The 72,089-nt window shown below is 40.6% G+C and overlaps 1 protein-coding gene across 1 annotated transcript; it reads right to left on the bottom strand.

Moving 5' to 3' along the window:
• Nucleotides 1-20,499: 20,499 nt before the first annotated feature.
• LOC134343587 (protein SPMIP7) lies at nucleotides 20,500-64,884 on the bottom strand. The gene is made up of 9 exons (XM_063042345.1): nucleotides 64,265-64,884; nucleotides 48,992-49,089; nucleotides 48,753-48,829; nucleotides 41,161-41,299; nucleotides 25,222-25,295; nucleotides 24,103-24,144; nucleotides 23,908-24,015; nucleotides 23,414-23,521; nucleotides 20,500-22,942 (listed from the first exon to the last, which is right to left on the bottom strand). Exons 1-9 carry the CDS (start codon nucleotides 64,677-64,679, stop codon nucleotides 22,810-22,812), a joined length of 1,194 nt encoding a protein of 397 aa, XP_062898415.1. The 5' UTR covers nucleotides 64,680-64,884; the 3' UTR covers nucleotides 20,500-22,809.
• Between the last annotated feature and the right edge of the window lie 7,205 nt (nucleotides 64,885-72,089).

Genomic DNA, 72,089 nt, shown 5'->3' with positions numbered 1-72,089 from the left:
AATAAACAAATAAAAATAATGATGAACACTTATACTAAAGACAATGTAGCTCACACACGATCAACCTGGAGACCTTGAAGTGAAAAATTGATTATTATTAAAATGTAAATGTGTTTAAAAATGAATCAAATATGATCCCATGACAGTAGAAGCGTTATTCCTAGATTCTCCTTGATCACTCTCTAACTTTGATCTGAAAGGCTGGACTAGCATCTGGAACGTCCATATCTGTCCATAGATCACAGCTCTAATAAAAATAAAGCTGCATGTCCAATAGTTAGCACACATCTTGTTGGCAAACTATGGTGCAGCGATTGTTCTTGCAACCTCTATGCATCAACTAATCAAAGTAAACCGACTTTAAGGTCATACTTTAAATTTATTCCTTAAGAGGAAGGAATGTGTATGAGAAAGAACTTACAATGCTTTTAATTTACATTTAATTGTTTCAGTAGCTGGATCTAGAAAGGACAGAGCATCAGCCAAAATTTCAGTTTTTTTTAAGAGATACATTGCAGAACAGATCCTTCTTGTCCAACAAGTCATGCTGCCCAGCAGTCCACCTGTTTAACCTCAGCCTAATCACAGGACAATTTACAATGATCAATTAACCTACTCACCAGTACATGTCTGGACTTTGGAACACATGGAGGAAACTTACATGATCACAGGAAGAACATACAAACTTCTTACAGACGGCGCCAAAATTGAACTCCAAACTCCAATGCCCCAAGCTTTAATAGCATCATGCTAACCACTAAGCTACTGTGTATTTGACATTATCCTGCTGAGGCACAGATGATCACTTTAGACACCGGTGCTTACCCGTGTCAGGCTACACATCTGTGAGGTATCATTTGAACAATGTGCTGGAAAGCTGCTGGCACCAGATGTGGGGTGTACAAGCCTTCTTGTGAAGATAACTGAATGGGAACAATACATCTTAAATGAATGCGATATTACTTACTAGTGCTATACTGCACCCTTGGGGTAGGGAAGTAACGTTCAATGCTTAAATGAATCAATGCAGCAGCAACTATCAGTTTGTATTTATCATGTATATCACATCAGGAAACATGGAAATAATACACACAAGCCTTTCATCTGGTATTTAAATAGCTTGTAATTACCTAAGGCCCCACTTCATTCTTCATATACCCCAATAGTTACAGTTTACCAATTTGAACATGCCCCATTAATTTCTAAACTTTGTTAACCAATCCTTAATTTGCATTTAACCCTTTGAAGTCCTATGTAGCAACCTTTTACATGGCACTGTTTGAAACCCTTTTGGAAATCTAAACATTCAGTGTTTTCCTTTCATTTGTTTTTCCAGCTGCATCCTTGAAGAACTTTAATAAGCTTGTTAAACAGAATTTCCCTTTCACAAAACTATGTTGACTTTGCCTAATCACATTATGGCATTCTAAGTTCTCTGTTATCATTTTATCAAATATGCATTATAGAATTTTTCAAACAATTGGAACAATTGATGTTCAGGTAAATAGCCCCTATTTACCCATTTTTTCTCCTTCCTTTCCTAAATATCAGTTTTCTTTCTCCTGTTTTCAATTTACGTAATCAAGAAAACACACCACAGAGCAGGAAGTTACAGAGAATCCCAACAACCTCCCTGAAGAATTGTACCATACTCTTGAACCTCTCTTCGGAGTTCTGGCCTTCTCTGGTACTCTTTACTTACTGTCTTCTGTGCTGTGGTGCTGATGTTGTTGTCACTTAGCTTTCTACTCGAAAGGTTAAGACCATAACGCCATAAGATATAGGAGCAGAAGTGGGCCATTTGCCCCATTGAGTCTGCTCCACCATTCAATCATGGGCTGATCCAATTCTTCTAGTCATCCCCACTCCCCTGCTTTCACTCCATACCCTTTGATGCCCTGGCTAATCAAGAACCTATCTATCTCTGCCTTAAATACACCCAATGACTTGGCCTCCACAGCCACCCAAGGCAACAAATTCCACAGATTTACCACCCTCTAACTAAAGTAAATTCTCCGCATCTCAGTTCTAAAAGGATGTCCTTCAATCCTGAAGTCATGCCTTCTTGTCCTAGAATCCCCTACCACGGGAAATAACATTGCCATATCTAGTCTGTTCGGGCCTTTTAACATTCGGAATGTTTCTACGGACTCCCCCTTCATTCTCCTGAACTCCAGGGAATACAGCCCAAGAGCTGCTAGATTCTCCTCATATGGTAACCCTTTCATTCCTGGAATCATTCTAGTGAATCTTCTCTGAACCCTCTCCAATGTCAGTATATCCTTTCTAAAAATAAGGAGCCCAAAACTGCACACAATACTCTAAGTGTGGTCTCAAGAGTGCCTTATAGAGCCTCAACAGCACATCCCTGCTCGTATATTCTATACCTCTAGAAATGAATGCCAACATTGCATTCGCTTTCTTCACCACCCACTCAACCTGGAGGTTAACCTTTAGGGTATCCTGCACGAGGACTCCCAAGTCCCTTTGCATCTCTGCATTTTGAATTCTCTCCCCATCTAAATAAGTCTGCCCATTTATCTCTTCCATCCAAGTGCATGACCATACACTTTCCAACATTGTATTTCATTTGCCACTTATTTGCCCATTCCCTTAAACTATCTAAGTCTCTCTTCAGGCTCTCTGTTTCCTCAACACTACCTGCTCCTCCACCTATCTTTGTATCATCAGCAAATTTAGCCACAAATCCATTAATACCGTAGTCCAAATCATTGACATACATCGTAAAAAGCAGCCGACCAGCCAATGCTCCAACTACACTAGTAACTTCCCTGTAACTCCATGGGCTTTTATCTTGTTAAGCAGCCTCATGCACGGCATCTTGTCAAAGGCCTTCTGAAAATCCAAGTTCGCCACATCTGCTGCATCTCCTTTGTCTACCCTGCTTGTAATTTCCTCAAAGAATAGTAGTAGGTTTGTCAGGCAGGATTTTCCTTTCAGGAAACCATGCTGGCTTTGGCCTATCTTGTCATGTGCCTCCAGATATACTGTAATCTCATCCCAAACAATCGATTCCAACAACTTCCCAACCACTGATGTCAGGCTAACAGGTCTATAGTTTCCTTTCTGTTGCCTCCCACCCTTCTGAAACAGCAGAATAACATTTGCAATTTTCTAGTCATCTGGTACAATGCCAGAACCTATTGATTCTTGATAGATCATCGTCAATGCCTCCGCAATCCCTCCAGCTAGTTCCTTCAGAACCCGAAGGTGCATTCCATCAGGTCCAGGAGATTTATCCACCCTCAGACCATTAAGCTTCCTGAGCACCTTCTCAGTCGTAATTTTCACTGCACAAATTTCACTTCCCCGACACTCTTGAATATCCGGTATACCGCAGACGTCTTCCACTGTGAAGACTGATGCAAAATACGCATTCAGTTCCTTTGCCATCTCTGCATCTCTCGTTAAAATATCTCCAGCGTCATTTTCTATTGGTCCTATATCTACCCGCAACTCTCTTTTACCCTTTTTATACTTCAAAAAAAGCTTTTAGTATCTTCTTTGATATTAGTTGCCAGCTTCCTCTCATAATTCATCTCTTGCTTCTGAATGACCTTCTTAGTTTCCTTCTGCAAGTTTTTAAAAGCTCAATCTTCAACAAATGAAGGTGATACATGAAGGGCAGATGCACAGTTAGGAGCTCATGTTAGTGTCAGCAGAGACTGAAATTGGCTATAATGTTGAAAACAATTGAAATAAATGTGTCATTTCAGGTTGATAAGATGAAATTGGTGGACCACTCAGCTTAACATATACGAGATGCTGGAGGAATTTAGCAGGTCAGGCAGCATCTTTAGGGACACAGATACATACTGCAGTTCCGTGAATGTGGCAACACAGATAGACAGGGTGGTGAAGAAAGTATTTGGTTGCATTCATCAGTATTTGTCAGGGTATTAAGTTCAGGAATTGATAAGCCGTGTGCAACTGTGCAAGCTGTTGGTGTGATCACACTTGGGAAAATCATAGGCAATTCTGGTCACCCAGCAATATAAAGGATGCCATTCAGCTGGAAAAGAAGCAGAAGAGATTCATAAGGGTGTTGCCTGAACTGGAGGGTTTGAGTTATATGGAGAAGCTGAATAGACTGGGACTATTTCCCTTGTAGGCTAAAAGGTATATAAAATCATGAGAGATGTGGTCACAGTCTTTTTCCATATATGATAAATAAACTAGGCCGAGTACTACAAATGAATGGGTCTCTTGATTGTCAGAATGCTTATGATTTTTCAGCCAGTGATTCAAGCAAGATTAAACCTTGATCAGATATCATTTTTCTAAGAACATTAGTAAAATATTAGAACATTTTCTTTGAAAAATAACAACAGGCTAATCTTCTAACCCCAGTCTTTACTTTATTCAGAGAGGGCCCATCTATCCAATTTGCCTTTGTTTTTTATAAATGGTACTGAAAGTAAAAGTCAAGAAATGCATATTAAGTTCAAGTCTACTCATCAGTGTTGTAGGAATATAGTTTATAGGCAATATCTTGCAGTATTTTATTAGCCTGGCTCATAATAAAAATGACCATAATACAAATGCTCTTAAAAATAACAATTTATTTCATTTACAGTTTGCAACTTCAACAATGATCACCAGAAACAATGGTTGAAATTAGCTTTGCAATAAATAATGACCTTTGAAACTGTGGCCCGAAATTCTCTGCAACAGTGGTACTGGTCACAAACATAATTGTAATCCCCAACATTCAGTGAAAATATCTTCTGCCAAAATATGCAGAATTATTTAAAATATTCCACAGAAAGTTAACACAAAATTAGTAACAGTACAAGGATGGGTGGTGTATTATCCTGTGTTCAACATTACCATATGCTTTCAACATAAGGGAGATGGCACAAAGTTTACTTTTCAAATTTAATAAAAGCTATGATATGGTACACAAAGGAACACAGTTTGTCAAGCTTCTTTCTAAATATGCTGGGATATACTGCAAACAGGATACAGTGCTTAACATCAAGCAGTTGGTGATCTGATTTTTTTTGAAAATGCTCACTTGGTTTACCAGAAGATATCCAAGAGTTCTAGCTTTACAGTACCAATATTGTTAGTGGAGTTGGTACATAATGTGGTTACTTACACAATTATGTTTTTACAGGATTAATTAGATGGTAAAGTAATTTTCTTCTGACCAGAAAAACAATCACAAAAGTATCTACTTCTTATATTCAGTAGAGTAATTAACTAACACACTGTTTAAATTTAGCTGTAAATATTATGTCCTATAAAAATATATCTTTGTGGAAAGATTTTGAGAGGCAGATGGTACAAACACAACTGCCTCATAACATTACTTTTTCTTGCACTCAGGAAATTAGGTGATATACTCAAGTCAGGAATATGTCTTGCAAAACATCAAGTCACTTCCATTGAATTAATTAGGGGAGAGATCAGTAATACAGATCTCTATTACTTTTTGTATCACAACTAAATTATTATTTGTATTATAAATTAAATAAGTTGAATTATACTAACAGGCAAGAGTCTGCATGTGGTCATTTGCAAAGATTCCTTAAGCCAACGATTTGAATGGTTTAGTTGTTTTCATCAAAGAATACTGTTGGAAGGATGAAATGCGTCAGTGAATTATGATGTGACATAAGGAACTCATGACATGGTTTTATAAATCTTCTACATAAGAATAAGTTTACAGAAAATTCCAGGCCTCTTTCTGTATAATTAAACTGACTGAATGAAAACTATGCATTCATTCTAAGTTGCATGAAAAACAGTCTCTCAAAAGAAAAAAGTCAAAATCTTCCAAATATTCCACTGGATTTAAAGACCATATTTGGATAAGGTAAATAAGGAGTTAAATTTTTAGGATTAGTTTACAAACCAATTGAAACATATTTCCATTGTCCTGTAATAAACAAAAGAACTAAAATCAAATCCTGAATTCCATAAATCCTCAACACACACAAAACAAGGCAACCAACAGCACTGTTATTGTGCTACCAAATTTTATTAATCTTTATACTTCCTTCAACAGATCAATTTCCTTTCAGAGTCCAAGATTCTGAATTCAAGATATCTCAGAAATGGTGGAAGCTTTCAGCAGATCTATCATTCAGCACAACAAATTACAGAGGTAATTGAGGAAAATCAGATAAGAGATAAATCATCAAACTAAATTAACAATCTTGTACATAACCATTACTAGCAAGTAGTGTTATCAAAATTTAAAAAAGATTATGAGATGGTAATTTATAAAGATTTTTAATCATGAGAATCAGCTCCTTTTTAATGATCAATTATGAAGATTTTAAGTAATGCTGGGGAAGCTGATAAAACATGCTTTCTGCACATTCAATGCAATTCACATTCAAGTATTTCAAATTTCATAGCAATTTTGAGGGATCTATAGACGTGGACCCCAAGATTCCTTTGTACTTCCAAACTGCCAAGAATCCTGCCATTAACCCTGTATTCTGCCTTCAAATTCAATCTTCAAGGTGAATCACTTCACGTGCTTCTGAGTTGAACTCCACTTGCTACTTCTCAGCCCAACTCTGCATCCTGTCAATGTCCATTGTAAGCTATGACAATCTTCTATACTATCAACTCCACCAACTTTTATGTCATCTGCAAACTTACTAACTCACTCTTTCACTTCCGCATACAAGTCACTTTCTAAAAATCACCAACAGCAGGCATCCCAGAACTGATCCCTGTGAAATGCCACTGATCACCGACCTCTAGGAAGAATATGTTCCATTTACAACTACATCTTCAACTTTCATCTCCCCCTCCCCCTCCAGCTTTCAAATCCCTTACTCACTCTTCCTTCAGTTAGTCCTGACGAAGGGTCTCGGCCTGAAACGTCGACTGCGCCTCTTCCTATAGATGCTGCCTGGCCTGCTGCGTTCACCAGCAACTTTGATGTGTGTTGCTTGAATTTCCAGCATCTGCAGAATTCCTATTGTTTGTGTTTAAATTCACTACTGCGAAGCCTCTTCCGGTGATGCCTACACCGAAGAAGTTTAGATCCTCTCTTCGACGGGAGTTCAGTGAAACCATCTCTCACTGCTCCCCATCTGTGATTTCTTCGGCTCTTCAACTTTCATCTCCCCCTCCCCCTCCAGCTTTCAAATCCCTTACTCACTCTTCCTTCAGTTAGTCCTGACGAAGGGTCTCGGCCTGAAACGTCGACTGCGCCTCTTCCTATAGATGCTGCCTGGCCTGCTGCATTCACCAGCAACTTTGATGTGTGTTGCTTGAATTTCCAGCATCTGCAGAATTCCTGTTGTTTGCGTTCTTCAGCTGAAACAGTGTTTCCTATCTGTAGACGCTGCCACCTGCTGAGTATTTCCAGCATTTTCTGTTATTATTGACAGGAGGATGTTAATACTTTTTGACAGTTTATAAAAGTAGCTTCCATTACAAATATGGACATCAGAACTTATAATAGGCCACAAAACCAATCAAAGTATTGATGGACTAAGATAAGAATGGAATATTGCCTAACTATCATTCACCCTCCGGACATGTTCACCTGAATAATTGCTCTAAATTCTGCTGAAGTCAAATTTGCATTCTGGGCGCAATAGACTGTGTAGATGCAAATATTTATTTATTTAGTGATACAGCGCAGTGCAAGTTCTTCTGGCCCTTCAAGCAATGCCACCCCAACAACCCCTGACAAACCCAATTTAATCACAGGACAATTTATAATGACCAATTAACCTACCCAGTATGTCTTTGGACTGTGGGAGTGGAGGAGCTGGAGAAAGCCATGCATTCTACGGGGAGGATGTACAGAGACGAAACTGGACTCTGAACTCTGGGATACCCTGAGTTGTTATAGTGTTGCGCAAATCACAATGCTACTGTGTTGCCCATATTACCCATAATATATGACATTACATTATATTACCTATAGCTACATGTTTTCACATTTTTCTTATCTTTCAATTCAGATCAGTCGATGACCTGAAATCTGCCAAATACCATTAAAATCAGAAAGAGTTTTAAGAAGTAAATTTACACATTTTATTTAAGACAAACTCAAAATGACACACAGGGCAATATATCTGATCCCTTTCCTCTAATCTTCTCTAAACAACCTTATAATTATCATTACCTTATTATCCAATTGCTTTTTGAAAGCTCTGTATTCCAGATTATAAGTGCACACAATACAAGTTTATTTCTTTCCTATTTTCATTGTATATTTACCTTCCCACAGACCCTACCTTGAACGTGTATTTCCCAGTTTTTCATTCATCTTTTCTCTATTTATTGTCAGTCAATGTTTTTCCTCGCCTCCACCATATCTATTTCGTACATTCAAACTAGATTTCTCCAAGGAAAATCTAGTTTCTTAAATTGAACCTTGTAGCTGATACTCATCTTTGCTGGAACTATTCAGGCAAATCTCCTCTGCATTATGTTTAGCAGCTCCATATCCTCCCCAAAGTGTGGTGATCAGAACTGGATGCAATACACCAGTAGTGGCCTAAACAGTGGTCTATTCAGGCTCAGTCTAACTCCGTGCTTTATATTCTATGACATTATCTGCGAAACCCAGCATTCTATTTGCTTCACTAATCACTTTCTCCACATGTATGCATACATTTACATGCTAATCCAGTTTGCTACCAACCTTTTATCTCTCATTACAGTATCTCCAGCGTCTTTTTCTATTGGTCCTATATCTACCCTCGACTCTCTTTTACCCTTTATATACTTAAAAAAGCTTTTAGTATTTTCTTTGATATTAGTCGCCAGCTTCCTCTCATAATTCATCTTTTCCTTCTGAATGACCTTCTTAGTTTCCTTCTGCAAGTTTTTAAAAGCTCCCCAATCCTCTATCTTCTCACTAGCTCTGGCTACCTTGTATGCCCTCTCTTTTGCTTTTACTTTGGCTCTGACTTCACTTGTCAGCCACAGTGGTGTCCTCCTTCCCTTTGAAAATTTATTCTTATTTGGAATATATCTGTCTTGCAATTCCCTGACTTTTTTTGCAGAAACTCCGGCCATTGCTGTTCTGCTGTCTTTCCTGCAAATGTCCCTTTCCAGTCAACGTTGGCCAGTTCACCACTCATGCCATTGTAATTTCCTTTATTCTACTGAAATACCAACACATTAGATTTTATTTTACACCTTTCAACTTTTAATGTGAACTCGATCATATTGTGATCACTGTTTTCTAAGGTACCTTAATGTTAAGCTCTCTTATCAGCTCCGGATCAATGCACAACACCCAATCCAGCACAGCTGATCCCCTAGTGGGCTCAACAACAAACCATTTTAAAAACCATCCCTTAGACAATTTACAAATTTTCTCTCTTGAGGTCCAGTACTGACCTGGTTTTCCCATCCCACTTTCATGTTAAAAAATGATTATCGTGACATTGCCTTTCTGACATGCCTTTTCTATCTCCCGCTGTAATTTGTAATCCACATCCCGGCTGCTGTTTGGAGGCCTGTACACAACTGCCACGAGGGTCCTTTTACCCTTGCCATTTCTTAACTCAACCCATAGAGAGTCTACACCTTCCAATCCTATGTCATCGCTTTCAAATGATTTAATATTATTTTTCATTCACAGAGGCACACCACCCCCTCTACCTACTTTCCAATATACCGTATCTCCTTGGATGTTCAACTCCCAATGACAGCCATCCTTTAGCCAAGTTTCAGAGAGAGCCACAACATCATATTTGTCAATCTGTAGCTGAATTTCAAGATCGTTCATTTTATTCCTTATGCTGCGTGCATTCAAATACAACACTCTCAGTCCAATACCTGTTGCTTTCTGTTTTAATTGCACTAGGCGTCTATTGCCCTCTAACTCAGGCCACTGGCTTTGATCAAGCCTTGTCTCCTGCCTGTTCTTTCTATAATCTCTGTTGCATGCTATCTTTGATTTATTTCTGTTTTCCCCTTCCTCAGCCCTATTATTTCGGTTCCCATCCCCCGCCAAATTAGTTTAAACCCTCCCTAACAGCTCTATTAAATATGCCCACTAGGATATTGGACCCCTTTGGGTTCAGGTGTAAGCCATCCTTTTTATACAGGTCGCACCTCCCCCAGAAGAGGCCCCAATGATCCAGGAATCTGAAGCCCTGCCCCCTACACCAGTCTCTCAGCCACACATTAATACGCCTGATCATGCTAGCACTCACTAGCACGTGGCACAGGCAGCAATCCTGAGATTACCACCCTAGAGGTCCTGCCATTTGGTTTCCTACCTAACTCCCTGAATTCTCTCTTTTTCAGAAAATATTTGATGCCCTACATAAAAGGCTGGTAGCAAACTGGTAGCATGTCAATTAAGGGAATATAGTTTATTAAGGAATACAGAAGGTGTTGTCAATATGGCTTTTCAGAAAATATTTGACAACATCTGCTGTATTCCCTCAATAAACTTCCTCTGCGACTGCTTCAAAAGATTGTATGAGATTAGTCAAGTATGCCTTTAACAGATTTGAGCTAATTCTTTTTTTTAAACTCATACTTCTACAATTGCCTATTATTTGTATCCCGGAGTTTATTTCTAAACTTTTTCCAACTTTGACATTAACCTAATCAGCTAGCATCTGCCTTGCATTTTCTTTCACTTGAGCTCTAGAATCTCCAACCAGGGAGATTACTAAAATGAAGGAACTGAGTATGAGACATGTAAGGTTGTTGAAGATACAAGGATAGATATGAAGATACAAGGATAGATATGAAGATACAAGGATATAAAGATAAATTGCAAAGGGATATCAACAGAATGTATGGGCAAAAAGAAGACATACCCCACAATGGTGGGAAGTGTAACCTTACCCATTTTGGTATGTACAAACCTTGACCACATCTGAAGAACTGCAAAAAGTTTTGGTACAGTATGTAATTTAAGGAAGGAATACACTGCAAAGTAGTTTAATCAAACAGATTCCTGAAGTGGAGGGAAGGGATGGGGTTGGCTTCTTATGAGAAAAATGTAAATAGAATGAACCAAAATGCTGGAGTTTAGAATGATGACCTACAAGTACCTGGGTGTGTACCTGGACGATAGACTTAAGTGGAGTACCAACACAGAGATTGTGTACAAGAAGGGCAGAGTCCCCTCTGCTTTCTGAGGAGTCTGAGGTCCTTTGGAGTATGCAGGCTTCTTTTTCACATGTTCTACCAGTCTGTTGTCGCCTGTACAAACTTCTATGTGGTGGTGTGCAGGGCAATGGCATCAACGGGCTCAATAAACCGATGAGAAAGGCTAGCTCTGTTATAGGAGTCAAATTGGACACACTGGAGGCTGTGGTAGAACAAAGGACCCTATGGAAAACCCTGGCAATTTTGGACAATGTTTCTCACCCTGTGTGTTCCATCTTGGCTGAACAGAGGAGCACTTTTAGTGATAAACTAAGACAACTGCATTGCTTCAAAGAGCACAAAGAGATCATTCTTATTCTTGTCCATTAGGCTCTATAATGAGTCAAGCTATAGCCAGGGAGTGATGAAGCACTGGAGTACAAACTCCACTCCAATATAGAAATGCATTTTTGCTTAAGATCGATCAACAATATTAATCATCATATCCAGATCATTGTGAGGTGATACATTATTCAGACAAAAGTGAAGTACTTTAGGATGTCAAATATGAACAGGTCATGCACATTCATTAGCAGGAACCTCAGGAATGCTGATGTACAAAGGGACTTGCGGGTATAAGTCCATAGCTTCATGAAAATGGAGATACAGGTGTACAGAGTAATGAAGAAGGCATTTGGCATGCTTGCCTTCATAAGCTGAGGTACTGAGTACAAGTGCTGGGAAAGCACTTTGCACCTGTACAAAACATTTGGTCAGGCCTCAGAGTACTGTGTACAGTTCTGATTACCACACAACAGAAAGATTGTGTAGCATTAGAAAGAGTGAAAAAGAGATTCACCAGCAAGTTTTTTGTAATAGAACATAGAACATGGAATAATACAGCACAGTACAGGCCCTTCGGCCCACATTGTTGTGCTGACCCTCAAACCCTGCCTCCCATATAACCCCCCACCTTAAATTCCTCCATATACCTGTCTAGTAGACTCTTAAATTTCACTAGTGTATCTGCCTCCACCACTGACTCAGGCAGTGTATTCCACGCACCAACCACTCTCTGAGTAAAAACCTTCCTCTAATATCCCCCTTGAACTTCCCACCCCTAACCTTAAAGCCATGTCCCCTTGTATTGAGCAGTGGTGCCCTGGAGAAGAAGCGCTGGCTGTCCACTCTATCTATTCCTCTTAATATCTTGTATACCTCTATCATGTCTCCTCTCATCCTCCTTCTCTCCAAAGAGTAAAGCCCTAGCTCCCTTAATCTCTGATCATAATCCATACTCTCTAAACCAGGCAGCATCCTGGTAAATCTCCTCTGTACCCTTTCCAATGCTTCCACATCCTTCCTATAGTGAGGTGAACACAACTGGACACAGTACTCCAAGTGTGGCCTAACCAGAGTTTTATACAGCTGCATCAATACCTCGCAACTCTTAAACTCTATCCCTCGACTTATGAAAGCTAACACCCCATAAGTTTTCTTAACTACCCTATCTACCTGTGAGGTAACTTTCAGGGATCTGTGGACATGTACCCCCAGATCCCTCTGCTCCTCCACACTACCAAGTATCCTTCCATTTACTTTGTACTCTGCCTTGGAGTTTGTCCTTCCAAAGTGTACCACCTCACACTTCTCCGGGTTGAACTCCATCTGCCACTTCTCAGCCCACTTCTGCAACCTATCAATGTCTCTTTGCAATCTTCGACAATCCTCTACACTATCCACAACGCCACCAACCTTTGTGTCATCTGCAAGCTTGCCAAGCCACCCTTCTACCTCCACATCCAAGTCGTTAATAAAAGTCAAGAAAAGTGGAGGTCCCAGAACTGATCCTTGTGGGACACCACTAGTCACAACCCTCCAATCCAAATGTACTCCCTCCACCACGACCCTCTGCCTTCTGCAGGCAAGCCAATTCTGAATCCACCTGGCCAAAATTTCCTGCACCCCATGCCTTTTGACTTTCTGAATAAGCCTACCATGTGGAACCTTGTCAAGTGCCTTACTAAAATCCATATAGATCACATCCACTGCACTACCTTCATCTATATGCCTGGTCACCTCCTCAAAGAACTCTATCAGGCTTGTTAGACACGATCTGCCCTTCAAAAAGCTGTGCTGACTGTCCCTGATCAGACCATGATTCTCTAAATGCCCATAGATCCTATCTCTAAGAATCTTTTCCAACAGCTTTCCCACCACAGACATAAGGCTCACTGGTCTATAATTACCTGGACTATCCCTACTACCTCTTGTGAATAAGGGGACAACATTCACCTCCCTCCAATCCTCTGATACCATTCCCGTAGACAATGAGGACATAAGATCCTAGCCAGATGCTCAGCAATCTCTTCCCTCGCCTTGTGGAGCAGCCTGGGGAGTATTCCATCAGGCCCCGGGGACTTATCCATCCTAATGTATTTTAATAACTCCAACACCTTCTCTCCCTTAATATCAACATGCTCCAGAACATCAACCTCACTCATATTGTCCTCACCATCATCAAATTCCCTCTCATTGGTGAATACTGAAGAGAAGTATTCATTGAGGACTTCGCTCACTTCCACAGCCTCCAGGCACATCTTCCCACCTTTATCTCTAATCAGTCCTACCTACACCCTGTCATCCTTTTGTTCTTCACATAATTGAAGAATGCCTTGGGGTTTTCCTTTAACCTACTCACCAAGGCCGTCTTATGCCCCCTTCTTGCTCTTCTCAGCCCCTTCTTAAACTCCTTTCTTGCTACCCTATATTAATCAATAAACCCATCTGATCCTTGCTTCCTAAACCTCATGTATGCTGCCTTCTTTCACCTGACTTGTCACCCATGGTTCCTTCACCTTATCATTCTTTATCTTCCTCACCGGGACAAATTTATCCCTAACATCCTGCAAGAGATCTCTAAACATCAACCACACGTCCATAGTACATTTCCCTGCAAAAACATCATCCCAATTCACACCAGCAAGTTCTAGCCTTATAGGTTCATAATTTGCCCTTCCCCAATTAAAAATTATACTTTATACTTTATTTTCATTAAACAATTGATACCAGAACGTACAATCATCATAGCGATATTTGATTCTGTGCTTCGCGCTCATTGGGAGTACAAATCGATAGTAAATATTAAAAATTTAAATTATAAATCATAAATAGAAAATAGAAAAGGGAAAATAAGGTAGTGCAAAAAAACTGAGAGGCAGGTCCGGATATTTGGAGGGTACGGCCCAGATCTGGGTCAGGATCCATTCAGCAGTCTTATCACAGTTGGAAAGAAGCTGTTCCCAAATCTGGCCGTACGAGTCTTCAAGCTCCTGAGCCTTCTCCCGGAGGGAAGAGGGACGAAAAGTGTGTTGGCTGGGTGGGTCGTGTCCTTGATTATCCTGGCAGGAATGCTCCGACAGCGTGCGGTGTAAAGTGAATCCAAGGATGGAAGATTGGTTTGTGTGATGTGCTGGGCTGTGTTCACCAGCTTCTGCAGCTTCTTCCGGTCTTGGACAGGACAACTTCCATACCAGGTTGTGATGCACCCTAGAAGAATTCTTTCTATGGTGCATCTATAAAAATTAGTGAGGATTTTAGGGGACATGCCAAATTTCTTTAGCTTTCTCAGGAAGTAAAGGTGCTGGTGGGCCTTCTTAGCAGTGGACTCTGCTTGGTTGGACCAATTTTCCTGTCCTCTCTGATTCTATCCTTTTCCATGATAATGCTGAAGACCAGGGAGTGGTGGTCACTGTCCCCCAGATGCTCACCTGCTGAGAGATCTGTGACCTAACCTAATTCATTACCTAATACTAGATCTGGTATGGCATTCCCCCTAGTTGGCCTGTCTACAGACTGTGACAGGAATCCGTCCTGGACACACTTAACAAACTCTGCTTCGTCCAAACCCTTGGAACTAATCAGGTGCCAATCAATATTAGGGAAGTTAAAGTCACCCATAACAACCCTGTTATTTTTGCACCTTTCCAAAATCTGCCTCCCAATCTGCCACTCAGGGGCCTATAGAATACTCCCAATAGAGTAAATGCTCCCTTCCTGTTCCTGACTTCCACCCATACTGACTCAAAAGAGGATCCTGCTACATTCCTCACCCTTTCTGTAGCTGTAATAGTATCCCTGACCAGTAATGCCACCCCTCCTCCTCTTTTTCCACCCTCTCTATCCCTTTTAAAGTACTGAAATCCAGGAATATTGAGAATCCATTCCTGCCCTGGTGCCAGCCAAGTCTCTGTAATGGCCACTACATCACAATTCCATGTATGTATCCAAGCTCTCAGTTCATCACCTTTGTTTCTGACACTTCTTGCATTGAGGTACACACACTTCAGACCTTCTACCTTACTGTCTTTACACCGTTTATTCTGCTTCTCTTTCCTCAAAGCCTCTCTATATGTTAGATCTGGCTTTACTCCATGCAATTCTTTCACTGCTCTATTGCTCCAGATCCCCATCCCCCTTGCAAATTAGTTTAAACCCTCCCGAACCATGCTAGCAAATCTCCCTGCAAGGATATTGCTCCCCCTCGAGTTCAGGTGCAACTCATCCAATCTGTACAGGTCCCACTTTCCCCAGAAGAGGTCCCAATGATCCAAAAATCTAAAACCCTGCCCCCTGCACCAACTCCTCAGCCACGCATTCAACTGCCATCTCCTCCAATTCTTACCATCACTATCACGTAGCACTGGCAGCAATCCTGAGAATGCCACCCTTAAGATCCTGTTCTTTAGCCTTCTGCCTAGTTCCCGAAACTCACACTTCAGTACCTCATCCCTCTTCCTGCCGATGTTGTTGGTGCCAACGTGTATCACAACTTCTGATTGTTTTCCCTCTCGTACCAGGATGTCATGCACCCGGTTAGAGACATCCCAGATCCTGGCACCCGGGAGGCAACAAACCATGTAGGTGTCCTTTTCACATCCACAAAAATCTCCTGTTTGCTCCCCTGACTATAGAGTCTCCAATGACGACAGCTCTCCTCTTCTCCGTCCCACCCTTCTGCACCACAGGGTCAGACTCAGTGCCAGAGGCCCTGCCACCATAGCTCACACCTGGTCGGTTGTCCCCGCCAACATATCCAGGACGGTAAACTTATTATTCAGGGGAATGGCTACAGGGGTGCTCTGCACTACCTGTCTGCTCACCTTTGCTTTCCCCCCTCTGACTGTCACCCAACAACTTGCATCTAGCAGCCTAGGTGTGACTACCTCCCTATAGCTCTCATCTATGACTGCCTCATTCTCCCTTACGAGTCGAAGGTCATCCAGCTGCTGCTCCAGATTCCTAACATGGTCTTCCAGATCGCCCAGCTGTATGCACTTCTGACAGAAGTGACTCTGCGGGAGAGGGGAGTTCCCCCACGACTGCTACATCTCACATGAGAGGCACATCACCGTCTCAGAAGGCATTGTAAAGACTAACTGGGAACAAGCTCGTCCTCTGCTTCTTCTCGTCAAAGCCTCAAAGCTCCACTCACTCACTGGCCGCCTTCTACAGGCCGCTCCACTTGAGCTACCCCTCTATTTATTTGTTTGAGCTGTTCAAACTGCTTGGTCACCTGACCTCGACTGCCCAATCAGCTGCTTTCTGCTGAGTCTGATCTATTCAAATCTTGATTGACTTGATTGCACAGACCAACTGCCAAAACTGCCAGAATCTCTCAAGGGCTTTATTTAAAAGGGTTGATTGGATAGGCTGCGTCTACTCTCACTGTATTGGAGGAAGTCGGGAAGTGATATATAGAAGTTTATACAAATTATGAGGGGCATATACAAGGTAAATAGACAAGAGTTTCTTTCTTAGACTGAGGGAGTCTTAAACTAGAGCATACAGATATAAATGAGAGGGGAGAAATTTAAATAAGATCTGAGAGGCACACATGGAGGTGGTAGCTAAATGGAACAAATTACCAGAGGAAGTGATAAAAGCAGATATAATTACAATGTTTAAAAGGCATTTGGACAGGTACTTAGATAGGAAAGGAGTGGGCAGAAATAGGCCTCGTGTGCAGATAGAATTAACATTGAGCAATGATTTCAGGTTGTATACTATATATATTCTCTGATATTAAATTGTACTATTGAACCAATATCTAGGCATCACAGCTGGCATGGATGAATTGGGTCAAAAGGCCTGACTCTGTGCTATACAACTCTATGACTTCATAAAATTACTTCTTTGGTATTTACTTCATATTTTTAATAGCTGTATATTTATCTTTTAAAAATAACTCCATTAGCTTAATTTTCCAGTTATGGTGCTCTAAGCAGTTTTAAAATAAATTAACCTCAAATAGCCCTTTGCTTCAAACTTTGAATGACTCATGAAGTGAAAAACATAGGCACAATTTTTCGAAATACCAGGAGGTTGATTCCTGTTGATTTACCATAATTACCTTAGATTTTCCTCTCTTTGATATGAAAAAAAACCAGTGTCTCTCATATACACTACATACTTAGTCACTCCTTTGTTCGAAGAGAAGCTGGTTAGAACACAATGTCATTAGATTAGATTATGAGGACACGCAGTCCTCTTTTATTGTCATTTAGTAATGCATGCATTAAGAAATGATACAGTTTTTCCAGAATGATATCACAGAAACACATGCCAAACCGACTTAAAAACTATCAAAAACCACATAATTATAACATATAGTTACAACAGTGCAAAGCAATACCGTAATTTGATAAGAACAGACCATGGTACAGTAAAAGTCTCAAAGTCTCTCGAAAGTACCATCATCTCACGCAGATGGTGAACCTCCAGCGCCGCCAACTTGCTGATGTAGCATACTGGAAGCATCTGAGCACAGTCTGACTCTGAGTCCGTCCGAAAATTCCAAGCCTCCGACCAGCTCTCCAACACAAAGCACTGAGCACCATCTCTGCCGAGCCCTTTGACCCCGGCCCTGGCAACAGGCAATAGGCAAAGCCGAGGATTTGGGGCCTTACCCTCCAGAGATTCTCGATCGCACAGTAGCAGCGGCAGCGAAGCGGGCATTTCAGAAGTTACTCCAGGTGTTCCTCCGTGCTTCTCACGGCTGTCTCCATCAAATCCGGATTGTGCACGGCCCCCTAGTTAACACATACGATTTTCATTCGGAACGTCCACACGCGCTGCATCAGGCCGCCATCTTCTCCTCCCTCCTTAAGCAACTTAAGTATAAACCTACAGCATGGGGTTCAGCTCCAACTATACAGTGAATATGGCAAACACACTGGTGTCGCATTTCCACCAGCACTTGGAATGCTACATTAATGGGGGACCTTGTTATGGAACTTAGGCTCATCTACTTAGGTGAGGCAAAAGCCTGAAAGCAGATTGGCCATTTTTATTTTCCCTTTGCTGTGTAGTCCATGGTCATGACTGGCAGGGTGATAGCAACTGGCAGAATTGGTTTCATTTCTGCTACCCCAGCAATATAATGTGCAAGCAATAAACAAATGACCTTTAAGAGATGTGAAAGAGGATTATAGCAAACAGAACACAGGACTAACTCCTGTGCTAAGCTGTTAAAAGAAGGTGACCCTTCCAAACAGTGCCAGTTCTTTCCTGCAGTAAGACAAATTTGTCTTTGTACCATTTCCCACACTGACACTTCAACCATTTGGGGTGGTCTGTTGCATCCATTTTATGCAAACCTTTAAATTCTTGGAATTCCATATTTCGGGTGATACACGCAGCCAGAGGTCTCCCCTTGAAGGCATGATGAAGCTCAACATCAACGCATGTTAGGATATTTATTGCTGGAAAATACTGTGTCAGGTGGAGTACTGTATGATATGCTCTAACCAGGGATATGCTTGGGCCCAAAGTATCTACAACAATAATTTAGCTGAGGGATCTAAAGGATAGATTTCTGCATTTTCTAGGAACATGAAACTAACTGTAAATGTGCAATAAGTAGTGAGGACAGTGTAAACAGGATTCAAGATGATGTAGACGGCTGAGTAATGTAAAGTTGCTTACTTCAGCAGAACAGAACAAAACAGAAATACTAGGTATTTTTTAACTAGTGAGAAATTGCAAAATGTAGACCTTCTAAGGGACTCTGTACCAAGTCCCAGAAAGCTAACATGCGAGTTCAGTAGGCAGTTAGAATATACAGTAACTAGTATACAAATGAACACTTGAAATAGGAGCAAGAACACTGCCTGAATCTGGATTAGCGTTTAATAAAATATCCATAATCTAACTCTACATTTTAGTCTATTCCACTAATCTTTCACCCGCCCCCCTTGCTTATTAAAAATATAACAAGCAATGCCTTAATATTCAAGGATTCTGCCACCACCATTATTTGATGAATGTAGTTCCAAAGACTGATGACCCTGAAAGAATTTTGCTCACCTATGCCTCAAATGGGCAAACCCTTATTTTTAAACAATGACACCCAGTTCCAGAGTCTCCCACAAAATGAAACATACCACACTGCTCCCACATCATCCATGGAAATACCAAAGAGAGTAGATTTGATTGGAACATGTAAGATTCCGATAAGAAAGGTTTAGCCAGGGAATTAATGGAGGGGGATTCCTGCTGAGGTAGGTGCCCTATTAATATAGAGGAACTTGAGCTTCGTTTCAAATCTTAGTTTTCAGTTGCCAATAACAAAATTGATATTTGGTTCTGTCTGTATTTAGACCAGGCAAACAACATTAATTTAAGTCAAGATATAACAGAAACTGAGAATCTTACATGTTTCAATCAAATCCACTCTCTTTGGCATTTACAAGCCAAGACAGTTCAATCTTTCCTCATCAGACAATCTTCCCATTTCAGTAAGCATTCTATAAACTATTTCTAATGCATTCACAGTTATCTTGGATAAGGAGATCAGTACTATACTAATATTATGCAGACTATACCAGATGTGGCCTCAACAATATTCTAAGTAACTAAAGTATTGCTTGCCTATTTTTGGATTCAAATCACCCATCGATAAATGATTACTTGCTGCAACTGTACACTGGCATTTGTAAATCAGTGGACAGTGTACATTACCTACATCCTTCTGCATTTTCCAAGCTCTCCAATCTCACCATTTAGATAATATGTTTCTACTTTATTTTTCCTGCTAAAGTGGACTATTTGACAACTTTCCCCTAAATTTCTGTTTTCTGACTTAATCTGCCTACACCCCACTACAAAATTTAACAACCTTCCCTTTAGTGCCTTCATTAATTTACACACATTGTGAAAATCTGAGATCCCCTTGGTGCACCACTTCTGACATGCTGTTAACCAGAAAACCTATTGTTGACTGCTGTTTCTTGTAGCCATCAATCTTTTATTCATGACAATATGTTACCTCTTATATCGTGATTTCTTAAAAAGCTTTCTGAACCCTAGCAAATGCCTTTTGGAAATCTGAGTATAGTACATCCAGTGGCATGTTGGTGTGAATGGCAGAGCAAGTGCAAGGGACACAGTCATTCAGTAAATATTGGATTGATTTTGGATCAATAATTTAATTTCATTAGTCACTAGATGGTGTGGATGGCCATTCTCTAAAACCTTACATTCTCATTTGATTCTGCAAGAGTGACATCAGCAGAGTTGGCTCATACATGGTTTTGTCTTCAAAATAAACTTCAGACTTAGTTTCCATACAACCAAAGGTTGTACTGGAGAAATAGCTGGATTCCCCCATTGTGAGATAATATACTGTAGATAATCTGATCTGATAGCATCATGTCAGACTTGGAGGCACAACATAAGACACTCACAAAATAAATTAAAACAACTTTGACAGCCAGTTGTCAAAACCAATAAAAGTTAATTGAACACTTCTGAATTATTTAATTAAAAACCTCTGCCCTACCATAGTGAGGAGTTACAGTCAACTTCGGCACTGAATTCTATTCAAGAAAATTAAGCAAACTTGGTTATCACAGTAGTGACAGCACATGTTAGACTGAAATATCAATTTTTATCAGAGCAGGAAAACTGGAATAATATCCAAAGACTTGGTTGATATTGCTTCAAAACAATGAGCTGTGAAAATAGTATCCCAAGGATGGAAAATCTTCTGGGAAGTACTTATATTCTTCTTCTTTCCATAGACAGGGTTCCAATTAAAACCACATTGTAAAGTGCCAGATGCACAAAACAACCTAGTGCTCAATACAACGAAAATAAATAATATACCATACACAGGACTTCCTATTCCTGTACACTGGAGTGAGTCAAATCTAGTTCCAAAGCATACGGTTAAAAACAAATGGATTCAAATCATAAGGTCAAATAGTCACTGATTGCTATAAACAAGATAACCCTCACAAACATGGAATAGTATCTTCACAAACTCAACTGTTTATTATTGTGCATAGTGGTTGAGTTTATAAGGATTCAAACACAATCACCACCAGGTCAGTGTATACATTTCAACAACCTGCTAGTGTGTTCCACAAAAGTAACTGCTCCTATTATGTCAAGTTCTTTACCAGAATAATAGTGTTAATGGCAAGACTCTTGGCAGTGTGGAAGACCAGAGGGATCTTGGGGTTCGAGTTCAAAGGACACTCAAAGCTACTGCGCAGATTGACTCTGTGGTTAAGAGGGCATATGGTACATTGGCCTTCATCAATCGTGGGATTGAACTTAAGAGCCGAGAGGTAATGTGGCAGCTACATAGGACCCTGGTCAGACCCCACTTGGAGTACTGTGCTCAGTTCTGGTCGCTTCACTACAGGAAGGATGAAAGCCATAGCAAGGGTGCAGAGGATATTTACAAGGATGTTGCCTGGATTGGCAAGTATGCCTCATGAGAATAGGTTGAGTGAACTCTTGGAGCGACGGAGGATGAGAGGTCATCTGATAGAGGTGTACAAGATGATGATAGGAATTGATCGTGTGGATAGTCAGAGACTTTTTCCCAGGGCTGAGATGGCTAGCATGAGACGGCACAGTTTTAAGGTGCTTGGAAGCAGGTACAGAGGAGATGTCAGGGGTAAGTTTTTTTTATGCAGAGGGTGGTGAGTGCATGGAATGGGCTGTTGGCAACGGTGGTGGAGGCAGATACGATAGGGTCTTTTAAGAGACTCCTGGATAGCTACATAGAGTTTAGGAAAATAGAGGGCTATGGGTAACCCTCAGGTAATTTTTAAGGTAAGTACATGTTTGGCACAAGGATATGTGGGCTGAAGGGCCTATATTGTGCTGTAGGTTTTCTATGTTTCTATAACTTTGAAGTCAGCATGCAAGTGAGTAAGACTAATCTTGGAGATACATCAAATGACAAGCAGCTCTTTGGAGAGATTTGCAAATGATGCATGTTTCTCCTTCTGTCAAATGTTAACATTGCTCGTTAGTAATGTGCACACTTCTAATATATCATTATCCTTCCAGCAAAATCTGACATTTGTGTTTCTATGTTTTAGTTTGAACATACTCCAAGCTCCATCGTATTGTAGCATATGCATGTATAGATTTGAAAATCAAGTTGGGCGACATTGCCTCCAACTGTTGAATAAATTGCCCAAAATTTACTACTCAGATTTAGAGATGAAGAATTGGCATTGGTGTAATAACATTAGATTACTGCTGCACTGGTAAAGCTAAACATAGCAAATCCCTTCAGAAACAAAGGAAAGAAAACTGATGGAACAAAAAAGAAAATTTTTAAAAATGAATAATTTCATTTCCAGTTTTAAAAATTATTAAATCTATATGCAGTTGTAATTGTCATATAAATCTCCTACACAGATGTCATTTCTTATAATAGTTTTAAACAAACTGATTTAGAAGTGCTTTCGGTGTTACTGAATTAAAGGGATTGTAAGGTGGAACTGTTGTCACCATCTTAGATAGTGGTGATTGATGCCTATATTTTGACTGCTTCTCAGTGTCTTGTGGAATTCTGGAAAGAAACAAAAAGTCGTGAGCATTATGAATTTTTGTATTGTGCTTCAATCCTACACTCTCAAAATTATTTATTAGTTCAAGGCTATAGATAGCAAATAAGAAATGCATAAACTTGCATTTACACTGCTTACCATAAACCCTGGGAAGATAAATCACAAGCAAACAAAAAACCTTAAATAATATTCATTTAGGACTATTTTATTGATTGTTAAATTTGTATTATCAATAAGGTTGGGTTCCTAAGGTAGAAATAATTTAAAATAATTCAAGATAAGTCAATGAATAATGGAAAGACGCCTGTAATGGTTCAATATTGTGCGGCCTTCAGTCTCTAAAAAATCTTTGAATTCATAAAGCTAGACTTTTCCACCAGCGGATGGCGATATAGCTCTTTCTAAAATCACGAGAATGACGATGTAGTCCACTATGCAAATAACCATAAGCATCAGTGAAAATAACTACCTACCCTTGTACTTGCTCAGGAGGTACGTGGAACATTCTTGAAACGTTGGATTTATTAGATTCTATGTTAGACCATTGCCTTTTACCTGTATAACCAGGGATATCTGGGCAACTTCAGAAAAAAATTAACAGAAGGCAAAAATTACCACAGTCGCAGGAAGAATTATCTAAACAGAAACACATCTGTTTTTCAGAAAAAGTTCTTTAAACTTCTAAAATGAACCAACTAATAAAATGTCTCTACTTAACACATTTAGCAAATTTCATAATCTAGAATATAATCTTACAGAAATGCAATAGGAAAACTGCTCAATTACATGTTATTAACTAGTTCCATCCTTCAAAATGAATTTTATACTCATGTATCCATACACTATTCCAGATATATAAAATTATCACTGAAATAAAATAACTCAATTCCCAGTACACTTTGGTGAAAGAACACTTTCAGATCACTTTACTTCCTAATGCATAAACAAAACATTTTTGGGTACATACTAATTTGCATCTGTTTGTCGTGGTTTTTTGGTTCGAAGAACAGTAAAGGGGATAAATTCAGTGTAGGGATTATCCACATCTTCAAGGTTATTGCCAGCAATAGAGCCACTAGCAAGGAACAATAAAATGATTACAATTTTGAATCCAGTAACAGGAGAATGCACAGTAATCATCGTGGAGCTGCATATGCCTTACCTATAGAGTGGAATCTGTTGAATTCTGGGAAAAGGACTTGTACTGTAAAAAATATTACAGTTATTTTCATAAAACTTCTTTAAAATCAGACACATACATAACTTCATTTTGTATGTATAACAGCCCGGTAAAGATTTTTACTGCTATGCTGTAGGTAACAGTTCTGTAAGAGCAGACTGTACTGCTTTCAGCTTGTTAAGGTTTGAGGTAGGATAAGAAGCTTGTTGTTCAACTTAGGAATGTGCTGTCAGCCCATCAGGATAGTGGAAGTGGGAGAAGGCTCTGGAGAATGCTGTGTTGAAGGTCTTTGTTGGCGGGAGCTGGAAGAAGACAGGAGGAAAGACGGCTGAGGATGCCACCCCTGTTGCACAAGGTGCAGATGAATGGCTTCAAGGAGGAAGGACCAATACTCCCAAGGGAGACCTGTTTATTTGAGATGGATTTCAAACGACATTCGGAAGGTGGTGTGTGCTTTCACACAGACTCAGAGTCCAGCGTGAGAGTAACAGAAAAGTTCAAGATGAGCTCCAATTTAAGAGCACATTTTACTGTTAATAGTAATTGGCCCTTTTTGTTTTTTTTCTTTCTTTCATTTAATTACTGTTTGCTTAACTTAACATTCTTGAATATACTTCTTTATAATTATACGCAGTGTACAATCTGTTAATTCTTTCTGGGGTCAGTAAATCACACAGCATTCACACACACCGGGGTTTGGGTGGGCAAGACATCCCATCCTCAGGGATTTGGCAGGACCAAAGTTGTATACACCCTAGATGTGCGAAGCCTGAGAAAGGTGGGTTTCTTGCCACGGAGTCCAATGGCTGTTAGCAAGGAGCTAATGATGCCTATTTCCAGAGACACCCAATAAAACTGGGTTACATATAACATTTCTAGAGTTTAATGCTAGATTTGAAAGTAATAAGAAAGAAAGGACTTTTTTTCAATGAACCATCTATTTTACCAGCATACATTACATGTAATATATAAAAAAGGTATAATAATATATTAAAATACATAAAACAAGATCAATGTTATTTACATTATAATATTTATCAGATCAAGGTACTTTAAAAGGTGAAGTGGAAGAGTTTAAGGGTGGGAAGAAGAATTACTCACAAATTGACTGGTTTTGCTAAAGCACTTGAAGGTCGGGATTGAGATTTGTCCCAGATTCCGAGTCCACCCACTGCCTAGAGGTAACAATAAATAACTAAATGACTCATGGTGTCAGCTAATTACATTTGTTTTTAATAAAGCAGAATATTTCTTAACAACTATTTATTAACAGTTAAAAGTGGTTTATGCAAGAGAATAAAAAGAGATTTAGATTCAGTTTTATTCCCATCCAACCGAATGTGCGTAAATGTGCAGTCCTAGATCAGCACTGAATATTGGTTAGCTACATCTCAACGTTCAAAGTTCAGTGAATTTATTATCAAAGTACATATATCTCACCGTATACTGCCCTGAGATTCATTCTCTTACATTCACAGTATAACAAAGAAATACAATAGAATCAATGAAAAATTACACACAAAGACTGACAAAGAACCAATGTGCAAAAGAAGACAAACTGCAAATACACTAAAAACATAATAGTAATAATAATTAAGTAAATAAATAATAGATACCATGATTTTCAAAGTTCTTTCCAATATTTTTATTAATTTATATATATAATACAGAGTACAAGAAAAAAATATCAATACGTTAAACTAAATCGCATATAAGGACTCCTTACCCTATATTTGTACAAGTCAATTAGTTTGTAACATTGAAAAGTAATAATTTTATTATATAAAAAGATCTACCAAGACCGAAGCTGATTAGTAGAAAAAAAAAGAAAAAAAATTATTAGTCATCATCTGTGCTTTAACAGCAAATTAAAGGTTTTGAAGATAATTCAGAAAAGGTCCCCACAATGTTTGAAAGTCTTGATTAGATACAAAGATTGAACATCGAATCTTCTCTAAATTTAAACATGACATCACGTCACATAACCATTGGGCGTGAATAGGAGGAGCCACATCTTTCCATTTAAGGAAAAGCATCCTTCTGGCCATAAGAGACATAAAAGCCAAAATGTGCAAATCAGATGGCTCCAAAATAATATCCTTTCCTCCAACAATACCAAATAAAGCAGTACCATAATTTTCAGAGTCCTTGAAAGTGAGTCTATAGGTTGTGGAGTCACTTATGCGTTCAGGTGAATGAAGTTATCTACACTGGTTCAGGAAGCTGATGGTTGAGGTGTAATAATTGTTCCTGAATCTGGTGGTGTGGGACCTAAGGCTCCTGTACCTCTGTTCGGATGGCAGCAGTGAGGAGAGTGTATGACCTGAATGGTGGGGTCCCTGATGATGGAAGAGTATACTGTGTTGGCCATGGAGGAATTAAAATATGGAAGGAAACATCAAACTCGAATAGATCAAGGACTGTGGAAGTAGACAAACCAATCGTCTTTGTTCTTGCCATGAGGTCGAAGGAATGGAGGCTGCCATTTTGTGAAGCTGATCTGCATCCTTCATTTTATGAACTGGTTTTGCTTGGCTGAATCAGTGTTTTAGAGTAAACACAATGATGCTCCAGGAAATCTGCTGGACTAGAAATCATTTCCAAATAAGAAATTATTTGTAAGGTGTTCTTTGGTATCCTATAACATATTTCTGCTCCACACTTCAGTCTTGCATACTTTAGGAATATTAAGGAGAAACTTTAGTTTGCACAAAGGACATCATACACATAGAATAAGCTGAAAGTGATTGAGGCAGGTACAGCTTTTAAAAGACCGTTGGACGGGTACATGGATTTGAAAAGACTTAGAAGGTCACGCAAATAGGACTAGCTTCGATGGTGCATCTTGCTCTGCTTAGATCAGTTGGGCGGAAAGGGGAGAGGGGAGGTGGAGGTTGTGGAATGGGGGAGGGGGGGAGATGGAGGGGGGGAGGAGGTTCCTGTGTTTTAAAACTCTATGACATCATCTCCTTTTTGACATCTGATGAGATTCAAGTACAGACACTTTCTACATGTTGTAGGATCATCACTAAAAATCTGCATCATGATACAATACAGCAAGCAACTTCACTGACTCAAAGGTAAGGGAGTCAGGCAGTTCTCTGGGATACCAAACTAAACCTAGCACGATGGGAGAAATATTAGCTGCTGTGTATGTGTGTCTGCACATAATGGTTGTCCATAATCAAGTGAACAAAGAAAACATCTCAGGACAGGGTAATGCGAATAGAAGAAAATTTGCAGGTGCAGGAAATGTATGTATTGTTCAGGACAGGGTAAGCTATTTTCTCATCACCAGTTTTAGCATCATTCACATGCCAGGGAATCCAGGATGCAGGGGGAAGTATTATATCTGAAGATGTGATAATCTAGTTAAGGAATGTTAATCACTAATGGAGGGATAGTGCAGCATTAATGTTGAAGGACACCTAATTGAAAGACTGGTAATGATTCATGTAAACACCAGCCTCCCTGACAAGCTAGACTCCTTGCAACCTGCGTACATGAAAATGAGTATCCTCTGAAGACCTACCTCCATTCATCTCTGCATTTGTTTGCATTCATGATTGCATTCATCTCTGGTTTACTTCAACAATAAGAAATACTGTTCACTGATAACAGCTCAGCTTTCAACACTATATAACCCTGAAAGCTAATCTCCAAACTCCTGCACCTTGGCCAGAGGACTGCCATCTGCAACTGACTTCTAGACTTTCACAGGCAACTTTGAAGATTTGGCACATTTGGAGATATTCAAATTCAGCTGTTAATGACTCAGCATAATTGCCTGTCTGTGCTTTTTATCTGTCTAGTTGGTGAACTTGTTCTAGTCCCCTCATGTGATGCCATTTACAAAGGTTACAATTTGAGTATTTTCCTTGCATTTTACAGAAAGCCAACACCTGACAAACTTGGTAAGAGTTGGTACAGACTTAACATGTGGGTCAGTTGTGAGAGTGGGCAGCTTCCCACTGCCAAGAAGTTCTGTGCCATTATACAAAATCAAGATACGATAAATCTCAATTTATTAATCCAGCATCTGAAAAGTGATGTTATTAGCTATCCGCCAAGTAATAAATCTTTGGTCACCCATTCAGAGATTTGCAGAGGTTTATTATTTTAATAAATATTCATGAAAGGAATAATTTTCCTGCATGTACTCCTTTTCTTTTTCAATATTTTTATTGATTTCTTACATACAAGAATAGAGTACAGTAAGATACTGTATGTAATATATATTGATTACTATATATTGGAATCACAAATATAGTTTCATTACCCCATATCTGTATACATTAAATTTAAACATAATATTGAAAAGATATACTTCGTTATACAAAAAAATCCAAACCCACTACCAGAAAAAAACTTGGTTTAAAAAGGAAAAAATCCTTATCATATAATAAAACATATTGTTAGCCAACATCTGTGCTTAATAGCAAGACAAAGATTTTGAAAATAATTCAAAAAAGGTCCCCGCAATGTTAAAAAATCTTGTCTAGGTTCAGAAATTGAACAGCGAATCTTCTCTAAATTTAAACAAGACATAACATCATGTAACCAATGAGTATGAGTAGGCAGAGAGGCATCCTTCCACTAAAGCAACAATGCCCTCCTGGCTGTAAGAGAAATAAGGGCCAAAATATGCAGATCATGTGTCTCCAAAATAATATCATTTCCTCCAACAATACCAAATAAGGCAGTCAAAGGATTAGGTTTAAAATTTACTTTAAAAAGCACCGAAAAAGTTTGGAACACTTCCTTCCAATATTTTTCAAGACTCAGACAAGTCCAAAACATATGAATTAGTGAAGCTTCTCTATTGTTACATCTATCACAATCGGGAGATATATCTGAATAAAAACGAGAGAGCTTATCTTTAGTCATGTGGACCCTATGAACCAGTTTAAATTGTAGAAGGGAATGAGGGGCACATAGCGATGACGTATTAACCAATTTAAAAACTTCATTCCAAGTATCCTCAGAAATTGGAATCTGTAAATCTTGTTCCCAGAGGTTTTTAATTTTGTCTAAAGGAATATTTCTCATTCCCAACAACATACCATAAATATTAGATATAGATCCATTATGGAAGGGTTTCAAATTAAAAATTGTATCAACTAAATTCTTATCTGGGCTATAAGGAAATGTATGTACTTGAGAACGCAAGAAATCTCTAATTTGTAAATACCGAAAGAAGTGGGTTTTGGATAGGCTATACTTAGCTGACAATTGTTCAAATGAAGAGAGACTATCTCCAACAAACAAATCCTGAAACACTTAATACTAAATCTATTCCACTCTTTAAAAACTACATCAGTCATGGAAGGTTTTAGAACATAGTTAGAAAAAATGGGATTTGAAAGAGAAAAACTCAATAACCAAAATATTTTCTAAATTGTACCCAAATCCTTAAGGTGTGTTTAACTACAAAATTATCAGTTAAACTACTTAAAGATAAAGGAACTGAGGATCCAAGAAGAGAAATGATAGAAAATTTATTAACAGAATTAGCTTCTAAAGAAATCCAGACCGGACAGTCCTCTTGATTAATATAATATAACCAAAACATAAGATTCTGTATATTGACTGCCCAGTAATAAAACCTAAAATTGGGTAAAGCTAAACCTCCATTCTTTTTAGCTTTTTTAAGATGAACTTTATTTAATCAAGAAATTTTATTTTTCCATATATATGAAGATATAATAGAATCCACAGAATCAAAAAAGGATTTAGGAATGAAAACAGGTACAGCCTGAAATAAGTATAAAAATTTAGGCAAAATATTCATTTTGATAGAATTAATTTGGCCAATCAACAATAAAGAGAGGGGTGACCAAATTGATAGTGCCTTCTTAACATAATTCAGAAGTGTAAAAAGATTTTCTTTAAAAAGGAATTTATAATTCCTAGTAATTGTTATGCCTAAATAAGTAATTTGATTTCTTACAATTTTAAAAGGAAGGTTAGTGTTAACTAATACCAAATTATTCAAAGAAAAAAGTTCACTCTTATAAAAGTTAAGTTTATATCCTGAAAACTGACTAAAGCAGGAAAGTAAAGAAAGTACGGAAGGTAAAGAAGACTCCACATTAGAGCAAAAGGTCATCAGCATAAAGTGACACTTTGTGAGTAATACCCCTCCTTGAAATACCAGTAATATCATTAGATTCCCAGAAAGCAATAGCTAAAGGTTCTAAGACCAAATCAAAAAGCAAAGGACTCAAAGGGCAACCTTGTCTGTTCCACGTTGAGTTTAAATGGTTTAGAATTCTGAGAGTTAGTAAGAACCTGAGCGTAGGGAGACAGATAAAGTAATTTAATCCATTGAATAAAATCGGGCCCAAAGTTAAATTTTTCTAAAATTTTAAATAAATAATTCCATTCAACCCGATCAAAGGCTTTCTCAGCATCTAAGGATATCACACATTCTGATATCTCTTTAGAAGGAGAATAAATAACATTCAATAAATGATGAATATTAAATTGGGAGTATCGATTTTTGATAAATCCAGTCTGATCGTCAGAAATAATAGATAGCAAAAAATTTTCAATCCTACGAGCCAAAAGATTAGATAAAATTTTAGTATCAATATTAAGTAAGAAAACTGGTCTATAAGAAGAACATTCAGTTGGATCCTTATCCTTTTTAAGAATAAGTGAAATAGAGGCTTCGTAAAAAGACTGTGGCAACCTACCTAATTTAAAAGAGTCCAAAAGGACTGAGTATAAGTGAGGTATAAGCAAGGAGGAAAAAGCCTTATAAAACTCTCCAGAAAATCCATCAGGACCTGGAGTCTTCCCTGAGTGCAGAGAGTGAAAAACCTCGGCAATTTCCTCATAAGAAATGGGTTGATCCAGCAATTTTCGATTATCATCAGAAAGTGTAGGAATGTTTAATCATTCTAAGAAATTATTCATTACAGTATTATCTTTAGGAGGATCAGAACTATAGAGTTTAGAATAGAACTCTCTAAAAGTATCATTTATTTCTAAATGATCAGATGCTTTAACACAATTAGCTTTACAAATTTCTTTAATTTGGCGTTTAACTATAAAGGTCTTTAATTGGTTAGCCAATAGTTTACCCGCTTTATCTTCATGAACACAAAACTGACTTTTATCTTTTAAAAGTTGAGTTTCAATTGGATAAGTTAAATGCAGATTGTACTTAGTTTTAATTTCATTTTTTATATAAAGCAGGATCAGCAGCCAAAACATATTTTTGGTCTAACTGTTTCAACTGATTGGCTAATTCAATTCTCTCCTTATTAGCTTTTTTCTTAACACTTACGGTAAAAGAAATAATTTGTCCTCTAATATAAGCCTTAAGAGCATCCCATTAAATAAGATGGGAGGTCTCTTCTAGCGTATTCTCTTCAAAAAAAGAGTAATTTGTCTCTCCAAAAATTTTTTAAAAATCCTTAATAGATAACAGAGTTGGATTAAAATGCCAGAATCTGTTTATTTGGGAGACACCTGGAAGATTTAAAGATAAAAACACAAGAGCATGATCTGAAACAGCAATTTCTTTATATTCACAGGATCAAACTAATGGAATCAATTGGCTATCAACAAAAAATAATCAATCCTGGAATACGTATGATGAACATGAGAAAAAATGAGTACTCTCTATCTATTGGATGCAAAAAATGCCAAACATCAACAATATCACATTTAATTAGAAAAGATTGGATAAAGGAGGCAGATCTACTACATGTCAATCATTTAGAAGAAGAACGATCTAAAACATGATCTAATAACAGTTGAAATCTCCTCCTAAAACCAAAGAATATAAACTTAAATCTGGTAAAAGCGAAAAAAAATGTCCAAAAAAGCCTGGATCATCTATATTTGGAGCATACAAATTAGCAAAAACCATTAATTTATTATCTAATTTCCCTGAGACTATAACAAAACGCCCATCGGTATCAGGCACTACATTATGTTGAATGAAAGAAACTGAATTGTCTGTAAGAATTGAAACTCTTCTTTCCTTAGCCTGAAAGGAGGAATGGAAAAATAAATCCTTCCAACGGCTGCAAAGACTTAAATTACCACATTTACGAACATGTGTTTCTTGTAAAAAAATAATTGAGACACTCAATTTCTTAATATAATTAAATATCTTATTATGTTTCACAGGATGGTTTAATATTTTCACATTAAAACTAAGTAAATTAAAAATATGGTCCATTTTAAATATTGCTTAAAGGAGATGTTTGAATAAAAACCTCTGGAATATATATTAAATCCAAACAATGAGCTTTAAGAAAAAGTAACCAAGCAAGAAATGAAGCTAAGAGAACCAAACAGCTGATAGAAAAAAAGGAAAACCACCCCCTACCCCCCGCCCAAAGAGAGAAAATCGACCAAAGGGCAGTCGACAGCTAAACCTACCATCCCTCCCAAAACAATCTGAGCTCCAAAAAAAATTTTTTTACAGCAAAACTGTGTTCCAAAAAAACACAACAGAAAAACAGAGCAAAATTGAACATATTAAAAAAACCTCATAAAAAATTATAGTATAAAAATATTAGAAAGAAATATGAAAGTTCAAAACATATTAACTTAGAAAGTATTAATTCAAAGAAAGCTTACTAATATTAAATCCTTAATTTTCTAAACAAGGAAATAAAAGTACAAAATAAAATAGATACAAAGGCATACCAAAAGTAAAAAAAAATTGTTCACAAAGTAATGAACAGTTAGACTGCCGATTCTAAAAAAAAGGATCCATCAGGCAGATGCAACATAAATTTGTGTAAAGAGTTATTGAACAGTTAAACTTCTGAAATTGATTCGGCACTTAAGAAATCATGCACCTTCTCGGTCGAGCAAAACCATCTCTGAGAACCATTTTTCAAAATGATTCTAAGATGAGCGGGGTAACGAAGAGAGGGTTTAAAACCTTTATTACACAGCTCAAACATGACTTTTTAAAACTTGAAGTATTCATTCAACACCTCGGGTGAAAAATCTTCCACAATTCTGAACTTCTGGTCTTCATAATCAATCACACCTTTCCAACGATATTCACAAATTAGAGGTTCCTTTGTTCAAAAGTCGAGAAGACAAATTGTCACTGAGCGGGATCGTCCTCCCGGAGGAGGTCTTGGTACAGGCGATCTGTGAGCTCGGTCTATTTTAGGTGGAAATTTTAAAATATTCTGAAATAAATTAGCCAAAAGGTTTACAAAAAATTCCGAAGGATGATTGCCTTCCAATGACTCTTTAAAACCCAGAATACGTTGATTATTTCTTCTGTTTCTATTTTCTAAGTCAATAATCTTCTGTCTTAATATTTCATTAACCTTTAACTGTTTATCACAGATCTGTTCCAGGTTGTCAATCTTCACGTCGAACATCGTCAAAATGTCTTCATTCTCTTTTATCCGTTTATCGTGTTCACTTAAAATTTTTTGAATAGAATCCAATTTTCCATCCATCCGTTTAAATTCAGCGCTGAGTTGCTGAAACTCCTCCGAAAGTTCATTTTTATGTTGCCGAATTGTTACCATAATAGATTCCAAAGTTACCGGAGGGTCCTCTTCCTTTTAAGTAGCTTTAGCATGACTCATCATAAAGCAATATTGCATTTAAAAGTAAGTTTTCAAAACAAGTTGGAAGCAGTAAATTAAAAGGAGTAGGAGCACCTATAAAAGCACTGCTACTCCATCAACAGCCAGTAGGATCTGCATGTACTCCTAATTTTTTAGAAATATTCAATAGCACTTATGCTTCAATTAATTATTTCTAAATACATTTCTCTGTTATCAAAACAAATGCATCAGCCATTAATAAGATGCCACATCAAAGGTACCACAGAAAATAAAAGTGCAGGAAACAAGAAATTGACATGAATAGAAGATAAGTGACTAACATAAAATAGAGTGTACACAAATAGATCTATCTCTGGTTGGTTAGATGTGTGAATGGTGTATCACAGTGATCTGTTCTGGGGCCTCAACGTTTCAAAAAGCAAATGGCCAAAGGTCTGGCAACTAGAAATATAATTCAGGAAAATGTCCATTTTTGCAGTAAAATGTTTAGAATTAGAAGAGAATTTAGAATTTATCTAAATCTTACATCCATCCTGTAATGCGAGGGAGTAAAAATCTTTGTGTTATGACTCCATTGCAATGTACAGACATGTGAATTTCAACGTCTAATGGCTTGTAGAAAGAAGCTGTCCCATAGCCTGTTGGTCCTGGCTTTAATGCTGCAGTGCTGTTTGCCAAACGGAAGAAGCTGACAACAGTTTATGGTTGGGGTGATTGGTACCCCCAATGATCTTCCAGGCCTTCTTTCTGCACCTGCTGCTATAAATGTCCTCAGTGGAGGGAAGTTCACATCCACAAATGTGCTGGGTTGTCCGTACCACTCTCTGCAGTGCCTAGAGATCAAGGTTGATGCAGTTCCTGTACTAGGTGGTGATTCAGTTAGTCAGGATGCTCTCAATAGTGCCCCTCTAGAAAGTCTTGAGGATTTGGGGGCCCATGCTGAACTTCTTCAGTCGCCTGTAGCTGTTGTGCTTTTTTTGCAAAAAAGCCGGTGGGTACAGTCCAGGTGAGATCATCGGTGATGTGTATACTGAGGAACTTGAAACTACTCACCCTCTCAACTGCAGACCCATTGACGCTGATCGGGTTGAGCCTGTGTGCATTCCTCCTGTAATCCACAATCAGCTCTGTTGTGTTTTGGATACTGAGGGAGAGGTTGTTATCCTGGCACCACTGTGTCAGGGTGTCAATTTCTCTTCTGTAGGCTGTCTCATTACTGTTAGAAAGTCGTGTCATCTATGCATTTGATCAGCAGATTGGAGCTGTGTATGGCAGTACAGTCATGGGTGTAAAGGGAGTACAGAAGGGGACTCAGAACACAGCCCTGGGGGGGGGGGACACCTGAGTTGAGTGTCAGAAAGAGCCCATCTTTACCATCTGTCAGTGATCTGATAGGAAGTCTAGGATCCAGCTGCACAAGGTGGGGTGCAAGCCAACATCCCAGAGTTTCCTGTCAAGTCTGGAGAGAATTATTGTGTTGAATGCTGAACTGTAGTCCAGGAACAGCATTCTAACATATGTATCCCTCTTCTCCAGGTGAGTGAGGACGGTGCGCAGTGCTGTAGCTATGACGTCATTGTAGACTGGTTCCATCAGTAGGCGAACTGTGGGCCCAGTGTGAGTGGTAGCATGCTGCAGATGTAGTCTTTAACTAGCCTCTCAAAGCATTTGCTTACAATTGGGAGTGTGACAGGGCGCCAATTGTTCAGGCATGCTAACTTGGTTTTCTTAGGTACAGGGACAGTGATGGACGATTTGAAACAGGAGGGCACTACACACTAGGAGAGGGAGAGATTAAAAATGTCCATAAACACACCAGCACACACTTTAAGGACGCGCCTAGGGATGACATCTGGCCCCGCAGCCTTGCGGCTGTTGATACTTGGTATGTTCTACGTACCTCAGCCTCGGAGATGACCAAGGTGCAGGTCTCGTCAGCGGCTCTCCTTGAAGGTTCAGCCCTATCAACCTCGAATCAAGTGTAAAAAAGCATTTAGCTCGAAGGAAGCAATGAGGCCATGTTGGCTGTACTGCTGTGCTTCCTCTTGAAGTCCGCAATGGTGTGCAGACCTTGCCATTGTCATTGTCACAGAGTTGTGACCGGATTTTGTCCCTGTGTTGCCGTTTTGCCACCTTGATGGCTTTAGGTAAATCACAGTGGCATCTCTTGAGCTCCTGTTGGTCTCCGGAGGTGAAGGCTTTTTCCCTTGCACTAAGAGCATCATGTATATTATGTAACCAATGACAAATTGCTGAATTTTGAGTCGATGAGGGATCTGGCTACTGTCCGACAGCTTCAGGTAAACATCTCTCTCCTTGACTTCTATTATCATGCTTGTGTCCATTTCTTGCTTTGTTTTCATTTAAAAAAAAGTCAGTACTCATGTTCCTAATTACCTGATTACCGTAACTAATTTCCAAGAAGATTTCTTTGTCATATCCTTCACTCCTCCTAACTCTGATTTCAAAATCGATGCTCCCCCACCTCCAATTCTGATGAAGAGTCCCTGACATGACACGTTAACAAGTTACTCTTTCCACAGAAGCTGCTGGACTACCTGAGTTATAGTCATAGAGTAATACAGCATGGAAAAGAGGCCCTTTAGGCCAACAAGTCCATGCTGACCAAGATAACCATCTCAGCCAGTCCTATTTACCTGTGCTTGGCCCATATTCCTTTCCCATCTCAGTCCAAGTGTCTTTTAAATGTTACATAGAAACATAGAAAACCTACTGCACAATACAGGCCCTTCAGCCCACAAAGCTGAGCTAAACATGTCCTTACCTTAGAAATGATCTAGGCTTACCATAGCCCTCTATTTTTCTAAGCTCCAGTGTACCTATCCAGGAGTTTCTTAAAAGAGCCCATTGTATCCGCCTCCACCACCATTGCTGGTAGCCCATTCCATGCACTCACCACTCTCTGCATAAAAAAAATTAACCCTGACATTTCCTCTGTACCTATTTCAAAGCACCTTAAAACTGTGCCCTCTCATGTTAGCCATTTCAGCCCAGGGAAAAAGCCTCTGACTATCCACACAATCAATGCCTCTCATCATCTTGTACGTCTCTCATCCTCCGTTGCTCCAAGGAGAAAAGGCCAAGTTCACTCAACCTATTCTCATAAGGCTTGCTCCCCAATCCAGGCAATGTTCTTGTAGATCTCCTCTGCACCCTTTCTATGGTTTCCACATCCTCCCTGTAGTGAGGCGACCAGAACTGAGCACAGTACTCCAAGTGGGGCCTGAACAGGGTCCTGTATAGCTGCAACATTACCTCTCAGCTCTTAAACTCAATCCCATGATTGATGAAAGCCAATGCACCATATGCCTTCTTAAACAGAGTCAACCTGTGCAGCAGCTTTGAGTGTCCTATGGACTTGAACCCTAAGATCCCTCTGATCTTTCACACTGCCAAGAGTCTTACCATTACAGGTGTCCCCCGCTTTTCGAACGTTCACTTTACGAAACCTCACTGTTACGAAAGACCTACATTAGTACCGTTTTCACTTTCAGAAGGTGTTTTCACTGTTACAAAGAAAGGCAGCGCGCGATAAAAAATCAGCACGCGAAAAAATCAGCGCACGATAAAAGGCAGCGTGAGCCTCGAGCAGCCACTCTGCCCCGGATTCGGAACGGCATTGCTTAAACACGTTGCATTGAGCAGCCGTTAGCAAGATGAGGTCTAAGGTGTCAGAAGAGCCTGAAAGAGTAAGGGTGTTACACTTAGCGTAAAACTAGACATAATTAAGCGTTTCGATTGTGGTGAACGAAGCAAAGACAAAGTGAGTTTGGCTTGTGGAAGCTGACGAAGATGACGTTGAAGAGGTTTTGGCATCCCATGACCAAGAACTGATAGATGAAGAGCTGATGCAATTGGAAGAGGAAAGGATAACAATCGAAACCTAATGCAGTAGTGAAATGAACGTGAAGCCGCTGCATGAGATTTTCACTGCAATGATAAAGTACGACTTCAATTTTGAAAGGGTACGAAGGTTTACGGGATATTTGCAGGATGGTTTGAGTCCTTACAAACAACTGTATGATAGAAAAATGAGCGAGGCTCAGCAGTCAAACAAGCCTTCCACATCAGCCACAGCAAACGACAAACCTCGACCTTCGACATCGAGGCGGGCAGACATAGGAGAAGATGAGCTGCCTGCCCTGATCGACGATGAGATGACACCCCCATGTCCCACCACCCCAACCCCCGGGCCCCGGACAGATACTGTACCAATTTGCGAAGAATGCAACAGTAGCCGGGAAGCACACAGCACATCTTTAAGAAAAAAAACGAAATAAACATGCTAATTAATTAGGTGCTGCCGACACGTAATTGTCGGCCCAGATCAGTGCCGATTTCCGATTGCATCGCCTCTGACCTGGGCCAACAATTACATGTCGGCGGCACCTAATTAATTAGCATGTTTATCTCGGCTTTTTTCTTAAAGATGTGCTGTGTGCTTCCCGGCTACTGCTGCGTTCTTCGCGGCAATGTATCGGGTCGGCGGCCCGAAGGGTGGGGGCCACTGCACCACCCAACCTGCGACGACTCAGTCTAACACACCATCATTAATGTGCTCTGCGCTGAACCAATTCTGGTAAGTGGTACTATGCTGTACATACATTATTTCTACTTTATATAGGCTGTGTATTTATACGTGTTATTTGGTAGATTTGGCAGCTTCATAGCTTAAAGATTACTGGAAAGCGCGTTTATGCCAACAGCGCTTGCGTGAGATTTTCTGCCGAGAGCGCTTGCGTGAGATTTTCGCTACGGAGATCTGCGCAGGCAATCGTTGTAGAGAAGTATTTCTACTTTATATAGACTGCATATTTATCATATCATTCCTGCTTTTACTATATGTTACTGTTATTTTAGATTTTATGTGTTATTTGTCATGATTTGGTAGGTTATTTTTGGGTCTGCGAACGCTCACAAAATTTTCCCATGTAAATAAATGGTAATTGCTTCTTCGCTTTACGACATTTCAGTTTACGAATCGTTTCATAGGAATGCTCTACCTTTGGATGGCGGGGAAAACCTGTAATACTATATTTTGCCATCGTACTTGACCTACCAAAATGAACCACCTCACACTTAGTTGGGTTGAACTCCATCTGCCACATCTCAACCCAGTTTTGCATCCTATTGATGTCCCACTGTAACATCTGACAGCCCTCCACACTATCCACAACGGCCCCAACCTTTGTGTAATCAGCAAATTTACTAACCCATCTCTCCACTTCCTCATCCAGGTCATTTATAAAAATCACAGAGGGAAGGGGTCCCAGAACAGATCCCTGAGGCACATTTCTGGTCACCGACCTCCATGAAGAATATGACCCATCTACAACAACCCTTTGCCTTCTGTGGGCAAGCCAGTTCAGGATCCACAAAGCAAGGTCCCCTCGGATTCCATGCCTCCTTACTTTCTCAATAAGCTTTGCATGGGGTACCTTATCAAATGCCTTGCTGAAATCCATATCCATTACATTTACTGTTTTACTTTCATCAATATGTTTAGTCACATCCTGAAAAAATTCAATCAAGATTGTAAGGCATGACCTGCCTTTGACAAAACTATGTTGACAATTTCTTATCATATTGTGCTTCTCCAAATACTCATAAATCCTGCCTCTCAGGATCTTTTCCATCAACTTACCAACCACTGAAGTAGGACTCACTGGTCTATAATTTCTTGGGCTATCTCTGCTCCCTTTCTTGAATAAGGGCATGACGTCTGCAATCCTCCAATCCTCCGGAACCTCTCCCGTCCTCACTGATGATGCAAAGATCATTGCTAGAGGCTCAGCAATCTCCTCCCTTGCCTCCCACAGTAGCCTGGGGTACATCTCGTTCGGTCCCAGAGACTTATCCAACTTGATACTTCCCAAGAACTCTGGTACATCCTCTTTCTTAATGTCTATGCTCAAGCTTTTCAATCTGTTGTAAGTCATCTCTACAATTGCCGTAGTGAATACTGAAGCAAAGTATTCATTAAGTACCTCTGCTATCTCCTCCGGTTCCATACACACTTTTCAACAGTCACACTTGTTTGGTCCTGTTCTCTCACGTCTTATCCTCTTGCTCTTTATATACTTGTAGAATGTCTTGGGGTTTTTCTTAATACTGTTCGCCAAGGCCTTCTCATGGCCCCTTCTGGCTCTCCTAATTTCATTCTTAAACTCCTTCCTGCTAGCCTTATAATCTCTATCATTACCTCGTTTTTTGAACCTTTCGTAAGCTTTTCTTTTCCTGACTAGATTTTAAACAGCCTTTGTACAGCACAGTTCCTGTACACTACCATCCTTTCCGTCTCATTGGAACGTACCTACGCAGAACACCACACAAATATCCCCTGAACATTTGCCATATTTCTGCCATACATTTCCCTGAGAACATCTGTTCCCAATTTATGCTCTCAAGTTCCTGCCTGATAGCCTCATATTTCCCCTTACTCCAATTAAATGCTTTCCTAACTTGTCTGTTCCTATCCCTCTCCAATGCTACGGTAAAGGAGTTGTGATCACTATCTCCAAAATGCTCTCCCACTGAGAGACCTGACACCTGACCAAGTTCATTTCCCAATACCAGATCAAGATTGTTGTTATTGTTCCTGACTCAACCACTCCTTGGGCAGGTCCTTTCATATACGCATCACCCACAAATCCTAAGAACTTTCTACAGGGGCACAATTGGGAGCATCCTGACTGGCTGCATTACTGCTTGGTACAGGAACTGTACTTCCCTCAGTTACAGGGCTCTACAGAGAGTTGTGTGGACAGCCCAGAGCATCTGTAGATGTGAACTTCCCACTATTCTGGACATTTACAAAGACAGGTATGTAAAAAGGGCCCATAGGATCATTGGATACTCGAGTCACCCCAACCACAAACTGTTCCAGCTGCTACCATCCAGGAAACAGTACCACAGCATTAATAGCCAGGACCAACAGGCTTAGGATAGCTTCTTCCACCACCAGGCCATCAGACTGATTATTTCATGCTGACACAACTGTATATCTATGTTATATTGACTATCCTGTTGTATATAATATTTATTATAAATTACTATAATTGCACATTGCACATTTGTATGAAGACGAATCGTAAAGATTGTTACTCTTCATTTTTTTTATGAAGGATGTAAGCAAAAAAAGACAACGCAATACAATTCAATTTTAAACCTTTTACCTCTCATCTTAAACCTCTGCCTTCTAGCCTTTGATTCCCTTTCTTTGGAGAAAAGACTGTGTACATTCACCTTATCTATTCCACCTTGTGACTGTATACACCCCTGTAAGGTCAGAAAATCTCTGGAATCGTTCTCCCGGCATTATCTGTTTCTGTTTCATTGCATGCTTTCCCTAAAATTTTCCTGTGAGAACATACCATTTCAGTAAGTAACAAACATGTTAAGTGAAAGTTTCTATACTAAATCTTAATTACATATGCAGTCCAATGCAAATACTTACCTGCCACACATGAGGACTTGGATCAAATCTTTTTAGAGTAGAATGCCGAGACAAAGGGTCAGATTGTACATCCTGTGTTGCCTCTGCCAGCTTGACTTTGGGTGGTAACTTACAGTCCCAATTAACATCCTCATAACTCCTATATATTAAAAAAAAGACAACCATCCCGCCCACATTAAAATCTGAGAAATATAAATACATGAATATCACCAAATTCACAACAGGGAACCAAAAGGAAACATTATGAACGCAAACAACAGGAATTCTGCAGATGCTGGAAATTCAAGCAACATACATCAAAGTTGCTGGTGAACGCAGCAGGCCAAGCAGCATCTGTAGGAAGAGGTGCAGTCAACGTTTCAGGCCGAGACCCTTCGTCAGGGCTAACTGAAGGAAGAGTGAGTAAGGGATTTGAAAGTTGGAGGGGGAGGGGGAGATCCAAAATGATAGGAGAAGACAGGAGGGGGAGGGATAGAGCCGAGAGCTGGACAGGTGATAGGCAAAAGGGGATACGAGAGGATCATGGGACAGGAGGTCCGGGAAGAAAGACAAGGGGGGGGTGACCCAGAGGATGGGCAAGAGGTATATTCAGAGGGACAGAGGGAGAAAAAGGAGAGTGAGAGAAAGAATGTGTGCATAAAAATGAGTAACAGATGGGGTACGAGGGGGAGGTGGGGCCTTAGCGGAAGTTAGAGAAGTCAAAGTTCATGCCATCAGGTTGGAGGCTACCCATACGGAATATAAGGTGTTGTTCCTCCAACCTGAGAGTGGCTTCATCTTTACAGTAGAGGAGGCCGTGGATAGACATGTCAGAATGGGAATGGGATGTGGAATTAAAATGTGTGGCCACTGGGAGATCCTGCTTTCTCTGGCGGACAGAGCGTAGATGTTCAGCAAAGCGGTCTCCCAGTCTGCGTCGGGTCTCGCCAATATATAAAAGGCCACATCGGGAGCACCGGACGCAGTATATCACCCCAGTCGACTCACAGGTGAAGTGATGCCTCACCTGGAAGGACTGTTTGGGGCCCTGAATGGTGGTAAGGGAGGAAGTGTAAGGGCATGTGTAGCACTTGTTCTGCTTACACGGATAAGTGCCAGGAGGGAGATCAGTGGGGAGGGATGGGGGGGACGAATGGACAAGGGAGTTGTGTAGGGAGCAATCCCTGCGGAATGCAGAGGCGGGGGGAGGGAAAGATGTGCTTAGTGGTGGGATCCCGTTGGAGGTGGCAGAAGTTACGGAGAATAATATGTTGGACCCGGAGGCTGGTGGGGTGGTAGGTGAGGACCAGGGGAACCCTATTCCTAGTGAGGTGGTGGGAGGATGGAGTGAGAGCAGATGTACGTGAAATGGGGGAGATGCGTTTAAGAGAAGAGTTGATAGTGGAGGAAGGGAAGCCCCTTTCTTTAAAAAAGGAAGACATCTCCCTCGTCCTAGAATGAAAAGCCTCATCCTGAGAGCAGATGCGGCGGAGACGGAGGAATTGCGAGAAGGGGATGGCGTTTTTGCAAGAGACGGGGTGAGAAGAGGAATAGTCCAGATAGCTGTGAGAGTCAGTAGGCTTATAGTCGTAAAATTATGAAGTAGTGTTCAAGTTGAATGGTGATTAAGTTATAGCTATCAACATCAAGAAACACAAGCATGCTATTTTTGTAATATAAATGGACAAACATAGCTCGAGTGTTCTGATGGATTTCAATAAACTAAAAATTCCCCAAATGTAGAATTTTATGGTTAAGAAAAGATAAATGGCTGAAGGAACTCAGTGTCCATGGAGGAAAGAAAGTATTGACATTGTGGGTCAAGTCCATGCATCAGGACTGAGAGAGAAGAGAGAAGGCAGAGACTGGTGAGCTAGGGGCCAGTGGGTGATAGGTGGACTGAGGTGGGGTGAAGAATGACAGGCAAATCTAAACAAAGTGGGAGAGGGAAGGGGGAAAGTTGAGACAAAGGATGGAGTATGCTTACAACTATTTGAGTCCATGGAAGGGAAAGGTGCAAGAACAGAGTTTAAAACTCCTGTGGTGACATGGGAGATGTTTAAAGATGAATATTAAGCTCTATTTGCCACAAATAAAATCGTTAGAAATGCTATACCTGCTTATTCACCTCCTCCCTTACCTCCATTCAAGATCCCATGCAGTCCTTCCAGGTGAGGCAACAGTTCACCTGCAAATCTGTTGGGTCATCTATCGTATCTGGGTGCTCCTGATGCTGCCTCCACTACATTGGTTAGACCCAACATAAATTGAGGGACCACTTTATCGAGCACCTCTGCTCCATCCGCCAAATATCAGAATTTCTTGATGACCAACCATTCTAGTTCCTATATTCATTCCCAGTCTGACATGTCAGAACATGTTTTCCTCTTCTGGCACGATGAGGCCTCATATTCTGTCTAGGTAGCCTCCAACCTGATAGTATGAACACTGATTTCTCCTTCCAGTCGTTTTTTTTTTTAATCTTTTCCCTTCCTCCCACCCTCTCCTTCTATTCCCCACTCTGACCTCTTGCCTCTTCTCCTCACCTGCTTATTACCTCCCCCTGGTGCTCCTCCTCCTTCTCTTTATCCCATGATCCACTCTCCTCTCCTATCAGATTTCTTCTTCTCCGGTCCTTTATCTCCCACACCCAACTGGCTTCACCTATTATCTCCAAGCTTTTCCTCTTTACCCTCCCCCACCTCTTTACTCTATCATCTTCTCCCTTTCTTACCAGTTCTGTTGAAGGGCCTCGGCCAGAAATGTCAACTGTTTATTCATTTTCCTAGACACTGCCTGACCTTCTGAGATCCTTCAGCATTTTATACGTTTTACTCTGGATTACCAGCATTTGCAGAATTTCTTGAGTTTCTTTGTCACATGTACATTGAAACAATAAAAACATACAGAGAGTTATATTCTTTGTGTCAATGACCAACACAGTGCAAGGATGTGCTGAGGGCAGCCCACAAGTGTTGCCACACTTCTGGTGCCAACATATTATGCCAACAACCTACTAACCCATTTGTCTTTGGAATGTGGGCGGAAAGCAGTGCACTGAGAGGATACTCACAAGGTCATGGGGAGAATGTGTAAACACCTTACAGACAGTGGCAGGAACTGGACCCTGATCAAATAGGGGTGGAAGAAGAGACACAGGAAGTAGATGATATGCAATCAAATACTCTCATTAGTTCTGAAATGCTGAACATTTTGAAAGGAAGAAGGTATCTCTTAAAAGATATACATTTTAAGTTCACTTTGTTGAAATTTGCATCATGCATCAGTTTTTCCTTTACTTCCTAATAACACTTCAATATTCTTTGATCACTGTTAGACTGGTGGCAGCAAGTTGGCACCAGCAACCAATGGCAACATTTTGCAGACAGCTCAGAAAACTACTAGATACTCTGCAGTCTGCAGCCTGTAATTTCCCTCTTAAGGAGGTACTTTTGAACCAACTAAACAACCTGATGCTTTTGCTACCTCCTGGGGATTTCAGTGAACTAGACTCTCAAGCGTGCAGACATAGCTGGGGCAGCCGTAGCGGGTTGCGGATGCTGCCTCGAGACCTGATAGTGAAAGATGAAGCTGCGGTCGGCTCCATTACTCTGGGCCGACTAAAGCACTGAGCAAGATTAAAATCATCAAGGACAACAACGGAAAATGAACAGGTACTATGTTCAGCACTATCTGCCTGCATTTGAATGGTCTCCCTCTCTTCTCGCTACTACCATTCGGCAGGAGGTGCAGGCATCTTGAGTCCAACGCCGCCAGGTTTGGGAACAGTTTTGCCCTGCAAGCATCGGGCTACTGGACAGGCTTCATTTGCCTCAGTACTGAACGGGCTCCACACCTGTGGACTCAATTTCAGGGACTCTGCCATTTGTGTTTCATGTGTTTTTGTTCACTTTCTTTTTACTGTTTGCATGATTTGTCCTCTTTTGCAAATTGGATACATGGCAGTCTTGTGTGTGCTTTTTAGTGAATTCTATTGCTTTTGTTTTGTTTTGTGAGTGCCTGTAAAAAGATCAATCTCAAATTTATAGTACGCATAATTTGATAATAAATTTCAATATTGAACTTTGAAAATATCAAAGAGAATAGAACTGTTATTCCTTTGGGGTTCTAAACATTGCTACACGAGTGAATTCAGGAAGAGGTGAATGCAAGGACCCAATGACTGCAGGTACAGCCATTCTATGGACAACTCTCAAATGTGCAAATGTATGCATAATACTTCTAAAGGCATCAAGAATCTTCAAATGAGCTCCTTTATGAAGAAAAAGGAGCTATTTTGCTTTCATATTTGAATGAATCTGACTACAGAAACAAAAGCAGTGGAGGGCAGTGTTCTTGCCTCACAGCGCTAGCAACCCAGATTCTACCTGGATCTCTGGTGCTGTCTGTGGAATTTGCATGTACTCTTTCTAAATGTATGGATTTTTCCATGTCTCCAGATTCCCTCCCACGTCCCAAAGTTGTAACAGTTGATGGGTTAGCTAGCTGTTATAAATTATTACAACTAGGTGGTAGCAAAATTACAATGGAATTGATGGGTATATGTGAGCGAATATGTTATAGGAAGATAAAGGGGAAATGAGATTGCTCTGAGAGTCAGCATAGATTCATTACACTGAATGGTCTTCTACTGTGCAGAAAATAAGAAAAGCTAAGAATTTAATGACTTGTTTACAGCAAGCAGCTTTTATTAATGCTGCATTATTCAAAAGAATAGAAATACTGGGTAGATTAGACCTTGGAGAACAATGATTTCCAGTATACCCAAGGATTATAACCTTGCTGAGAAATAAAGAAAAGCATCTTGCATTTGACACCTCAGGATCTTTTCCACATATTTCAGTGCAGCTTGGGTACACTGAAAGAGTATGTGGAAAAGGTCGATGTGGTACAACACTCAAATATAACCTTCATACAATAAAATCCTGCCAAATTTTAGTTTGTTATGTAGAAATTTGCTGTAATATATTTCAAAGACATTATTATTTCCCAACAAATCCCTACTGACTGCTCCTGATTAATTTGTGCCTTTCTAAGTTGAAAAATCAAAGCACTACAGATGTCAGAAATCTGAAGTTAGAACATGAAAATGTTGGAAAAACTCAGCAGGTCTGGCAAGACCTGCAGTAAAGAAAAACAAGAGTTTTTCATGTTGAAAATCCTCTGTCGGCTTGTGCACGTTGTTCTTTTCTAAAGCAACATCTATAGTGTTCCTTAGAATAGATTCAAATTATTTTATTCACACCTAAGTTACTTGGTAAAGAATTACTTAGGATAGAATATTATATCTGCATTATTTCTAAACTTTTCTCCTACAGAGTCACTTCATGACCTGTTGGCTTTTCCTGCATTCTCCTTTCAGTTTCAAATTTAAGCAATAGCATTTAATAGCCTTTACATGTCTCTTTATTTGGTTTCTCTCTGATTTTTCTCATTAATCTAGCAACCACATGACTTTATAAACAGAGGAATCGCCTTGGCAATCCTGGTCTAACACCAATACTTCCCTTCTCCACTCTCTCTGCTTGCTTTCTCACAAAGGGTTTCTGACCTGCAATGTTTACTACAGGTTAGGCAATCCTTATCTGAAATACTTGGGACCAGAATGCTTCAGATATCAAATATTTTTGGATTTTGAAATATTTACATATATATTGGGATAGTTTGGGGATGAGGCCCAAGTCTAAACATGAAATCCATTCATATTAAATATACAACTCATACATATACCCTGAAGGTAGTTTTTTAAAATAATTCTGTGCATTATGTGTACACTGAACAATCAGAAAGGTAAGCTATCACTACCTCAACTGCCCAGGTCGACAGTCAGTGGCTGTTATGCATTACCAACAAATTGGTGCCATCAGGGCCCCACTCAGGATATGTGACGTCACTTCTCAGAATATCTGTGGTGCGCAAAGACAGATATCCCACCTCTCCCGGAAGTTCCAGGAGTCTCCCGCATATCGATAGTGGCTCCCTGACGCCCAAAAATTATATACAATATCCCGGAAATAGATTTTTTTGAGAAAGAGAGGGAGAGGGAGAGCGAGCATCCTGATTGGTCTCTCTTCGTACAAAGAGGGGTCCCCATCAACCGGGCCGCGAGGGAACGATATGATTTGGCGATATGAGTCAGCAGTACCTTTCCTCATTCCCTGTCACCCACTGTTGAGCTTGAACTCATGCAAGGTCATTACCCACGCGTTATACATGTCAGCGTGGGAAGAAGATCAACTCCTCGAGCTTGCAAATGACAGTGGGCTGAAAAGTATGTTTGACATAACATCTCTGCTGGCATTCTGGATCAAAGTCAAGGCTAAATATCCTGAGATAGCCATGAAAGCACTGAAAACGTTGCTTCCATTTCCAACATCATATCGCTGCGAAGCAGAGTTTTCTGCAATGAATGCAACAAAAACTAAATTGCGGAATAGACTGGACATAAGGAACCCCCTTCGAGTATCGCTGTCTCCCATCACCCCTCGATGGGACCGTCTTGTTGCAGGGAAACAAGCCCAGGGCTCCCACTGATTCAGCGATATTGGTGGGTTGCAATGATTTTATATGTTCATACGGGGAAAATATGTGCTGTGTGTTTAATATCCAAACATTACTTAAAATGTTATGATGCTATTGACTTATCACCTATATTCCGGTCGTGATTAACAACCCCACCACCCCCGGGTTGGCCGGTCCACAAGAATGTTGTCAATATTAAACCAGTCTACGGTGCAAAAAATGTTGGGAACCCCTGCTAAGTAGACCTATCAGTTTTCTCTGTGGGCGGGCTTTACAGTCGACCTCAAAAATAATGACAGTGTTGCTCGCTGCACTGTTTGCAACAGTGACTTTTCTATTGTCCATGGTGGGTTAAAATGTAAAAGACATGTTGAGGTGAGTTTAACAGGTGTCATTCGTTCATTAGCATAGCTAACGTTATTTAAGCTAGCTGGCTAGCGGCTAAGGAGCTACGCTATTGATGTCCTACATGATGAGGCCAAACTCCCTGTAGACTTGCTTAAAGTTGTAATAGAATAAACATGATCATATAATATAAGTACATATTTTAATGTCACATTTTCGCATATACCCAACTTGGTTTACAGATTAGACAAAATCACTAAACAAAATATTACATACACCCTTGGAGGTCGACGGGGGGGGGTGGGTAGGGATATGGAGTTGCGGGGGGCAGGGGTGCTACCTCCCTGAAATGGTGGTGATACCTCACTGAAATGAGTTTTTGCAGGGTGGGATGTCTGCAAAGACCTGCGCATCACCTGAGAACTTCCCAGTGCCTTGTGGAATTTTCCATTTGTGGTGCCATGTCAGGGATCAAAAACATTTCAGAGGTTTTCAGATTTCGCATTTTCTGATAAGGGGTGCTCAACCTGGATTATATTTTCTATAGGTGCTGCCTAGCCCACCAACTGCTTCTGGCATTTTTAGTTTTATTTAAAATTTTGTAGTTTTTTTTAAATTTTGCATCACTATTGGTGTTTGTTCCTAAATAAAACCTATATGGAGTTTAGGCAGTCAGACGATCTGATAACATATAGAAAAATGTGAAATTTGACAAAATTCCTCACCTCTGAGTAGTTGTAGTGTACATGTATCTTTTTGCTTTTGTGTCTCTTGTACTGTCAGATGTTGGATCACTGGTAGTCTATAATGACAGATAATGCACATTTTACATTTATAAAAGATCAGAATTAAAAAATGCATGGATAGCTACAAATTTATTTTCTGTTGGAAAGATAAAGTTTGTATTAAAGTACATATGGTTTGTGTTGTATGCTATATTACATTTGTACTGAATGATACATACCTGATCTGTAGGATCCACATTGAAACTTAAAGTATGAGTTTGCAGATTAACAGGAGATGAGTGTGGTGTTGGCGTCACTCGGACTGGGCTCGTCCAGCCTTGATAAAGAATAAGAATGATTGAATCAATAACTCTCAATAAGCTAACATGCTATTTTGTCTAACATTCAGCTCCCAACTACAACCATCCTTCAGCCACAATTCAGTGATGGCCACAACATAATACCTGATGAACTGTAATAGTGCAACAAGATCATCCACCTTATTTCTTATACTCCATGCATTGAGATATAACACTTTGAGTGCTGTATTTGCTACCCTTTTTGATTTTGCATCCTTAATGCACTGATACTCACCCTTTGACTGCAATTTTGTCCAATCATCTGCATGCCCTTCTTGACAGCCTGATTGCACGTTATCTTTGCTTTATTACCATCTGTCCTATCCCGAGACCCTTCATTCTTGTTCCCACCTCCCCCCTGCAAAATTAGTTTAAACCCTCCCCAACAGCCCTAATAAACCTGCCCGTGAGACTATTTCTCCCCCTCAGATTCAGGTGTAACCCTTCCCTTTTGTTCAGATCATACCTTCGCCAGAAGAGATCCCAACATTCCAAGAACCTGAAGCCCTTCCACCTGCACCAGCTTCTCAGCCATGCATTAATCTACCAAATCATCCTGTTTCTACCCTCCCTAGCATGTGGCAAGGTATTACTATCCTGGAGGTCCTACTTCTCAGCTTTCTACCTAGCTCTCTAAATTCTCTCTTCAGGACCTCATTGCTTTTCCTTCATATATCATTGGTACCAATATGTACCAAGACATCTGGCTGCTCTCCCTTCCCCTCGAAAATGCTGTGGACCTGATCCAAGATTGCCCCTAACTCTACCACCTGGGAGGCAACATACCATCTGGGTGTCCCGTTCACATCCACAGAATCTCAAGCCTGTTTCTCTTACTATTGAGTTCCCAATAAATACTGCTCCCCTCTTCTCTCTCTTTCCCTTCTGCACCACAGACGCATGCTCCGTGTCAATAACCTGGTCTCCGTGGCATTCCCCTGGGAGGTCATCCCCCACAACAGTTTCCAAAACTGTATATTTATTTTTGACGGGAATGGCCACAGAGGTTCTCTGCGCTAACTACCTATTCACTTTTCCATATCTCCTGATAGTCACTCAGCAACTTACCTCCTGCAATTTCGGGGTGACTACTTCCCTGTAACTCTGATCGATATAACCTCACTCTCCCGTACAAGGTCATCCAGCTACTGCTCCAGATCCCTCACACTGTCTTCAGGCAACTGTAGTTGGAAGCACTTCACACAGCTGTAGCTTCCTGGGAGACTTTGGGTCTCCCAGGACTCCAACATTTAGCAGGAAGAACACACAACAGCCATTTACTAGACTAAGTTTTGCAGGAGAAAGATAAAAGGGAACCTTAACAGAAATTTACCAAGAGCCAATGCCTCTTTTGTGCCAAAGCCTGACACTCCTACTTTCACCACTACTCCCAACAATGGCCCCCCTGCTAGTCCCTTCTCTACTTTTATTTAATTCACTGTGTTCTGCTCCCACCGCTGATCGGGCCTCCAGAATGTCAGAATGCCCACGAAGCTCTCCTTTTAAACAAGCGACCTGCGAGAAACCTCATCGCTGTGCTCTGCTCTTACCACTGACTGGGCTCTGGAAGTCCAGCAGCAACAGTACAGTGTAAGATACAAAAATTACTGCATGCTTCAAAAATAAACAAACAGTGAAAAGGATGAATAACCAAAGCAGTGTACATGGACCTTTAGAAATCTGATGATAGATGGGAAGAAGCCATGCCCGAATCATTTAGATGGGAGTAACACAAAAAGGCATGTTCCAGGTGGTGAGGGTCTTCAACAATGGATGCTGCCTTCTCTTGAAGATGTCTTCCAGAGCAGGGAGGGTTGTACCCATGATGGAATAGGCTGAATCTACAACCCAGTGCAGCCTCTAGATACACCATAGGGGCCTTATCTCGTAATCCTGTGATCTCTGTCTCGGAGGCCAACTAGAACAGCTTTCAAAAGGGTTAATGCTTGCTGGTGTGCATCCAGTTTGTGCCTCTAACTTCAAATGGAATTGTCTCCGATGGCCTTCCGGAGGTTGTACCTGGACTATTTGCTGTGTTTTGGATCACTGCTGATCTTGAATGTCACAGATCTAATCCTCAACAGACAGTTAATCTCCTATTTATCCAAGGCATCTGGTTTGGGAAAACTAGGTATTTTCTTAGACACATAGTTATCCACGTAGGTCTTGAAATTGGTGATAGTGACAGTGGCTCTGATGACATTCAACCAACCATTTTTTTTTGTGTGAGACAAACGATTACAGTTCTGAGTTGGACAAATGAGGCCATGTTGTTGGAATAAAATAAAAGCAAAGGGGAGAATCACACTGCAAAGGATTTACTCTGCATACCTTCTTCAAGGGAGATACAGGCAAAGAAACATGTTAGCATATTTCTGCAATTGAAAATCATTGGGGCAGTAACAGTACAGGGTTTCAGCAAACCTGTTAGTAACTGTGTCAACAGTATTCAGGATGTAGTTCTTAAAATACTTTCAAGATAAAGATTTTAATCAATATGCAGCAAGTCTAATCATATCCAAGGCTCAGTCCTGAACTTAATTTTAAGGAATGGCACTGGTAACATTGCAGAGATAACAAAAAGAGAGGATTTTAAAGGCAATGTATGGATCTTGCAATTCAGTGCGAGTAACCTATTTAACTGTCTGATAAGAGTTCACCATCACCAATCCATGAGTTTCAAAATACAGTCAGACATAACGCAGCTCCAGTTAGTATTACCTACTATTCTAAACTACTTCATTCCCAAATACCTCCCAACCCAGGCTTTTGCCAAAATGACACAATAGCATTGCATGGCTGAAAATTTCAAAGAGAAGGAAGCAGCACCATGGAGGATTTGAAAGCAAGGAAGAGAATGTAAAATCCACTGTATTGCTTAACCTTAAGCCAATATGGATCAATTAGCAGAGGGATTTGGATGAATGGAACTGTACAAATGACAGCAAAAGCCCTCATATTTATGTTTAATAAATCAAGGAAGGCTAGTGAGTATTTCAGAATAAGCCAGTTAACTACTAGGTGGCAAGCCTTATATCAATGAGACATTATTGGAGAAAATTCTAAGGGATAGGATTTATGTTAATTTGGGAAGACAAAGATTGGTTAGACAGTCAGCATAGAGGGGAGATCCTGCCTCACTTATTTGATTGAATTTCTGAAGAGGTAACCAAAGAGCCTGATGAAGACAGAGTGGTAGATGTTGTCTATAAGGACTTTATTACGGAATTTAACATAGTAGGCTGATGCAAAAGGTTAAGGTTCCTGGAATCCGAGGCAAAAAGGCTCATTGAATCCAAAATTAGTTTAGTGATAGAAGGCAGTGGTCTATGAGGTATCATAGGAGTCAATGTTAGGACCTTTGCTATTTGTGACAATATATCAATGACTTGTTGATGTTATGGATAGAGAGAAATTTTATCTAAGGCTATAACAGAAATAAATTCAGTGAAAAGTTGACGGAGAGTGGACAGGTGGAATTTAATCTTGACAAGTGCAAAGAGATGTGCTTTAGGAAGTCAAATGGGGAAGAAAAATACAGTAAATGGTACAGCACAAAAGAATGTTGAAGAACAGAAAACTTCAGGGTCCAAATCCATAGTTCCCTGAAGTTGCAACAAAGGTGAAAAAAAGACATATGACATGAGAGGAAGCACAAGTTACATACATCAGTATTGCAATGGAATAAACAGAATTACAGAGGCATGAAAGAGGAGCTTGCCCAGGTGGATTGTGGGGGTGGGGAATACTGGCAGGGATGACAGCAGAACAGAGGTGGCTGCAGTTTCTGGGAATAGTTCACAAGGTGCAGGATAGATAAGTCCCACAGAAATTGTTCTCAGGTGCAGGATAGATAAGTCCCACAGAAATTGTTCTCAAATGGCAGGGGTAGGCAACCATGGCTGACAAAGGAAGTTAAGAACTGCCAAAGACAAGGCATAGAAGGTAGCAAAAGTGAGTGGAAAGTTGGATGATTGGGAAGTTTTTAAAATTCAACAAAAGGCAACTAAAAAAGCTATAAGGGAAAAGATGAAATATGAGGGCAAACCAGCTGACAATATAAAGAAGGATACCAGAAGTTTATTCTCAGCTATGTAAAGAGTAAAAGGGAGGTGAGAGTCGATATTGGACCACTGGAAAATGATGCTGGTGAACTAGCAATGGGGTGACAAAGAAATGGCAGATGAACTTAATGGGTACTTGACATTTGTCTTCACTGTGGAAGACACGAGCAGTGTGCCAGAGGTCCATTAGTGTCAGGGAGCAGGAGTGAGTGCCACGCTATTACAAAGTAAAAAGTGCTAGGCAAACTCAAAGATTGATAGGTCACCTGGACCAAATGGACTACATCCCAGAGTCCTGATAGAGGTTGCAAAAGAGATAACAGATGCACTGGTTATGATCTTTCAAGAATCACTTGATTCTTGCATGGTCCCGAGGGACTGATAAACTGCAAATGTCACTCCACTCTTTAAGAAAGAAAGAAGACAAAAGAGAGGAAATTATAGGCCTCTGTCGCTGGGACAGTGTTGGAGTCCATTATTAAGGATGAGGTTTCAGGGTACTTGGAGACTAATGATAAACTAAGTCAAAGTCAGCACGGTTTTTGTAAAGGGAAATCTTGCCCTGACAAATCTGTTAGAATTCTTTGAGGAAGTAATAAGCAGGGTGGACAAAGGAGAGGCAGTGGATATCATTTATTTAGATTTTCAGAATGCATTTGATAAAGTGCCTCACATGAGGCTGCTTAATAAGATAAAATCCTATGGTTTTACAGTGAATATACCGGTATAGATAGAGGAATGGCTGGCAGGCAGGAGGCAGTGACAGGGAATAAAGGGGACCTTTTCTGGTTGGCTGCCAATGACTAGTGGTGTTCCTCAGGGGTCAGAATCGGGACCACTACTTTTCACATTGTTTGGCAATGATTTAGATTGTGGAATTGATAGCTTTGTGGCAAAGTTTGCAGATGATAATAGATGGGTGGAGGAGTAGGTAGTGCTGAGGAAGCAATGTGAATGCAGCAGGACTTAGACAAATTGGAAGAATGGGCAAACAAATGGCAGGTGGAATACAGTGTTGGGAAATGTACAATAATGCATTTTGGTAAAAGGAGCAATAATGTGGACTATTATCTAAATTGGGAGAAGGTTCAAACATCAGAGGAGTAGAGGCACTTAGGAGTCCTCATGCAAAACTCCCAGAAGGCTTGTTCATAGGTTGACTCTGTGATAAAGAAGGCAAATGCAATGTTGGCATTTATTTCAAGGGGAATAGAATTAAAAAGCAAGGAGATAATGCTAAAGTCTTATAAGACACTAGTCAGGCTGTACTTGGAGTACTGTCAACAGTTTTGGGCCCCTTATATCAGAAAGGATGTATTGTCATTAGAGAGAGTCCAGAGGAGTTTCACGAGGATGATTCTGGGAATGAAGGGGTTAACATGTGAGCAGCATTTGGCAGCTTTGGGCCTGTACTAACTGGAATTTAGAAGAACGCATGGAGATCTCATTGAAACCTACCAAATGTTGAAAGGACTAGATAGGTCCTAACATAGAATATTGGATATACAAGAGTTGACACATTATGTTGCAATATAGAAAGCATTATTTAGAGTACTGTTCAACACACTGTTTAGGCCTCATTCCAACATGTCGGTCCATGCCTCCTCAACTGCCACGAAAAGGCCACACACACGTTAAGGGAGCAACATCTCATAGTATGTCTGGGTAGCTTCCAACCTGACAGCATCAACATTGATTTCTATAATTTTTGGTTATTTCTAACCCCTCCCCCCCCCACACACACACACCTTCTCTCTTTCTCTATTCCACATTCTGGCTCTCCTTTCACCACTTCTTTTCTCAACTACCCATCACTTCCCTCTGGTACCTGTCCACCTCCACTTTCTTCCATGGTCCACTGTCATCTCCTATCAAATTCCTCCTTCTTCAGCCCTCACCTTTTCCATCTAGCAGCTCCTAGGTTCTTACTTCATCACCTGGTTTCACCTGTCACCTGCCTGTTTGTCATCTTCTCCTTCCTCCAGCTCCTTATTCTGGTCTCCCCCACCCCCCAAACCTTCCTTTCCAGTCCCGCTGAAGGGTCTCAGCTTGAAGCAGCTACAGTTTATTCCCCTCCATAGAAGCTGCTCGAATTGCTGAGTTCTTCCAGCACTTTCTGTGTATTGCTCAAGAGTTCCAGTATCTGCAGCACTGTGTTACTGTTTAGGCCCCACGAGAAGCATTGTGTACAGTTCTGAAGCCACATTTAAGAAAGGATGTGATTGTGCCGAGCATTTAGAGGGGAAATTTAATAGCATTCAGATTAGTTTTATTTTTTCATATACATCAGGGTATAATAAAATCCCTTGCTCACATGACGCTCACAGAGAAAACAGTATACATGGTAATGATAAATACAACAAATACCGCTATGAATGCAAAAAACAACAGAATAATGCAAAGATTGCAGTGCAAATTTATAGCAAAAAGAAATGAAGCAACAATAATGGAATAACTAAGAAAGATAGAATTCATAGTACGAGAATGTGGCAGCACCACTGGGAAGGGAATGTGAAAAAGTTAATTGGTTCAGAAGTCTGATAGAAATAGGGAAAAAGCTATTCCCAAGTCTGGGTGTCCAGACTTTCAAGCTCCCGTATCTTCTTTGATCATATTTGGTATGGCTGAGATGCAGTCATTGACAAACATCTTAACATAGGTATTGTTATTGTCCTAAAGTTAACTTTATGTCAGAGAAGCCACAATGCAATTATCCACATCTAATTACAACATATCTAGTGAGAAACTTGCTCAGGAGGAATAGGCCTGAAGTTAGGAGAGAGAGAGGGGAATGGCTAAGGAAAAAGGCATCCTTGACAATACAATTGGCCTTTCTGAAGCAATGTATCATATAGATGCACTGGCTGGAAGGAAGTAACGAGCCTGTGGTGGACTGGGCAATTACTTCTAACAGTTCAGGGTAGAACAGTTGCCAGACCAAATTGAGGTGCAAACCCTCAGGAAACTTTCTATGGAGTATCTGTAGAAGTTCAAGAGAATTCACATGGCCAAGCCGAATTTTCCCTGCATGCCTAAGAAAGTATATATGCTGATGTGCCTTTCATTGCCACATCAGTGTGATACCAGATGAGGTTACCGATGATATGGATGCCAAGAAACTTGAAACTGTTGACCATCACAATTGTAGCTCTGTTGACGGGGAGCCAGTCATATTCTCCCCAGGTGTTCCTCACACCATAAAACCAACAAGCAACTCTCAGGTCTTCTGAACTTTAAGGGCAAGATTGCTATCATGACATCATAACACAAGGTTTGTGATCTCTTTCTTGTACTCTGTCTCATCACTCTTGATCCAGCCAATAACAATGGTATCATCCAAGTGGGTATCTGGACACACAGTCATAGATATAGAGGGAGCAGAGCAGGGAAATGAGCACCAACGTTGAGGATCAGGATAGATGAAAGGTTATGGCCAATTTTACTGAGATCTGCTGTTCAGGAAGTCTACTGGGGGCCTCAAGACCAAGGTCCAACAGCTTAGGGGTGATCATATTTGGTAGGGCTAAGATGCAGTCAACGACAAACACCTTGACACAGGTATTTTGTGAGAATACAGGAACGATGATGAATAAAAGGGCCAGGAGAACAGCAGCCAGGCTTGCACATGAAGGTTCCTCCCAGTCTCCATCCAGCTAATAGGAACACCTGCCAGTCATTTCTAACTCATCATCTGTAGCCCATTTAAGCCCAGCACTCACCCACATCTTGTTCACTCATATGAACCAGCCATCTTCAACCAGCTGCTGCTCCTAGTCTTCAGTTACCTTGCTACCTTGCCATGTTAAGTATATGTTCTCTCATGTTTAGTGTCCCCTCGTGGCTTGTTAATTTGCAGTTTATTATTAAGGTTATTGCTCACCACTAAATTTTCTCCACTGCTCTATGTTTGGGTCAAGCCTCCTCTACACTTCCTGACAGGATGAGTGAACCAGTAATTGACTCAGCAGAGCATGCCTGCCTAAAGGAAGTCATCCGTTGACAGAAGCATATGATCCAGAAGCAGCAGGAAACCATCACCATTCTCAACCAACTCTCTATCTCAATATAGCAATCCCATGCCAGTCAACTCCTCCTTCGGAGTCTAGAATTCCAGTGCCCAAAGGCTTTAATGGATCCTGAACCCAATGCCACAACTTCCTGTCCCAGTGCGTTTTACACTTTGAGCTCCACCTCTCTATGCTATAGACTGAGCCAAGATTGCCTTCATCATTTCTCTCCTGACTGAATGAGCCCTGACCTGGGCCATCACTAACTGGGACAATAAATCCCCATTTGCAACCAATATGAGGATTTTACCACTAAGATGTGCTGGGTTTTTGAGCATCTGGGAAATGGAAAGGAAGCAGTGGATTGGCTACTTCACCTGTGTCAAGGCTTACGTTCTGGTGGATTACACTGTAGAATTCAAGACCCTCATGGCAGAGTACGGCTGGAATGCAGAAGCACTGTTGGCCCATTACCACGATGGCCTCTCGGAGCACTTGAAGGATGAGCTGTCTACTGACCTCAAACGCCTTATTACTTTGGCCCTCCATATTGAATAGTGTCTTATTGAACAACCCTCCAGGTCATTAGCCAGAAAACCAATTCTGTTCCCAGAGCCATTTCCGGCTGAAAGACTCTCATCATCAATGCAAAGTTTGTGAGAACTCCCTTAACCCCACCCCACGAAGAGCAGGAACGATGGGGAAACAACCTGTGTGCTTACTATAGAGCAGATGATCACCCACGCATCAAATGTCCACTGTTTCCAGGGAAAGGGTAGAGGAGCTAGTAGAGAGAAGAAGCTTTCTATCTGGTAAGCTCCCCTGGCCCCTCATTCCAACACTATGGCCTGACTCACTCTCTCTGTCCTCCACAACCGGAAGGCTCTGCACAGACAGAAGGTCTGGTAGATTCTGGTGCATCAGCCAACTTTCCGACTGGACTCTGTGTGCAACTTGGACTCCCTTCCGAGCCTATCTCTCACCCCTTCTGCATCACAGCTATTGACAGACATCCCTTGGGGTCTGGGATGGTCAGAGTGTGCACAAGTATAGGAAAGCATCGCAAGACCATCTAATTCCTCCAGACCGACTCATCCAACATTCCTCTGATGTTGGGTTACCCCTGGCTCTGTACTCATGACCCACACTTCGCCAAGTCATCCAGTTCACTGCTGAGCTGGGGACCCAGTGGCCAAACCACCTGCTTGCAACCTCAGCTGATTTCACCCCATAATCCATAGAGACAGGGAAAACCCTCGACCTCACCAAACTCTCATCAGAGTACCATGAATTAGCCATTGCCTTCAGTAAAGGGGGAGCCAGCGCCCTGCTGCCACACAGACTACACGATCAACCTCCTCCCAGGCACCATCCCTCCCCAAGGTAGTCTGCTCTTCCTCTCCCCTCCTGAGATCCATAAACGACTATATCACCGATGTATGCTACAGCATGGCTTCATTCGACCATCCCACTCCCCAGCTAGTGCAGGATTCTTTGTCAAAAAGTAAGATGGGGTTGGGGGTTTCTTTATTCCTGCATCGACTACCATGGACACAACAAAATCACCTTGAAGAACCATGCTATTCCCTTGATGGATAGCCCATTCAAAACACTCTCACATCTTCAAAACTGGGTGTACAGAATGCATACAATCTGATCCACATCTGCCAGAAGGATGAGTGAAAGACAGGGCTCATAACACCCACTAGCACTTGGTGATGTCTTTTGAACTTTCCAATAGTCCAGCCATTTTCCAAACCTTCATTAATGAGATCCTCTCAGACAGAGTACACAGGTACGCATTCGTCTACCTCAAAAATATCCTCATCTTCTCCAAGGACCCTCAAGACCACGTCTGTCACATCCATTCTGTCCTTCAGTGTCTCCTCAAAAAAAAACCAACTCTACTACAAGTTAGAGAAATGATAGTTCCACACCCCAGTATTTTCCTTTCTGGATTATGTTCTTTTGCCTCAAGGCATAACCATGGATCCAGAGGAATTGTGTTCTATTGTTGAATGGTCCTAATCATACTCCCTCAAACAACTACAGCACTTCTTGGGCTTCTCCAACCTATACCACCATTTCATCAGAAACTATGGCCTCTCAAAGATCGAAGTTCAAAGTACACCTCTGGAGCCAAGGAAAGTGGAAGGTGGTCCACTGTACACAGTTTGCCAGTTGATGGATCCACTTCATCATGGACAAGGTGTTCAGTGCCTGGTCGGCTCGAAAGGGTACAGCCCAGGTCTTCAGTGCTGACTAGTTACATCTTGGATCCAGAGCTCATTGAGGAGTTCCACTGGAGCCATTCAGAACATCCTTGACCATCGGGGGCTGTCCCTGGGGTTAAGAGGGGATTGTCCTGTCTGTCCCACGTGCAGGCTCCTCCCAGTCTGCATCCAGTTAATATGACTGCCCTGCAGCCCATTTAATCCTAGCTCTCACCCACAGTCCTTGTTCACTGACACGAGCCAGCCAGTCTCAGTCAATTGCTCCTAGCCTTCAGTTACCTTTTGCCTCGTCGTGTTAAGTATCTGTTCTCTCATGTTTTGTGGCCCTCGTGGCTTGGTATTTCGCAGTTTATTATTAAAATTATCACTCACCGCTAAATCGTCTCCACTGCTCAGTGTTTGGATCAAGCAACCCCTACATTTCCTGACAGCAGCAGCATCTTCTACTCATTTACTTGCAGCTGCTTTATACTCAAATAAATATGGTTTTAACAAACGTGGAAACTTGTATTCATAAACTTAAACAACTGACACCAGAGGAATAAGATATTTTTGTTTAAATTTACTGTACAAATCAGTACAGAGAATTCATTTAAACTCAAGATGAGACCTGGTGCACGGGGAGGGCTCTTCCTGCAGCTAAACACCAGGTTTCTCCCATGTGATTAACACATGATGGTGAATCATCACAGCCTCATTTGGCAGTCCTGATTTTTTTTTTAAATGCATGACTTGCATCATCAACATCCAGCTAACATTAGTTGCTGAGTAACAAAGTCACTGTGGTGAAAGTTACATTAAAGATGACCGCTCATGATTCACCATTGAAACTTGCAGCAAATTGACTTTCAAGACAATTAGAAAAACTCGTGCTTCATGGCCCAATTTTGTTTTCACTGACTTTGTGGAAGTTATCAATAAGGTACTTGGCAACACTCAGAGAAAGGCCACAGGGGCAATATATAAAGGCACAACCTGACGTCTTGGTGATGTGATCTTTCAAACTTAAATCCAGTCAGACAGTGCAGTAATCCCAATACCCTGAACAAAATAATCTAAAACAAAATAATAGAATAAAATCAAAGAGAAAAAAAAATCAGAAGGGAACAAACCAAGAGCAAAAAGTAATTCCACTGGTGAACAAATGAAATAAAAATATTAATGACTTAATTCACAATTAGAAGACCAAAGGAGTGATATTTAAATGGTATCAGAATCAGGTTTATTATCACGGGCATGTGACGTGAAATTTGTTAGCTTAGCAGCAGCAGTTCAATACAATACATAATCTAGGAGAGAGAGAGAATAAAAATGAAACAATGAAAATCAAACAATAAAAATCAAACATTCAACAATGGGTGGGCATCACCAATGGCTTTGCAATATGACAGCAACAGATTAGCACTGGAAAATTCTAGCCCACTGTCTCGAATTACAAATTCTAACCACAACACTACAAAATCGAGCGGCACCAACCATGCTATCCTGAGGTTACATTTCATCAGAAAGGCAACTGGACTAACCACTGGAGAACCCAAATATGCTGCCCAAGAGGGGTGACGTTTTGGGTGCAGCTCTCAAGGGAATCTAAAATGCTCCCTTTTGCAACTAAAATCTTCAGCCACCGACATTGCAGTAAGTAACATCATTTCAAGACTTTTAAGAGAACTAGTGATTTCAGGACTGGCAGATTCCAGACACAACACCATCCAGGGAGTGACTGCAGCACCTGGAAGCTCAGGAGATGTCTCCATTGCTTCAGGAAATGCGGCTGCTGGGAAGGACTGCAAGTAAAACTGAAGCAACAGGGCCTTAAGCTGCCCCCTCTCCTCCTCCCAGATGAACAGTCTCTGGAAAATACAACTGAAGACCTCAAAGCAAGACGGCCATCCCAGAGGGATACCAGGGACTGTTGTGTATTCTGCTTCACTGAGACATTGCTCACCTCCTGTAATCCAGACACAGCACACCAAGCCCAGAGCTTCACCATCTAGCTGACGGACCAGGCAGTGGCATCAGGTAAAGGCAGAGGTGGTGGCATTTGCTTCATGATTTATTCATCGTCTTGCACAGACCCTTCTGTCTCAGTCCTGCTACCCCAACCTGAAACACCTGGCAGTCAAGTGCCGTTCATTCTATCTGCTGAAGGAAATTCTCCACCATCATTCTGGTAGCAGTGATGTTCTGTTCTTAGAAAATATCACGCTGGCACTGAAGGAGCTGCGGGTGAACAATTTTCATGAGACACAGCACCCTGACACTTTTCCAGACATTGCAGGAGGCTTCAACCGGGCTGGGTTGAAGAAGTATCTGATAAACTACCACCAACATGTCACATGCAGAAACAAAAGAGCCAAAACACTATCACTGTTACATCACCAAAACACTTACCATACCATCCTGCACTTTGACAAGTCCCATTACTTGACTGTTGTTGCAACGAATGAGGTGAACCCAAATGCAGGACACAGGCACGGAGACTAAGTTAGGATGCAGACGCGGGCATGAGCGTTGAATGGCAAACAGGAGAGAGTATAGGAAAGTCGGAGGCAGGCAGAACTTATCTTGACACGGAGCATAGGAAGGAAAGCGGCAGACAAAACTTTTCTTAGCATGGAGAGACTGAGTTTCACAGGTAGACCCCCAAACTGGAGTAGAATTTAGAAAACTTACTTTGACACGGAGAGACTGAGTTTCACAGGTAAACATCGGTACTGAAGCAAAACTTAGAACACGCGATCCTAAGCGACCGGGAAACATTAATTACCACACTGGCAAAACCAATGATCTGGCCACTAGTGGGTGCAAAGCCAGGGTTCTTTATGCTGCAGGTCTTGATGAAAACCGGGTGTGTCGCCATCAAAGAAAATTAGGAGAAAATGGGGAATTAATGGTCGGAACCACGGCACAATCAAAGGGAATTTGGAGAAAAGGGGGAATTAATGGTTGGTACCTTGACAACTGTACTTCTACTCCTGGCATCTGAACAGTATCTGAGGACCACAGCACCAGTTCTTGCACTGTATTGCTGCTGCAAAGCAACTATTTCTCACATCATAAGACAGTGAAAATAAACCTGATTGATTTTCACATAAATATGAAGACTACAGAAGGTGAGGTGCTAGGTATTTTGTGGTGAATAAATAACTTTCCTCCTCATCAAAATTTTGAATTCCCTATAAAGGACAAATCAAATACTACAATACTCTTATTACCTGGATGGGTTCAAAACTAATATTCATTCAGCTCAGTGCTATTTAATAAAGCTGACCACGTGATAGACACATACAAAATGCTGGAGGAACTCAGCAGGTCAGGCAGCCTCTATGGAAATGAATAAACAGTCTAGACATTTCCATTCCCAGTTTAAACATAGAAACATAGAAAATAGGTGCAGGAGTAGGCCATTCGGCCCTTCGAGCCTGCACCACCATTTATTATGATCATGGCTGATCATCCAACTCAGAACCCTGCACCAGCCTTCCCTCCATACCCCCTGATCCCCGTAGCCACAAGGGCCATATCCAACTCCCTCTTAAATATAGCCAATGAACTGGCCTCAACTGTTTCCTGTGACAGAGAATTCCACAGATTCACCACTCTCTGTGTGAAGAAGTTTTTCCTAATGTCAGTCCTAAAAGGCTTCCCCCTTATCCTCAAACTGTGACCCCTCGTTCTGGACTTCCCCAACATCGGGAACAATCTTCCTGCATCTAGCCTGTCCAATCCCTTTAGGATTTTATACATTTCAATCAGATCCCCCCTCAATCTTCTAAATTCCAACGAGTACAAGCCTAGTTCATCCAGTCTTTCTCCATATGAAAGTCCTGCCATCCCAGGAATCAATCTGGTGAACCTTCTTTGTACTCCCTCTATGGCAAAGATGTCTTTCCTCAGATTAGGGGACCAAAACTGCACACAATACTCCAGGTGTGGTCTCACCAAGGCCTTGTACAACTGCAGTAGTACCTCCCTGCTCCTGTACTCGAATCCTCTCGCTATAAATGCCAGCATACCATTCGCCTTTTTCACCGCCTGCTGTACCTGCATGCCTGCTTTCAATGACTGGTGTATAATGACCAGTCATAATAACATCCAGTTCCTAACGGGGAAGTATGTACTATCCAAAGGAAGCAGTGAAGCTGGATTTCTTTTTTTTAATCTATATAAAATATATATTCCACTGTCCTGGATGTGGACAATAGTTCCACAGAACCATCAAACTGTCTGTTACTGTTTCATGCTTCATTGTAATTCTGTCACCTTTCCCTGCCCTATAACGTTCAGCCAAAATTCTGGGATTATGTACCAATGTGGACTTCAGCAGTTTAAGTCAAAAGTCCCTACCATCTCTTGGATGCGCAATAAATGCTGGTCTATCACGTTCATTAACCAAAAATAACTTAAAACAAATATTCGAGGTTTTGTAGATCAAAGCTTCAGACTATGTTGAATTTGGGGTTGCCGGGATGCATAGGCTGCTGTAGAGAGACTTAATCCAGAGTCCAGAGATAGAAATCAGGGAATTGGCCACAAATAATCCCTCTAGCAATTAAGGTCAACATTCAATTTGCCTTCTGGATAACCTGTTGCATTTATAAACCAAAATGTACCATTAAAACCTAAAAATTATGAACCACCTCCAAAAGCCCAGCACTCACTGAAGGGTCTCGCCCCGAAATGTCTACTGTACTCTTTTCCATAGATGCTGCCTAGCACGTTGAGTTCCTCCAGCATTTTGTGTGTTACTGAAGTTCCCTATAAACTTTAATCTGGACGCTCTGAACTCAACAGGCAGGATTCCGGCAGCCAATGAGGACGCGGAATCCAGGGCGCTTTCAACTATACCTCCCACTCTCGCTCGGATGGCTGCAGTCGACACCGATTTCGAGTTCCAGCGGGCCTGGGCCGCTACGTCGCGCAGTAGAGGTCGCATGCTAACGGGAATAGCGGTGCGAGCTCGGCAGTCGCCGCCCGGTGCCGTGTTGAAAGAGGCGCCAGGGAGCCGGGGGCTGCCTGACGCCGCGCTCCAGCCCACGCTCTTGAAGCCCGAAATGGGGTCGAGCAGTGGCACATCTTGCCGGTGAGGCGCCAGCGGATACAAGTCTTCAGTCGGTGCTGCATGAGGGGTCCACTTGGCGAAGGCGACGTTGTTCTGGTCCTGGAAGCTGGTGAAGGAGTGTCGGTCCTCGGGCCCCTTCACGAAGGGGATCACAGTCTGGCCCGTTTGGGCCGGCCGCGCTAGACTGACAGCGGCCGTCATTGCCGCTCGCAGCGTTTCCCGCGTTTCCCTAATGTGTTATTTCCTCAGACTTCCCGAAATGAACCCTCCTGTTCGCAGTTCTTGATGGCAGCGGGTCCCGGATCCCGGACAGCTTTCTCCACCTCGCTCCCTAAGTCAGACGGTGTTGGTTGTGCGGCCGAGGTGCGGAGCGCGGTGTCCTGTGGCTGCTTGGCAACCGCGGCCATAAAGGAACGTCCACCACCCCGGCCGGCGTCTCCGGGGCAACCGGTCCGCGCCTGGAGCTGGGCTCCTCCATGCCCTGCCCCGGCGCAACTCGTCCCCTAAAGCCTACGAAATATATCAGACCTTTCTTAGACACCCTTCTCTCTACCAATTCTCACATCCCTTAATTCCTCAATGGCCAGAAATCTACCCCTCTCCGGTTTGAATTCATTAGGTGAGTGAGCTTCTAAAGTCCCTTGAAGTAGGAGATTTCAGATAAACCACTCTCAAAGAACAAATCATTCCTCATTTCAGAATAAGGTAGCCTACCTGTTAATTTGAATCTGGCCCTTAGTTCCAGTTCCAATCTCTTCATAATTGATCAAGAGATCTAGAATGAAGAGAGATTGAATAGATTGGGGTCTCTTCATTAGATTTTAGAATCACAGGTGCCATAACTGGCATACAAAAATTCTGTTCACTCACTACACTTGTGATTCTAAAATCTAGTGAATAGAAGCCAGCCTATTCAGTCTCTTCATGATAGATCTATTGAATCAGCAGTCTAGTGAATTATTGTCAGATTGGTGAATTGTTTCTCGCAATCTAGTTTTTTTATTTTTAAAAGTCTTGTAAAATACCAAAGAAAGTCACTTTTGTACTCAAATACTCTTAGTAATAAACACCAACATACTAATCGCATTCCATATTTCCTGCTGCATCTGCATTTACTTCTGGGTCCTTTTGAAGATAAACACTTCCCAATCACTCACTATTTAAAATATACTCAGCATTTGTTTTGTTTGACAAAATGGATAACCATTTTCCACATAGTACTTCATCTGCATGTTTTTATCCACTTATTTAACGTAAATCTGTTTGCCTTCTCAGCAGCATTCACATTCTCAGATCTGCATAATCAGCAAACATGAAAATATTGTATTTGGTCCCCTCAACTAGATTGCTATTACACCAATAACACAGGAAATTCTGCAGATGTTGGAAACCTAAAGCAACATACACAAAATGCTGGAGGAACTCAGCAGGTCAGGCTGCATTCATATACCAATCTTAACTACTATGGTTTGGTAACATAAGAAAAACCTATTAACATAAACAAGGATTAGGAGTCGAAAACCATCTGATCCTTTGAGGCTGTTTTGTTACTTGTCAAGATTTGGCTGATCTTCCAACTGGGGGTCAAATTCCTACACTATTCTTGTATCTCTTGATTACCAAAATTAGAAATGAATTGATCTCTTTTTTTGAAAACAAAGGGTAGAAATAATCACTCAATCTATTAACCAAGTCTCAATCCATACCAGTATGTTCTCCTTTGTGGTGTATGCTCTGATCTTATTTCCTGAAAGGTCAGGATGTGATGGTAAATAAAGGAGAAAGGCAACCAGAAGCTTACGTGTTTTGCAATTCCTAAGGTACACCTGGTTTCCTCACTAGGGCAGGTCACATTTTGCCACTATAATAAACCATCCCATTACCACTCAAGTTTTTCAATCTGTGACAAACTTCAGTTTTGTGACAAGGCACAACACAAACGAACAAAACCATATGTGCTGAGCACATTACAGCCTTCAGGACTCCTCCAACCTTAATATAACTCCCACTTTTGGTGTGTATCAGAAGAGGGCATTTCAGTCTGTCAATTTTTTTCCTTTTTTTATGTAATCTGGTTTCCTGGGCAAGTCCCATAACCTTGCCATCAACAATATGTTCCACAGCCAAAGAAACTTAATCTCAACTCCCACATTAGGTCATCTGGTTTCACACTCCAGATATACTCCCTTTACTCCTTACATTTTCCCCTCCCATCTTCTTTGCTATCTAAAACCAACATGTTTCTCGCTTTCCCCATTGTGAAATTCTGGACCTGAAATATTAGCTGCCTTCACAGATGCTGCCTAACCTGCTAAATATTTCCATCATTTCTGTTTTCATTTCACATTTAAAGTATCAGCATTGATAATTTTTTATTCACTAACTTCCCAAGTGGGATTGTATCAAAACCCAACTGAAAAGCTAAATGCACCACATCAATTAGTTCTCCTGTTATCAAGTCTGGTGGTGGCATCTGTTAGTCTCACGAAACCATGGATCTGCGCCCAGAATGTCTCCAGGGCGCAGGCCTGGGCAAGATTGCATGGAAGACCGGCAGTTGCCCATGCAGCGAGTCTCCCCTCTCCACGACACCAATGTTGTCCAAGGGAAGGGCAAGGGCCAATAGAGCTTGGCACCAGTGTCGTCACAGGAGTTGCCAGAAGGAGGTTGAAGGCAACGTCAGACTGCCTTAGGGACTCCAGCTCTATCCTCAGGGTTTACTCCCGAAGCCTTTGCCACACATGGGTATGGCTGCAAGGCAGCAGAGGTTTGAAATCAGAGTTTTCCCTCTCTTAGATGGACTGCCTTCCCAGGCTGACGAGCTCCATCTACCCGAAGCACTGGTTTTAAGGCACCGGGACCCACCTTTGCCCCTTCTCCTGTCAGCAGAAATAGTTCCACCGGGCTTAGAGACTAAGCCATATGAGAAGGCCAGGAGTTGGACTTGATTATCAGAGACTATTTGAGGCACATGCCATGAGGAGCACATTTAGGTAGTGGGAGTTTGTGCCCACTACCACTCCTCGGCTTGACAACCTATCCAGTCTATTCGATACTTTAATACAATAAATGCAAAATTAGTCATACACAATTTCCCTTTCATAAATCTACATTTTTATGTTAATTGTGCTTGATCATACTTGTTTACATCATAATATACAGTAAGAGCAGGAAGGTTAGGATATAACTGTACAAAACATCAGTTAGGTCCCAGCTGGAGACTGTGTTCTATTTGCAACAATATAGAAAGGATATAAATGCATTGAGAGAGTGCAGAGGAGATGTTGCCTAGGATATTGTGTTTCAGCTCTGGGAGATCATATTGGATGGGTTTGTTTTTTTCTGGAGCAGGTTAGATCATGAGCGAGAGAAAGAAACTTTTTCCCCTTAACAGAGTTGTCTTTTACTAGAGGACACGGGTTTACATTAGTGGCAGGAGAATTATAGAAGATCTAAGGAAGATTTTTTTTCATCCAGAGGTTGGTTTAAGTCTGGAATGCACTATCTGAGGGAGTGCAGGAGGTAGATAGTCTCATAATATTAAAGAGTATTTCAATTAACATTTGAAACAATATAGTGTATTAGGGTCAGGGCTGAGTATAGACTATTTCTGTGCTATTTGACTCCATAATTATTATTTTATAAGTGTCTTAATATCACAAATCATACAGATCCAGCATTTTTCTCATTCTTAATCTTAGCCACTGGAGGGAGTATGCATCTGGATTTGAATTTAAACTTGACTTTTCATATTTTCTTGTACTCAAACACAATTTGCTGCTTATCTTTGTCACTGCTGCTGCAAATAAACTTGCTTACTTTTATCTTCCACATTTGGGTCTATTTCTCTCCTTCACTGTCCTCTCAGATTGTCAAGCTCTAATGAACAGTGAATCAGAATCAGGTTTATTATCGGCAGCATGTGACATATAATTTGTTATCTTAGCAGCAGCTGTTCAATGCAATACATAATGTAGCAGAGAGAAAAAAATATAATAATGATAATAAATAAACAAGTAAATCAATTACGTATATTGTATAGTTTTTTTTTAAATGGCAAAAACAGAAATACTGTATATTTTTCAAAGTGAGGTAGTGTCCAACGATGCAATGTCTATTTAGGAATCAGATGGCAGAGGGGAAGAAGCTGTTCCTGAATCACTGAGTGTGTGCCTTCAGGCTTCTGTATCTCCTACCTGATGGTAACAGTGAGAAAAGGGCATGCCCTGGGTGCTGGAGGTCCTTAATAATGGACGCTGCCTTTCTGAGACACCGCCCCCTGAAGATGTCCTGGGTACTTTATAGGCAAGTACCCAAGATGGAGCTGACTAGATTTACAGTTGCAACCAGTTATGAACCACAGAGGTAAACAGCAGAAAACATTGGGAATTCATCACAGCCTTCCCAACAATGGCGTCTCCTATCCATATTATTATTTCTCTGGACATGGTTGATCAAAATGGCTACTTCTGAAAGTCTTCAGCCAGATAACAATAGATCTGTGCAAGGTGGAACAGCAGTTATGAATAGCTAATTGGCAGCAGCATGATTCATTGCAAATTATATGAGCATGGATTCCAATGATAATTTAAATGCCTGCTTTGTCCTTCAAAGAACAATAGTTTCAGCAGACATTAGTGCTTCTTTGAGAAATCTCATTAAGTTGGCTCTGAAAATGTAAATGCATTTTTCTATGCCAAGATAACGCTTGGTAATGATTGTTGATCTCCATTTAAGAATAATCTGTCATCAAAGAGTTTAAGAACCTAAACAGATATGTTGTATTGTGATCATTTCCTTGTATATCAAATATCTTTGTACACTAATTCATTAAACCAGATGGTCATAATGGTGTTTGACAAAAAGATTTGTCTAGCAATAGACTGATTTTCTCTTCCAATACATTCAGTCTCAGGCCTCCCCACGTAGTAATAATTTCCCTTTATTTTCAAAAGCATCTGACAGCTCGATTCCTGATTTAACATGTGAGCTGAAGTCTTTTTGATATAGGGTTTGGGTTCAGAACCACAGTAGAGGTCTTCCTGAACATGTTTGACAGAAGCTAAAGGTACCTGGGGATCTTGCCTTCGCTGAGAAAGATGTAAGACATCAAAGTGTCCTTTATCATTTCTCAGTCCTTCTTATCTCTCTACCTTCAAAGGACTCAGCAGGTTAAAGTTCAGATCAAGCAGCATTTCAAGTATTGATTTGAATCATTTCAATTGAATAGGATTCTTGTTTGAGACCTACGTAACACAAAAATTATTATTTAAAATGACAAAGAAAATGTAAACTCCGTAAATGTTTAGCAAATTATTAGGACTGAAGAAAAGGAAATAAAAAATAAGGAACATGATGTTCATGCAAGTTTTCAATTTGAAAATAAGTGCTGGCAAGAACAATCCCGGATAATTGCTCTGGTCTTGTTTTTACTTTTTATGTAATGCCGCTCTGCAATCAAAGTATTCAGTACAACAAAGTGGCTTTGTTTTTATTTTGCTTGAAGTTCTTATGAACCTGGATGAAATTGAACCTGTTAGGTACAAGGTGTTTGGATGAAATCTTTAGATGTTGTTTGGCTCCTATGTGGTCTTTTGGCTTTAAATATATACTGGTTGCCAATGTTTTCCCTGAAATAGGATCAGAGAAGTCCAATAGGGGAAAGCAAGAGTTAGATATGAGGATGATTCTTTAATTAGGAAAACTTATCTGTCTCTGGGATAGATTTTCAAGAAAAATAGTTCTTTCAAATACAAGTACTGTGGTTTTAAAAGTTAGGTAATTGTAACTCTAAACTTTTTTCCATATGTTTCATAAATAAAATTTTCTTAATTTTTAAGTGAGCTAAAAACTTGAATGTGCCATAATTTCACTATTCTGGATTGTCCCTTACCCAGATTCTGTAACTTTGTCTTCAAATAAAGTAATAGTAAATATTAAATACATGAAACTTTTAGTTTGTATTTTCTCACAAGAACTTTTAAAATAGATGTAAAATTCATATGGGTTTTTTAAAAAACAATTTCTACTTTGTTATGACAAAGAACTGTTGGAAGTCCCCAACACTTCTGTCATTACCAACACACAACGCGTTTCAGAGACCAATCAAGTATTTTCGAACATCTGCTTATGTGGTTGCCATGGAAATATAAAGTAACAGGGAACATGTGTCTGTCATGGCAGAAGCCTGACATCTTTGTGTCCAGAAATGTGAGTAATTTAAAGACTTATACCTTCAGATCTGAAAGCATGTCTATTCCATGACATATCAAATGAGTTAGTATTTGAATGTTTTAACTGAGAAATAAATAACTTCACTTTATTTCTGTATATTTAAATTACATTTACAAGCTAGTTATGCAGTCAAGTTGGCAAGAGCAAGTCTTAGCGAACTTTTTCTTTAAAAAGTAATAAATGTCATTCCGATCACTATTCTTTACCGTCACACAACTGGCAGTTAAGTTGTCAAGATGGTCCCAAAATCAACAGCAGATCGAGCAAAAAAATACAGAGACACAATTGAAGAAGTCCCAGTGAAATATCAGCAGTACCTTGAAAGAGAAAGAGAGATACGAAAAAAGGGAGAGGAAAAGTTAAGATCATCTCATAATTACCAAAGCACAAATAGAGACTGAAGAGACAACAGTGGAGAGTTAATCAAAGAAACAAAAAGGATTGTTGATATAAAAGACAGGCAGTACAAAGTTTTATCGCAGAGAATACCCTGCCAGAATCTCCAGTAGACCAGCAATAAGAACAGAATGACTTCCATTTTCCTGGGGCTTCACCAATACATTAATGGAGACTATTTAAATTTCAAGTGTTGCTCTTTGCAGAGTTGTTGAGATTTCAGTGAATGTTTCATAAGTCTTACTGATTAAAAAAAAGTTTGTAGAGGGTTGAATAAATATTTTGTCAGTGTTTAGAAGTGTTCTCTCTTATGGACAGTTGAAAAATAATGATCTCTATAATCTGTTTGAATTTGAACTGCTGCTTATTCCAGAGTGGGGGAAGGTTTGGCAGATGTTTCGTAAGCTTTATTGTTTTTTTTTGACAAGACTGGACCATGCCCAGTTTAGCTGGGCTGCCCATGTTCATGTTTCACGGGGATGTTTTTAACAAAGTTCTCTGGCCGGTTACCTTAAAAAAATGTGGTCTCTTAGGGAATTTTGATAAATAGTGCAGACTGTAAGGATGTGTTTTTAATTGTAAGTGTTGCTTCTTCTAGTTGGACAGATCTTTGTCAGAGTTAATGTTAAACTAAAACCATTGTTTGTGACTGTCAAAAGCATTTTATCATTACCATTACAGAGCATATTGTGATGGGAAATCAAATTTTGTTTAGTGCTATTGGTCTGAACTGATTTGCTGGAGTCAAGTGCTTTGATGCCAAAATCAGCATTCTGTTAAAAAGGGGGTTAAAATTCCAACAATATAATTGGTAAACAAATGTTTCGATATTTAGCCAAGGAAAATATTGACACGCTTAAGAAAGTGTGTCTCAAAAATATATTCTGAATGTACTTCAAAATGAATTAAAACAAATTTATTAAAGGGCATGGTTTTTATTTGCAGGATTGACTTTGAAATCTTTGTTTGTCATTTCATTTC

The sequence above is a fragment of the Mobula hypostoma genome, chromosome 3, assembly GCF_963921235.1.
Source record: "Mobula hypostoma chromosome 3, sMobHyp1.1, whole genome shotgun sequence".
Classification (NCBI taxonomy): domain Eukaryota; kingdom Metazoa; phylum Chordata; class Chondrichthyes; order Myliobatiformes; family Myliobatidae; genus Mobula; species Mobula hypostoma.
This window is presented reverse-complemented; position numbering and strand designations above follow the sequence as displayed.

Excerpts from the sequence above, each read along its gene's own strand:
- LOC134343587 (XM_063042345.1), bottom strand. The coding sequence starts at position 64,679 with ATGACGGCCGCTGTCAGTCTAGCGCGGCCGGCCCAAACGGGCCAGACT. Across the intron at positions 49,090-64,264 it reads CATCCGAGCGAGAGTGGGAG|GCTGGACGAGCCCAGTCCGA; the intron begins GTATAGTTGAAA and ends TTCTTTATCAAG. Across the intron at positions 24,145-25,221 it reads TTAGCAAAACCAGTCAATTT|TACAAGTCCTTTTCCCAGAA; the intron begins GTGAGTAATTCT and ends TATTTTTTACAG.